The following is a 50702-nucleotide window of genomic DNA, read 5'->3' as shown; positions in this document are numbered from 1 at the left end:
ACAGAATAAACAGAAGACTATAGCCTATGCAAATATGCAAATGGAAGCCATGTATGTTTCAACTTCGAATACTTATAACATGATGTGCAAACCTTGTCAAAATGTAAAAAAAAAATGATATATTACATTTTAAAATATTGTGTGAATAAGTCTAGAAAATTAATCACATCAAGCATTTTTTTCCCTAGTGGCAAGAGTATAAATTCTCTGTCCATGAATTCCGAACCAAAAGCCTATACCTGTAATTGCAAATGAAGTTGAAGAATTTTTTTTCCTTCTCAACAATTGTTGGTGGCAATCCTAATTCAAACATAATGCAAATGCTGGCTTCAATCTCAAAATATTTCAATTTTTGTTATCTAAGCCAATGGCATGGAATCCATGTGCCAAGAACAACAAATTTATGTGAAAACATTATGTTGAGAGAAGAATAATGGAATTAGTCTAGTTTACTTCTCATGAAATATCAAGCAGTCTAAAGGTGGATGATGACAATCTTGAGAAAGAAAAATCCAAAGGAATGATAACTCCATGATCTTGCCAACAGAACTTCCTACATAATATTTATTTACACGAAGGCAATTAAACAGCATAAAACATATGGATTGTGCCACAAGAGACTGTAAGAATCAATTCCAAAGTCCATCAAACACATTCCAAACATATGCAATTCTCATCCAACGTTTGTTTCTTTCCGCTATACTGATGATTTCCTCTGCGAAACTTCTTACTTTCTGATAAACAAAGACCCTCTCAAATTGATTTCAGACTAAAAAGGAAAACCTTCGATATCTCTGAATCATAAGATTGAAATAAGGACTCATTTGCATCCCCTTGATTCTCAAACTCACACTAATGACATTAATAGCACAAGATCGATCACTAGCTGTCAGTTCGCTACCTCCAAGGAAAGATAAAGATGATGCTCCTATTATTCTCGCTATCGTGATATCTGAAACCCCTTTAGCTTTGAGCCGTAGACTGGATTGTAGTACTTTATAGGAGAAGCATCCATGTACAAAGAATTGGGTTCTTTTACCACCAATAGACTCTTTTAGCTTTTGTACCTTGCTAGAATTGTGACCTGAACTCATCCAACATTTGTATCAGTTATCAAGTGGCACACAAGTTATAACATTTACTGATGTTCCGTGGAACAACTCTCTTGTCAGGAACATGGAGTTTGGATCATCTATATATACTTGAGATGGGTGGAGGTAGCAGTTTCAGCTGAACTTGGAAGCACCTTCATGTCCACCATGCGAAGGCCGATGATTGCAAAATCGACTAGACTAATTCGGTACCTTTATTTCTTTTTTCATTCTTTCCTTCATAATTTGCATTAGAAGAAGATATCTCTGCATGTTATCATCATTTTGGTTGAGTGTACCATGTAGACATTCATAAACCTCAACAATGTGATGTATATGGATGTTCATCAATCATCTGCTAGTGGAATTGGCTTCTTTCAGTCATATATGTTTCTTCTCTTCTAACGCTGCAGATATATTTGCAGATTTCTATGTTGGCAAAGTTCCAACTCTGAGATTCGTAACACTTTAAAAGCTTACTCATATCATTATATATTTTTTCCATGATTCTGATTTTAACTGGTATAGCAAGATGAGCACCAAACCTGAAAACAGTCAATTTGAAGTGGACTTTTCCAATGACTGAAGTGGGCTACATGGCTTGAATGATTCTCCCTAGTTCACTGCTCCATGCACAATCTGAAGGTAATTGACCCCAAAAAATAATTTGTCTGTGCCTTCAAAATTGGCTGTCAAAAATGACTTGAAGTTTGCTTTGAGGAGGGGAAGTGACAAAGGAAAGTAAAGAAAAATGAAAGAGCTTTAGATTTGAGGAGATCAAAGAGAGGACTAAAGATTCATTTGAATCACATAAGCTTGAGAACTAAAGAAGTTCCTCCTTTTCTTCTTTCAGTAAAGTGACAAAAAGTTGCAGGTTTTCTCATACACTTCCAAGCTAAACATCATCTTAGATGTGATGTACATGAAAGTGAAAAAGAAGCTTTCTATTGTGGCTTTCATATGGCATCAACTATGCAAAAGCATGTAAGATACCTTGTGTGAAAGGTGCAGGGAGTTGTTGTTCATGGATACCTTCTCTTTTCCCCCTCTGCTGCGGCTTTTCCATCATTTGATATCTTAATATAGGATCCAATATAATATGGTCTCTAAAAAAATGAGATTCATGAAATTTTTATCCAACCATAGAAGACACTCCACCACAGACACTGTGGAACATATTCTGTTATTAGTCTATTATAGTAGCAAATGTTGTGATATGTGATGAAGGTGATTTCTGACCATATAATGGATTCTGTCTCCCAAACCAGTTATACTGCCTTCATTCTTCTAGTTGAGTGGGTTGCTGTCAATACTTTCTACCAACTTAAGTGACCTCTCTCTCTAATTGAATCATCATTCTACAAACATCAAAATTGACCTGAATTCTAGAATTTATATATTATTCTATACTTGATGAATTATGATGATAGATATCCCATTAGATAAAGGTTGGAAATTATCATAGCCAACCCTGGTTATTTATCTATAGTTCTTCTTTTTCCACCATAAGCTTTCACTGTGAGAACATCTGTTAGATTTCATCTGAATACTTTCTACAAACTAAAGTAACCTCTCTAATCGAATCATCATTCTACAAACATCAAAATTGATCTGAATTCTAGAATTTATATATTATTCTATACTTGATGAATTGTGATGATAGATATCCCATTAGATAAAGGTTGGAAATTATCATAGCCAACCCTGGTTATCATCTATCTATAGTTGCTTCTTTTTCCACCATAAGCTTTCACTGAGAGCATCTGCTAGAGTTCATCTGAAAGCTTGTGTTGGACACAGGGAGGTAAAGAATGGGCAAGCAAGACAGGGGAAGCAACAGCATGGAGCAGTAAATGATGCATCATGGTGGATTCCTCATCCAAGGACAGGGATATACTACCCCAAGGGGCATGAATGGGTGATGGAAGATGTGCCTGAGGGTGCTTCCTCCTTCCCAAGAACCTACTGGCTTAGGAGCTCTGAAGGGGTGGAGAAAGACTCTGATCTCTCCACCTGCCCCGACTACAATCACCCATTCCTTGACGTATGAGGAGCTTAGTATCATAGAACTAGCAGCAGTAACAACAGCAACAGTGTTCTACTTGCGGAGAAATAAAGACTTCAGTAGTGTGTTGTCTCACAATTGTTATCGAGGAATGAATTATCTACTAAATCCTTTTTGTCTTAATCATGCATTTGCATGTTGATCGATGAATAGTGGTGAAGTTTGGATTCTATCATGAACGTTAGTATCAACGAAAAATCTTTATCAACTAAAATGTTTGATATTTTGAAATAAAATTATCGGATGAGATTCCGAATAACTAAAATTTTAATTTCATAAATGTATATATATATATATATATATATATATATATATAAAATTTGATCAACGTTAGTTAGTCGTGAGTTAAAATATTTTTTTAAATATTATTTTTAAAGATATCATATCGTAAATTAAATATTTTTAAAAATATTTATTTTTTTAATTATTATCATAAATAACAAATTCCCATAAATCGCCGAAAATAATTGGGTTAAAATGAGAGCCACGAGAGTCTCTCTCGCTTCACGTCTCTCCCCACTCTCTCTTCCGCTTCTATAGGTGGGGAGGGAGGAGACTAGCGTTGTAACTGCCCGTTCGTTGATCGAGTCCGATGCTGAGCGCATCGGGGCTGCTCTACAGCTGGAGATCTCGCGCCGGCCGGAGCCAGTCCGACCCGGACCCGGGCACCGATCCGCTGTCCTCCTCTTCCTCAGCCAGCACCGGGGACGCCCATCCTCGCCACCCCCGCCGTTACCGCAACCGCCGCCGCCGCTTCATCGGAAGGGATCCCTCCGGCGGCCTGATCTTCGGGCCGCAGGTCGAACCCAGGCGTCCCTCCCACATCCACCACCAGACGGTAACGGTCTCAGTCCCGATCTGATCCCGTTCTTGTTGTTGGAGATGATCCGGTAGAAGTCTAGGTTTCTTGTTGTTTTGACGATGTGATAACTTTGATGGAAGTATGAACCTTGAAGTTTGATGCGATTCATTGGATTGGGGTTGGATTTCAGGTGATTGTTTGTCGGAATTGGCTTATGCTACTGCCAACTCAGAGTCATGTTTTGTGGCTCGATCAATGTCATCATCATCATCAACATCTTACAATTCTCCTCCAAGGCCATTTATGATGTGTCAAATCTCGTCTTTTTTGAGGAGTTTTACCTCTCCCGTGTTGTAGCCCTACTCATAAATGATCCAATTTGTTGCTAGAGAAAAGGGGCTTACATTGGGATGCTCAAGCGGACAGCTTCCCTGGCCTAAATGATCGTGTTTGCGGCAGCATATGTTGTTCATTTGGCCAAGAAATCATCAGCTGTCCTGTAGGGTTCAGTTTCTTGGTAGAGAAATAGCAATGAGTCGTGTCAACCATCATGCCAAATCTTTTAGCAACGGCCAACAATTTCTGTTGATTAGACCACAAAAATTTATAGCTTTACAGAGAACCAAAAATCCCTAGTGAAGAAACTGATGTATCAGTATCTGGGGTACATGTGATCGATATTCTCAACCTTGAACCTGAATTATCTGGCTCTTATTCTTGTTTGTTCGGCTGTGCTGGTGCAAGAAGATACCTTTCATATACTTTTCGAGGAATCAAGTCTTCCAATTTACTTACATTTGGTTTTTTATGAGAAAAATTTTTAGGTGTTCGTGCAATATGTAAATGTCTGCCTTCTAGGTTCATATATATTCTGTTCCCTGCAAATTGTACTTAATCTTGTTTCTTGTCTAGGAACATGAACCAGTTTGGGTAGGTAATGTAAATGATGGTGAATCTGCTTCGACTGGCAGTAGCAACGCTGGATCTGCCAGCAGCACATTGGACAGGTTGAGATTAACTCGAAATGACCAACTCCCTGGCGTAGTTTTACAGGCAAGGGCAAGGCTTCAAGAGAGGCTTAGAGGCGTTTCTCTTTTGGAAAGCAGGTTAGTCTCTATAATGTTTAGCACACTGAAAATAATATAATAAGATGCTCTACTAATGCCTTTGCCTGATCACCAGTTTTGTGATGTAGTTCAGATATCCAGACGTGCAGGAAACTTAAAATACTTTTTGTGTTTGCTTCCCTCTTGCTGATAAATTCTCTTGGTCCTTGATAGTACGAATGAGATTGCTGTAGGTGATGAACTGAGGCTGATAGACATTGGGGAGTTGGATACAGAGAACCGAAGAGAATGGTTAACAGCTGAAACAGATGAAGACGTGCAATATTTCAATAAGCCTCCTGGACTCAGTTCAGAAGCTTTCTGTAGTCTGCAGCTAGAAGTTTTTCAAGATAGAGAAGATGGCAACGATGTTGCAAGAGCATTTCTTGAGTGTTCCATATGCCTGGAAAAGTTCTTGGAGGGGGATGAAATGATTCGGCTGTCTTGCGGGCACAGGTTTCATCCTGCTTGCTTAGAGCCATGGGTGAAGACATGTGGGGATTGCCCTTACTGCAGAACTAGAATTTGAGTTACTAGTTGTCTTAGGAAGAGATTCAGAGATCATGCCCTACTCAGTTTCTCTCCTTCAGTCGAGGCAATGGATGCTTTGCCTACAGTTATACAGGCAAAAGAATCATCCTGTGATATCCGTTAATGTTGTCGTGGATCTACAGACACCTAAGAACTTGCTAACAGTTCACTGTGTACTCTTTCTTCTGGCATTGTAGAACATAAACTTGACCCAATCGTGGAACGTTTACGATTTGGATTCTGCAGGTCTGTTGTGAAGGTTTATTTTGTCACAGCTCTTTTTTAGAGGACGATCAAGCCATGAAAATAATTTCTGTGTTTGAAGGGGTAAGACTATCCATGGATCCTTGGATGCAGTTTTGACGGAAGCCTCTTTTGTTAGACTATATTTTCTAATTTATGTTCATCTATCATTTTTTATCGGTTTATATGTGCACATTAAATTCAATCTTTGCCTTCTTGTCTCATATTTATTTATTTTCATTTTTTTATGTCATTAAGCCTGTCATTTAAAACTAGAATTTATTGAAATGTGATCCAAAGACTTGAAGAGACAAATTGAATGAATTTGAAGATTGATCTTTTGAAAATTATAACAAGAGGAATCATGCAAGAAAAAATAGCATATTTTTCAGAAAGAGAAATTATTTAGTCGATCATAAAAATGAAGACTTACCATTTTACTATTATTGTTGTATATTTTTCAGTAAGCAGGAGTAGATGAAAGAGAAAATATGAAAATAAGGAGTGTGCATGCTTTGCCTTTATAAAGTGTAAGATGGGGGAATGTATCAACAACCTAATCCACATTTGGACTTTAACCACACCATGGTTGACATATAAAGGTAACAGATATGCACTAAAGTTAAGGTTTTAAGAGAGTAATAAGCAAATACAAAGGATTGAAGTTTAACATGCAAATCAGAATCATGCAGCTAAGCTTCCAAAGTCAGATCAGAGAAATGGCAATGCATATTTGTCTTCTCCTGTAGTGGGCTCTGCAACTCTTCCCACTGCTGGTAACTGAGGACTGAGCTTTTCTATAAAGACAACTAACTATCCACATGTGGAGTCATAAGCAGCACAGTTGCTCTTCTTTACCATCATGACTTGTGTAGGAAGACATCACTCCACCATCATGACTTGTATAGGAAGACATCAAAATGTAATTGATAGCAAATCTTGATTGATATATACACACAAAAATGTAGATACATCCCACAATCATCAAACTCATTCTCAACCCCAGCAATTGGTGGTGAATTCAAATAAGGCTACTTAGCTTAATCAAGTGATGCCTATAATCCAACAAACCACAAAAGCCAGAATTTTAAGGTCCTGATGTCAAATATTTCAATAATTATGCAGTTCAAATCAATGGGATGCTGCTGTATCAGTCATCTTTATCTCTCAATGCCAAGATATACAGGAATTTGGGGATCAGTGTTCTCATTTGAAGAAGGCAGCTATAGCAAACCAACAAAAAAAAGAAGCCATTAAGACCATGTCATCTCTGAGTTCAAAGGTCATTAGTGTTTTAATTAAGGATTGTGCAATGGTCAAACTAAGAAAGGTAAGAAAAAGGAAACAAAATCATTGTGGAGTTAGAATTAAAAATGTATATTAGCCGAGTAAAATAAGATTGACTAGGAATGATCCTCCATAAATATTAACTCACCTAACAGGCTAACTCAACCAAACTTAGCGTTCCATATACCTTCTCCAATTACATTACAAACTTGTTCCTGCCTAACCAGGGACACGCTGCATCTTTCTTCCTTAAAGGCAGGTGAGGAAGACTCAACCTCTTCAACTCTTCTCTTGGGGTTTTCTCTCATGTGATCATTGCAGATGCTTTTGCACAGTTGGTTTAGTCCTCAGAGTTTGTGCCATCTCCCATTGGATGTGTTCCCCCTCCTTGTGCTCCTTTTTTCTCTTCAAACGAGGTAATAAGAGCTACTAGCTTTGGCTCATGCTTGCTGCATCTTTTGGCGCATGACTTGAGGAGGCAAGGCGTGGCATTTGAGCCCTCAGCGTGCCTAGTTTTGGCACATTATGACTCACAGCAATGGACGAGAAAGAGAAAAGAGAAATGTAGACTTTATGGATTCTTCCTGTGTTTTCTCTGTGCTCTTTTTACAAAGGTTTCGGAAAGCATGGAAAGCTGAGAGAGCTGCAAAAAAACTGCTTTCTAGAGACCTAACTGTGCATGAATTGAGAGTTATACATGTAATTGCTGTATCAGTCAATGTTGAAAGCTATCTTTCATGGACAACTACACTTGTATTTTCTTCCCCTCCTTCCTCTTGTGTTCTCATTGTTGCATGCCTCAGCAATATTTTGTGTTGAATGTTCATCTAATAAATTTTTATTATATTAGTGTTATCATATTTTTAATCAAATAAAAAAGAGTCTTGAATCTAATGGATGAAACAAAGGAACAATTTGTCAGTGAAATTTTTGAGTGAACAGTATTTTATTTGGCTAAGTTATCATCTGCTAGATCATAGAAATGAGCATCTACTTTTTAATCTTTTCTCTCAGTTAATTAAGATCATGTGGCAACTTCTTTTTTCTCTCTTTTTCTTATGAATACAATACAGCGTCTTATAGTATCATTTATTACCCAATCCATTTATTAAGGAAAAGAAGGGATGATGTACATCATGAACTGTGAAACTTGAAAACATCAAAACAAGGAATCCTACAATTGCAATAAGTGCTTCCTGCATTTCTCATATGGGAAATCCTCAAAAACCTGATTTAGGAACCTTTTCTTTTGTGAAATACAAATATACTAATCAGCAAAAGGCTATATTGCCATCTCCATCACCACCAGACCCTCTTAAAATGTGTCATGCTCTTATCATGAACTCCAACCCCCCACCACACCATCTTCCCACAAGGAACATGTCAGAGTTACAAGAGAACAATAAAGGCTATTCAAAGTTGAGCATACTCACTCATTACATTGCAACTCCCCAAGACAATAACATAAAAGAAAGACAGAAAGACAGAAAGAAGAAGAAGAAAAAGAAGAAGAAGAAGAGATGAACATAAATTGAAAAGAAACAGAATACCAAATGATGGACAATTCAGTGAACACCACCACCACTGTCTCGGCTCCCTGTTGCCTTTGCAATGGACAGCTCCTCCAACCATTCAAATATCCTACTCCTGCACATGCTGTCCGCCCTTCTCAAACTCGCCCCATCCTGCTTCTTCTTCTCAGCCATCGATCTCGGTTCCACCGCATCCAGCGTGCACTTGCAACTGAAACCACGTCCGACGAGCCGCGTCGCCTTCTTCTCTACTTTATCTTCACCGTCACATACGTCAAGTCTCTTCGAGGAAGAACTGCTTCTGGCACTGGCACTGCCATCTTCATTAGACCTCACAGACTTCTTTTCATGCACGGCATCGGCGTCGCTCTTCCGTCCACCAGTGCCGTTACTGGATCTCCGTGACCTTAAGTCGTACAATTCGATATGAGGCGGCCTGATGAGGCCCAGCCAGAAGATCCCCCACCCTGGCGGGGCCGAGGTCGTGCTCCTCCGGCTGGCGCTCGCCTTCCTCGCGTGGTGGAGCTGCGGCTTCGGGCTGGGATGCGTGTAGAAGTTGTTGGAGAGCGATGAGCGGGGAAGATCAAAAGCGTTACTGGAGTGAGTACTGTTGGACGAATGGCTCCTGCTAACGCAGTTGCTGCTCCTGCTGCTGCTGTTGCTGCTGTTGCTCCGGCTCGTATCGAAGCCGAGGCTCGCGATGGCCGTCGAGCACCGGTCCATCGAGTCCGACCGTGAGCCGCACCGGCTCGGCCCGCGACTGCCGGTGGAGCCGCCGTTGTCGACGGAGGGCCGAAGCGGCAGGATGTGGCCTTTGAAGAACACTTCGTCAGCAGAGCACATGGCCGCCACCGCGGCCCCATCACCTTCAAGAAGGCCTCCTCCTGCCGAGACCCGGAACTCGAAGTCGTCCGCCGCTCCGTCCATCTTGCCCTCCACGTCGTTAGACTTATCGGTGGCAGTGGGGAAATCAGAGAGCAACGAGGCCTCTCCATCCTCCTCAAAGGTCTCCCATTTCCCCTCTTGAGCCATGCCTTGGCCTGCCTCCATGCCTACCTTTGAAGAGAGGACGTTGGTCATTTATAGACGCAACTTTCAATTGAGAGAGAGAGAGAGAGAGAGAGAGAGAGAGAGAGAGAGAGATGATCCAGAAAAGAGGAGCAGGAAAGCGAGGCAGGCTGACCATAATCTATTTTTCCTCAGACATTCCTATTATGTTGGCCTGCCCTTGCATGCATCTCTTTTCAGGCAGCCCTCTGAAGCTTTTTGTTCCAGTGTCAGGTGTGGCATGCATGCTGAGACCTTCAAATGGACTGTTTGTCCTGTTCATGTAGTTAAGTTACATTTGAACAGTGGAAGCTGTTACAGTTCAAGTGTTGAGAGAAATTTGTATGAGCAGATGAGAGGTTTCAAGGGATGTATTGTGAAGGTGACAAGTTTACAGTGGTTTTACGTCAACTTGGGAAGCCCTTTCTCTTTCTACTGTTATTTCCTTTTCCCTTTTCATTCTGTCTTCCACTGTCCCCTCGTTAGGTCACGGCGAAGTTTGAGTGTTACGTATCTTTTGGGCCTTGTGGATTAAAGTGCCATCATGCTTGAGACAAAAAAGTTGGAGTGGAAGGATGGCAATTTACTGCAGACCCTGCTTTGTTTCTTTGCTTTATTTATATTTGTTGGTTCTTAAATTTGACCACAATACAAATTAACTTATGTGTAATTTCTACCTCCAGCTACAATTTTGAGGCTCAAAGTACCTTACCGGACGTTTTCATCTATCGTCCTTCCTCTCCAAGACGAGAGCCTCGGTGTAATGCGTTTATTTGCTCGATGCTCCTCAAGATTGGTATCACCATCAAACAGCTCCAAGTTATCGACTCTACTTGGATCCTTCGGATGAAGGAAGATTGGGCATATGGGTCGGTTTTGTCCCTATCTTTGCCGAGCTAAAACTCCTATCTTTGAAGTGTTGGTCCGTCACTTTGAGTTATGCATGTCGCATGGCATTGGACTAATCCACTAACTGTTCCTTAGATTCGAGTTAAATCGATTGAGGGCGACATGAGCTATCTATAAAGATTGTTGTTCGATATGTTGGGAACTCCTTCTAGAATCACATTTATTATCTCCAAGGTTCGTCGATGTGTGATGTTCAAGAAATGATTTGATCAGGTTCGAGCCTGAGGTGAAAGCAATGTGACCCGAATGACATGTCGAGAAATCGAACTAGAATAAGGCGATTGATATGGAGATGAAGTGCCAAGGTAGAACTCCCAAACTCTAGATGCAACGCCAAAGTGCTCTACAAGTAATATTGATGTATGATTTTCTCGATTCTCTTAGATGCTTTAGTCAGCATAGGTATGAAATGGATTGTTTAGGAGCTTAAAATAAGTCAAGAGAGAGAAAATGACCTACTATTTATACTAAAGGTCTCCTAATCATTTGTAGTTAAAGTAGAATCTATGGTGACAAGGGAAGAATAGAAAATAAAAATCTCATAATTTTTCACGGAGAAGAAGATTTCATCATCGTGCAAAGATTGGTGTAAAAACCTCGAAACCGAAAAACTACGCGCATAAGAAAGATTGTGTTACTTAGGGAGATCGTATATCCCTGAATTCCTATATATTTGTGTGAGAGAATGAAGGAGGTCAACTATCATACTCTTTAGCGGCGATCTACACGATAGGGGCTACGAAGACGCACCACCATGCAATCAAGAATTGGCTACCCCTTCTTGCTATCCACATGCAAAGGTTATTGGTTGAGAAAGAGAGGGGGAGAGGAGAATAGGAGGTGGCAGCCAAAAAGCCTAGCCCATGGCCCCTTTGGTTCTTTTATATTTATAGATGCACCTTGTCAACTTAACCCTAATGGATCCTACTATATTAGGTATTGGATCTCTATCCAACTACCCAAGCCTCTTAGATTAGTGGGGGTCTCTACCCAATAATCTATCATTAGCTCTTATTAGATCTCATATATAGAATCCAATAATTCAGGGGCTCATTGGATATAGCTCCAACGGATATCTCATATTTGAATCTCTACTCATCGCAATACATATCATATGTGTGTGACCCTCTAGGCCCAATATCGAGCTAGCCATGATTCATATCTGTCAGAACTCCTTCTGGCTTAGTAAATTATTATCTTCGTAATAATTCACTCGACTCATCGACTACAGACATACTAGGCCACTACATCGTAGTCCCTGGATGATATAGGGGAATCTAATCCTTTGGACTTGTCTCTTCTTAGTTACAATATATCTATAGTTTCTTATCCATCTAATATCTCAAAAACTATATACTAGACATAGTGCTGTCAGACCCATACAATTTCTCTTCAAATCTCGCTCTAATCAAATTCTTTTGAAGAATTCTTTCTCTCAATCCAAATGACCCTGGTCATGGATTTGTATACATCCGATTGTTTAACGCATCGTCCTCTCTTGTGGCCTCTTGCCCAATCGGCTAATTGACTCTGCAACTCCGGTATCCTTAGCACAATATCCGCTCTTCTTGACCTGATGCCCGAATCCATGACCCGAAGCCTTTTATCGATACGTTGACCGATCCTCCGGCTCGACGTCCAATCTTCTGACATGTTCCACCAGCCCAACATGATTCTTTCTGCTTTAATTGTCTCATCCTGATCGAGACATCTTGAGTTACTAAAAACACAAATCAAATCATAAACACTTATCAATTGGTTTCATCATCAAAATCTGAGGTTCAACAATCTCCCCCTTTTTGATGATGACAACCAATTGATGACGGAGTTAAACTTAACTCTCGAAGTATAAACAAACTCCTCCTATCAATATGTCATATTGATAGAACCTTGAATTCAAGCTGAATTCATGTCCTTACAAATATTCATCATGAATATTTGCAATACATCATCATGCATAACATGATCATACTTTTCTCCCTTTATCATCAAGAAAAAGGAGAAGTATAACTTTCAAATATAATTTCAAATTGTTGCGATATAATCTCTAGTTTTATCTTCATGCAAGCTAGCAATAATTTTGAGTTTTACAAGTTTGTAAATTTTACTAGATTTGTAAGTTTAGCGTGTTTGTTTTTCTTGACGTTGTTCAAAACTCGCAAGTTTTTGAAAACTACAAGATAGCACCATTTTTGCCTTTTCTTAAAATGTGTAACTTGGCAGAATTCATCATTCTTTCTTCTCTTTTGAGAAGTGCAAGCTTATCAATTTTGCTTTCTAGCAAGTTTTGCTCCCCCTTTGTCATTGTCAAATAAAAGGGAATAATACAATGTTGTAATTCTTTTCCCTTTACAACAATTTTCAAATCATGACAAAGATAAATAACAATGATAAAAAATTAAGTCATTAATATCAAAATAATTTTTCATCATGAATATTTCATCATTGTCATTATCATAAGTTGAAGTATTATATGCATAATACCAAATCATCATATATATAAAATATAAAATTATCATTATATGCATGATTCAAAATCATCATTCTAGAGTATCATTTTAGAAAATGATAAATATTGATTTTGACATTAAAAAAAAAATCATAGTGTTGCATGCATTTTTATCTAAGGGAAAAATCATAGTGTTACATGCATCATCCCATCCCAAATCATTAAAGGCATACAAGCTATAAATATAAAAAAATTATGTCATGAAAGATAAGACCACTTGAATACTAAAAGACATGATTCATATAGTAAATCAATTCTTTAAATAAAATACCAAGAATAAAAATCATAGGTGTACAAAGAAGAGATCTTGAAAAAAAAAACTCAAGTAATAAATCCAAGAACTCATAAGAAAAATCAAGATTCATTTAGAAAATCTCCTCTTAAGAAGATAACAAGTAGAATCATAGGAGAACGATTAATAAAAAATCTTGATTCATAATAAATCTCTTAAGTTATAATCAATTCATGAATACCAATAGAACATTCATGATTCATTTGGATAATTTTTCTTTTTTATAAATGATAAAAAGAAGCATATGAGATATAAGATTTTGATTCATAAATCTCAAGAATATGTGAAAGATTTAGATAATAAGTCATTCAAATTTAACTCATCAAAATTATTTTCATAGTCCAAGAGATTCATAAAAATAGATTCATTAGTCTCTTCTTTTTGAAAAGTCGATAAAGTAGGAAAAAATAAAATTTTCAAATAGAACCTTTCCTCTTTTTAGTTATTTCAATTCATATGATTTATTTTATTTATGCCAAATAAAATTATGCATCAACGTTTAAATAACCGAAAAAACCACTTTCATTACCGAAAAAATCGATAATCCATAAATCTCAAGAATCATCATGCATAATTTCGAAATTTATTAAGTATGATCATTATGCATGACATCAGGTTTCAAAATATTTAATATTTTTATTATATAATTACATCATTATGCATTATTGAAATTGATTTCATCAAACATAAAGCATTTTCCACCAAGATCATTTTGTTTATTGTAGTCATACATTTTTCTTTTTAGGTGAATCTAACTTTTCATGCTTAGTTTTCCATATAAAAGCCATGCATTATCATTAAGCATGATATCAAACTTCTTAATATTTTCATTAAGACATCATGGTTTCAATCAAAATCGAAAATCATCAAGATACATATTATTTATTCTTGAAAAACATACATAGGGATCATTAGATTTAAGTTTGATATTTTTGTTCATTTATCATAAAACATACAATTTTCATGATCATTTTTAAAATTACTAAAATGATAAGCATGATCATAATTTTTTAGTATTTTTATTATATTATTAAACATATAATTTTTAAGAAAAATAATTAAACTAAATTAAAAATAACTCATTAAAAGTATTATGTAATTTCGAAATAAATTAAGGGAATTTTGTTTATCTCGTCGTCAAATGTCGTTAAGGCTTAGTTTATCACCTCGCCATTGTTTTTCTCCTAGCTTGATTCGTCCCAATTTGTGTTCTTTTTAAGTTTGTTTTTATTTTTTGATTGTTGTTTCATGAACTTTTTAAATTTCATGAGGAGTTCAAGTTCACCATCACTTGAACTTATGCTCAAGTGATCTTCAATTGTTCTAAGTCTGAAATCATTCATGTTCTTTAGAATGTGGTTTTCAAGTTCTTCACGTGCATTGCACGACATTTCATAGGTTATTAGAAACTTGATAAGTTCTTCAATAAAAAAAAGTATTCAAATTTTTTGATTCTTGAATGACCGTTATTTTCGAATCCCAATTTCTAGAAAGTAATCGTAAAATCTTGTTAACAAGTTCAAAATTAGAAAAGTATTTGCCAAGAGCTTTTAAACCATTGACGATATCCATAAAATAGGTGTACATGTCAATAATGGTTTCGCTCGGCTTCATTCGAAATAGTTCAAAATCGTGCATTAAAAGATTGACCTTCGAAACTTTTAATCTACTAGTGTCTTCGTGAGTGGTTTCAAGAATGTGTTAAATGTCGAAAGTCATTTCACAAGTAGAAATCCGATTAAACTCGTTTTTGTCTAAGGCATAAAATAGTGTGTTCATAGCTCTAGCATTTAAAGAAAAAATCTTCTTCTCCAAATCATTCCATTCGCTCATTGGTTTAGAAGATTTCTTAAAGCCATTTTCAATAATACTCCGTAGATTTAAATCCAAAGAAAGCAAGAAAACTCTCATTCGAGTTTTCTAATATGTGTAGTCTATCCCATTGAATAAGGGAGGACGAATGAGAGAGTGACCCTCTTGAAAGTCGAAAAGAGTCATTTCTCTTGGGTGTTAAATCAAATAAAAAATACGAGGCTCTGATACCAATTGTTAGGAAAAGAGTCGGCACTAGGGAGGGGAGGGGGGTAAATTAGTGCAGCGATAAAATACGTCGGTTCTGAAAACTTTTCATATGATAAAAGCCGAACTCGGAAATGCTTAACTTGAAAGCATGTTCGTAAATGTATTGAAGGCAGTAAGCAAGTAAAATGGTTTGCAGTAAAGTAAATTGCTCAAGACGAAATGCAAACCAAATTTTAGAGTAGCTCGATCGTCATGACCTACATCCACTTCGTCGATTCCTCTTCCGTCGAGGCCATTGACATCCACTATCGGTCTTTCTTTAATAGGCGAAGACCAATCACCTTTTACACCCTTTTTCTCCTTTTCACAGGTTTAGGATATAACCTTTACAAGCACACACACACTCCTAAACAGAATTCTAGACTTAGACTAGAGGAGGGGATTTCTCAAGTGATTGCAACAGCGTTTCTTCACTTTTAAACTCTCTATGCTTATGTTGTGTTAACTAGGGATGAGATGGGTATTTATAGGCTTCAAGTTGAAACTTGGAGCCTAAAAATATCTCATCCCAGGTTTCCTGGGTCCGAGCGGTACCACCGCCTAGCAACCTACCATTGGGCAATACCACCACCCGGATTGGCGATACCACCGTTTGGCACCCTGCCAGGGGTAATACCACTGACCAGACTGGCGGTATCATTGTCTGATACAGTCTCAAAGACTATGCCATAATGATGTCACTTCTTGGGTCATTGTTTGGGCCTTTCATTGGGCCTAACACAATCGTTACATGGGCCCAACTGGCCCCTAATTAGGTTGGCCCAAATCTAAATCCAATTATATGCTAATTATGAAACTTAAGGCATACACTAAGCTAAACAAGTCTCTAGGTCTTGGTTTCTTTCGGCGAACTTCTGAAGATCTTCCGGCAATATTCCAACGGACTTCCGACAAGCTCCTGGACTTCATGACGATCTTCTTGGTGAGTTCTGACGAGCTTCTTCCGGCAAGCTCTTGGACTTCTTGGCTGGTTCCTGCAAAACTTCCGATGAATGTCTAGACTTCCAACGAACTCTCGAACTCCCAACGAAATTGCGTCCTTGACTTCGGGACTTCATTTTGCTTCATGTCTTGCTATCATAGTTAATCCTGCACATGTAAAACACACTTTGATCTAGACAATTATTACTAAGCATGAATCATATTGTCCGATTGATTTAGACAATTATATCATTGGTCCATTGATGCTTCGTCTGATTCTAAGGCGCATCGTCCTCTCTTGTGGCCTATTGCCCAATCGGTCAGTTGACTCCGCAACTCCGATATCCTTGGCGCAATACCCACTCTTCTTGGCCTGATGGCTGAATCCATGGCCCGAAACCTTCTGTCGATACATCAACTAATCCTCCGGCTCAACGTCCAATCTTCTGATATGTTTCACCGACCCAACATAATTCTTCCTACTTTAATTGTCTCATCTGATTGAAGCATCCTACATCACTAAAAACGCAGATCAAATCATAAATACTTATCAATTGGTTTCATCATCAAAATATGAGATTCAACACTACTTAATATTGTTAATTTTTTTTAATTTTTGGCACTAGTCCATATTTCAATAGCGAATAGACCTTTCTCTATCGTCAAATAGAATCAATGAGTTTTATTTTTAATATTACTATATATTTTTAATAAAATCTAAAACTATTTTTGACTTATAATTTGATGGATAAATACTTGTGAAAAGACGTTCCTTTAAAAAAAAGTCCATGACATAAGATAAGATTAATCTCTCCCACACAGACTCTCCCACACATATAAGATCAGAGTAAATTAACATTTTATAATCTCTCATTTAAAGTTTGATTTTCTAATCAAAATCAATTATGCTTTAGAACCAATTTTTTCATGGTACCAATTAATTATCGTATAGAATCAAATTTATGCATGGTGCACTTGAGGTATAAGTTAGTGATGGTAGTAATTTCGGACTTCTCACTATATCCAATTATAAAAAATTTTAATATTATTTAAAATAATCTGATTCTACGAAATAATTTTGAATTTATCGATTCAAAATCACTAACTTAAAATGCTTAAACACAATACGATGATACACCTATTTAATTCTTATAAATCAATACAAATATATTTTTCAGAACCCTTGAAGGCCATCCATCCATCCCATCCTCTACTATTTGATCATTGTAATGTGTATTCTACCAGTAGTTATGTTGGCCAGCTTCCTTGCTAGTACATCTTTTATATGGAGCACATTTTCTATAAATATTCAGAATTATTGATGATAGTGGCACATTTTAGTTTATTTTATGAGAAAAAAATTAATTCCTTATATATAATATGTATGTTTGTCTGGTCAAATTTTAGTTGATTTTTAAATAGCATTAATTCATTTAATAAATCTAGTCCAACCAAGCCCCAAATTGTGGTGGGATCAACAAGGTTGCTGCACCAAACCTTCTACCTAAAGGTTCTAATGTTAAATATCATTTTTCTATTTTTTTATGTTATATATTAACCCTTATCTTTTTGGATTTACTGGACTATAAAAAGAAGGAATGCTTCTTACTAAGATTAAGTGGTTGGAAATATTTTTAACAGATTTATCCCTTTTTTATATAGAATTTTTTTTTCATTAAAATCATATAATTCTTGTATAATTTCAAAAACAATAGTTAAGTAAATACTTTCTTTAGATGGAAAGAATATTATGCATTATGCTCTGATATTTTGGTATTATTATACTGCTATTATGAATTAGGTGGCATTGATATGCAAATCGCAAAGAGTTAGGGATTGATATGCAAAAGAGTGTCTTTATTTATTTCGCCATCCCATGATTCATTCTAATCACTCTGCCCTCGCAAGGAAGTAAGAAGAAAGGGTTCAGGAAAAGCGACAAACGCTTCGTCGGCATGAGCTGGTGGTGGGCAGGCGCCATCGGTGCGGCGAGGAAGAAGCTGGATGACGATTTTTCCGCTGCTGCCCCCAGGCACCAGAGCGTCGCACTCGTCATCGGCGCCACCGGCATCGTCGGCTCCTCCCTCATCGGCATCCTCCCGCTCCCGGACACCCCCGGTGGTCCTTGGAAGGTCTACGGCGTCTCCCGCCGATCCCCTAATCCCAACGTCGTCTCCTCCTCCGCCTCCTCTGACAGCGCCGACATCAACCCCATCCGGCACATCCAATGCGACGTCCTCGACGCCGCCGACGCTGCCGCCAAGCTTTCCCCCCTCTCCGACGTCACCCACATCTTCTATGTCGCCTGGGCCAGCCGCTTCACCGAGGCCGAGAACCGCACCGCCAACGCCGCCATGCTCCGTAACGTCCTAGCCGCCGTCCTCCCTTCCGCCCCCAACCTCCGCCACGTCTGCCTCCAGACCGGCCGCAAGCATTACATCGGCCCCTTCGAGTCAATCGGAAAAATTTCTGCCCACGACCCGCCCTTCCACGAGGACCTTCCCCGACTCAACGTCCCCAACTTCTACTACGACCAAGAAGACATTCTGTTCGACGAATTGTCCAAGAGGGACGGCGCCATAACCTGGTCGATCCACCGCCCCGGAACCATATTTGGCTTCTCCCCGACCAGCCTCATGAATATAATCGGTACCCTCTGCGTATACGCGGCCATCTGCCGGAAGGAAGGAGCCCCTTTGAAGTGGTTCGGCAGCCGGACCGCGTGGGACGGCTTCAGCGACGCGTCCGACGCCGACCTCATCGCGGAGCATCAGATTTGGGCAGCCGTCGATCCCTACGCCAAGAACGAAGCATTCAATTGCAGCAATGGGGACGTGTTCAAGTGGAAGCATTTGTGGGCGCTGCTGGCGGATCAGTTTGGATTGGAATCTGTCGGGTATGAGGGGGAGGAGGGCCGGTTCAAGCTGGAGGACGCCATGCGGGAGAAGGAGTTGGTATGGAATGAGATTGTGGCGGAGAACGAGCTGGTGCCGACGAAGCTGGAGGAGGTGGGGACTTGGTGGTTCGCGGATGCAATTCTTGGAGTCGAGATGCCGCAGCTCGACAGCATGAACAAAAGCAAGGAGCACGGTTTCTTGGGGTTCCGCAACACGCTAACTTCTTTCAATTCTTGGATTGATAAGATGAAGGCTTTCAGAATCGTTCCTTGATGCCTCTATTTCATGCATTCCTTGTGGTTTAGTTTGGCTTGCACATGCTGTGGCCAGGCATCAGTCTCTCATCATGTTCTCAGGTATTGTTGTTTCGGTTCTTGCCAGTTCTTGTTATCGTCAAAATATTGCTGATTTGATTATGGAATTGTACTTCAAACAATAAGAAACTATGGAAATAAGCAGGCCTTATTGGTGTTGATCTCTGGTTTTGGAGGTTATGTTGTATCTATTAAAAATATTGTTTCCTGTTGGAAGTCATAGCTTGTAATTTATATCAGACACTTTTCCTTCAAGAAAAGATTTTACTGCATTGTTTATCAGAACAAATTACCTATTCTAATGCTCATCAATTCCTCTCAAGTAGTACTGTACCACTACATATATGTATGTATGTATGTATGTATGTATATATACATATGTATATATGTATATACAGTTCATTCCCTGATATAAAGAAATCCAGTGTAAGTCATCTCCCTTTTTAGAATCTAGCTCTGCAAAGTTTTAAGTACAACCAATGCAACTTGAATAACTTTCTTCCTGAACACTAGCATGGCTTGTAGGGACTACATATTGCCTCGGATCATTGTCTCATCTTTTGTTAGATTACTTCTAAAAGCATCATAGGTTTGTCCCTGAATGTTCCGACTTTTGATGACCAGTAATTGAGAATGCTTGGATCTTAAGGGGCTCTAAATTTTGCTGACAGGTAGTTGAATACTTGTAAGTTATTTTTGAATAGGTTATTTATAATTGGTAATGCTTGGGGTCCTTCACTCTAAAGCCACATTGACTGGTACGAATACTAGCATGTGCATACAAGATGCATTAACCCCCAAAAGTAAAAAGTGTGGTAAATCTAGCTTTAAAGTAAACAGAACATTTTGGAAGAAAAAGAAATCTAGGAGTTGGGCAATTGCTAGTGAAAGGAAAAAGTCTTCTGATTGTATGTTCTGCTATCATGCCAATCATGGACTGCAGAGTAAACAAGGGAAGAAAAGTTTTTTACTTGAGTAATTCTCTATTAATTTTTTTAAAAAAGTAATTGGAATAGTATTTTTGCTATTCAGCTTATGTACTGACTCCACCATTTTCCATGCAGTTTATTGTTATGGTGGTGTGAGTTTTAGTAGACCTTAATTTTTCTATTATAGGGGAACATGTCACTTAAGAATTAGCTTTCTCTTGTAAGCATATCTCCCAAATCATCATTTATTGTGTTATATATTCCTGCAGTCCGTGTTTTTTCCCTTCTTTTCTTTTTTACAAATTCTGTTTGTCGACCATGTTGGCTTATTGAATTCTAATGTATTTTGTTATTGTTAGTTGTCTGTAAGTTTTATATATGGAACATTCTGTTCAGTTGTTTTTCATGCTTAGCTAAGATCCTTCCTATTTTATCAGTTGTTTGTGGTCACTAATGACTACCAACAAAATTTAGGTTTCCTATTGCATTTATGATTTCATCATTAGGATCTAACAGTCTAGAGCTTCTTTTAATTATGTATCTATTGAGATTCAGGCCCTCTGCTCTTAAACCTCTTTGTCCTCAGAGCTCTGGTAGGGTGGAAGAATTTTTGCTAGGATGAATGGGAATTTTTCCACACATACATACATTTGGTTTGGTATTTTAGCGTTTAAGTATTATGTGATGATCAGGTCCTTATCTATTGAACGGACTTTGTTTCAAGTGCTCCTTTTCATTTAATATAGGTATATTATTCTGGCACCTGGGCTTTCATCTTTACAGTTTTTCTGAATGATTTAACAAAGTTTTAAAGCTGTTATAGCTCTTTCATGATACTTTATAATAAAACATGGGCATTATTGTTTTTGTTTCCTTTTTTTCTCCATCATTTCTGGTTTCTATAAAAAAGTTTTATCTTACATCAAGATCAGACGTTTAGCATAAGATTTAATTGTAGATCATGTAATCTTTTAGATACTATATTCAGTATTCTATTCGTACTGTACTTTTGTGTCCCCAAGTTCACCTATCACCTGTTGTATCTTCCTAGTTAATGACACAAATTTTGAATTTACATCTTCAAAATAACATATGAGCATCTAGAAGTCAATTTCTCCGAAACAATTTGTGCCGACAACCTGTGCAATTTCGTCAGGGCCATTCTCTTCCTCCAAGTGAGCTGAAGAGCATCAAGCATGTCGCTAGAGTTTTCTTCGTGTGCGCAATCGTTGGTACAAGTTCAAGCTCCTCTAGGTTTGTATGTCCTTTAGGCCTCGAGTAATTCAATGTGATATTTCTCTTGAGACGTTTGTTCTCTGAAGGTTTTACATTTATTCTTTCTCCACAAGAAGTTCTTATCTAGTGAACTCTTTCATAAAAGTCAGAAGTGTGATTCTGGGCTGCAGTAACTCTTTCTGCATGCATTCCTGCACATTCTTTTTCCTTGATTTCTTTTGAGTTTTTGGAAAGAAGAAAAGTTTTGCATCATAATAAACATTCTATCACTTGTGATAATGTGGCTATGTTGTATTAGGGATTTCTCATGCTGATTATTTTATTTTGATATTTGTATGTCTTATTCCTCTGCATATCTCATTTATAATTAAACGATTTTCATATCGATCTTTGAATGGTTATAATTTACAAATTGGTCAGATTGTATTTTTCATGTCAAACCTTTAATATTATTATTTCGATAAATTTATCTCTAAGAACCATGTTTTTAAAAGGTTCTTAAGATCATTCCTCATGAACATTTATAAATTCCTGCCTCAACACTAATTTTATATGGGTTTTGTGATTGGTTAAATATTTGGTCTTTTCTTTTCCCAAACTCTTTTAACTTTATTCTATTACATGTATTAGAGTGTATGATTTTGTAATATGTGGTGGTTCAATTTTTTTTTAATTTCCAAGTTTGAGGTCTAGAGTAAGTAGATGGACATTAGGACGCTAAAAAGAGGAATCATAAATGATATTTTAAACTAAAAGCTGTGCAATGTTTTCTTCCTATGGTCTAAAATCTTCATATTTTCTCTACGTGATGCCATGGCTAACTAATATATATATATATATATATATATATATATATATATATATATATATATATATATATATATATATATCATAAAAAGTTTTTAACTTTGAGAGTTTCTGATAAAACCCTAAAGTTTATTGTAGGTTCTGATATTAAATGATAAGATTTTAGAGTCTTATCATAAAAGGAAAGCATAAAAAATAAAAGAAAAAATAAAAGGATCATAACAGTTTCCTTTATAGTACATTAATTATTCTGTCCTGCTTATATCTCTCATCATCGGACTAGCCCAATAGCAGAGACGGAATGACCTCTCTTAGACCTCGTTGGATTAGCAACAAAGAAACAACTTTCGCGACCCTTTTATGAGTAGCAATAGAGGTTGTAGGTGACAATAAAAGGCAATTAATGATAAGGAAGGGGCATGAGAAGATTGTGTAACCCTTCTACGACTAGTAATGAAGGTTGTGGGCTAGGGTAGTCTATCACCCCTCACAGCAAACAATGTGGGGGGGTTGTGAGCTATGACTACGGAGGTTGTACCTTTATCGCTAGGTGGGTCCAGGGGAGAGACTTGCTAAAATATAAGACACTTTACGAGTAATTATCAAAATGAGAAGTTTTTTTTTTTCAGGATTTTGTACACATAGTTTCCATAGAGTTAACCCTATTGGATTAGCACATAATGTACATATTAAGTCAACCATGAATTGAAAATTAATATCATCAATAAACTCAAGAGTTTAGATGAGGGGAAATGGTTGTAAATACTTGTGTTTCACTCGTCCTCGGAAAACATTTTTCGATTTGGAGTATTTTGATCTACCAAGTTTGTTCGAACCATTTTTGACTACTCTTTAATTAGGCAGCAAACGGATTCAGACAACAAATGTACGTCTGAAACGAATTCGGTGTCGTAATGTCTACACCAACTATGTCTAATTAGACTACTCTGTGTCTACACCAACTTTTGAGTTAATATGATTCCAAACAAGTATCAAGAAATTAGAAATAATGTTGTGTTAATCAATATCTCTCTCTCTCTCTCTCTTCTCTCACCGGTACGAAGTAAAAGCTTTACTTTATTTTTATATTTTATTTAATTTTTATTCAATAAATAAACTCGGAAAAATAGCATGTGGGAAACTAATCCAATGTTTTTGAATCGGTAGAATTTCTTTTATTAGTGAATCAAAATTAATTTGGCCAAACTGTGTTTCGGAAATGCTTTTATTATTTTGAAAACTGATACTTTCTTTAATCATTTTGGAAATGAGGTGCAAAACTCAATATTTAGGATTTTCCTTAGAAAATCGCCATTATTATGACGATAATGACAATAATATGCCATTATTATGATAATGACAATAATAAGAAAACCCATACTTTTCTTGCTCTTCTTCCGCGGCTGCCACCGTGCACTTGCTGCGTCCGGCCCACCAAAGAAGATACACAACGCATGTGCACAATGCGGAAGTCAGCTCCTGATGTTGATCTTTGTGCTTATCCATCCCTCCCAGCTCTGACAGCGAAACCTCCTTCCAATCATTCTTCTTGTGTCTTCCCCTCCCCGTTTCGAGCTCGTCGTTTGCTCGCTCGCTCACTCCCTCTGTCGTCGAAGGTAGAACCAAGGAGGCGAACGGATCATCATGGCCTCGGATCTCTCTCAGCTAGAATCAAGGTTCCCTCTTTCTCAATCCTCGCTTCATCTTTTGGTCTACCTCAGTAAACTCTTGTCACAAATGCGGTCTTTCTTGACCAGTTTGGTTCGGATTTCGGCTACATGATTTGGTTGTGGCCCTGATGGCTGTCTTGTTCCTGTTTCACCTTGCCTCTGGCTTTCTCTTTTGTACAAGCAAACTTGATTAGTACCATTTGCGAGAGTCTGGAACGAGTGGAAAATTAGGACGACGAAATTACTCGAAAAAGAGTTGTGAGATTGCGATCTGGCTGTGGCTTGCTTATCAATAAGTGTCCGGATGTTGGACATTGGCCCTCTTTAGACCCATAAAGAACTTGGATGATTGATATAGCATTTTTCGTTTACGTCCTCAAGTGTAGGGTTGTTTACAAGTCTTTGCATAGATCATAGCATTTAGATAAACAAACACCTACTTGGTTGTATATCTGGTCACCCAGTTGGAGTGTGCCTGACTTGTAAGCATGAGACCAACTGTGGTATCAGTTGTTATTGCTGTGTTGTTCAAAAGGTTTTGTTTTGGGATACCCTCATTTGCATTATATAACATAGTACATGATTACATGCCGTATCTTCTGTGACTGGATATTAACGTGGCACACCATAGTGCAGCTTGATGCTGTTTATGATGGATGCAGCTGCCTTGAATCAGCATGTCATCTTGTTATCGTGTCATTAGGCTGGTATAGAGGCTGTCTTTAATACAGCTTGTTTATGAGTCAGTATAATCATATCATCTTGTTTATGTGAAAATATTGTTGGAATATACCTACAAGACTATATGTTCAACATATAACATTCTGTCATTATGTTGTTCCTGATTTCAAACTCCAATTGTGCTGATTTCTGCATGGAGGATAAGTGTCTCAAATATAGCTTTACTTTATTTTTCTTTTAAGTGCTTTTTGCCAAGCATTTGTCTTGTACTTCTGCTCTACCATAATATGTTTTTCTTTTTAACCAATACATCCTTGATGCAAGGGCCTGTGGTATGTTCTCTGAAGAAATATTAAGCATTTTGATTGTAATCAATATTCTTAATGTCCATCAGTATTAGTTGTGAACTTTCTCATTTTAGTATCTCTTGTGACATGTAAATGAATCGACAATCAAGTTGTTTTACACTTTTTTACTCCGGTTATATGCAAGAAGTAAAGATTTATGAAGCATTTACTTTTGGTTCTTGTGTTTTTCATATTTTTCAAGTGTTTAACTTCATATTTGACTATTTTTGTTCTTAAGGTACTGTAATGCATGCCAGAAGCAGGAGGTTCTACCTAATTCTTCAATCTTATCGTGTCTATCAAAAGTAATTTTTTCCAATATATTGGATGTATTTTATTTGCATCTTGCGTTTGAATGCTTCAAACATTATTTTACTGTCTTGTTTTTATCTTAATGGGTGTGCAATTTGTAGGCACTATAGATGTAACTTCAAATCATTTTGGTTAGTTGGTAGAGGCTTTCTGTGTGGGTTCAGGGGGATAATATCCAGGGTTAGCAGTGATTCTCTGGTTTTCCTGGTCTAATACATAATACAGTTTTGAATATCCCGTGTTCCAAGCATATGGTGAGATGGAGCTGGGATGTACTTCACACTGCTCTATGGTATACTACAGATCAATCATTTTCCTAGCTACTTGCCTTAGCAAGTTGGCCAAGAAGTATCTACTTCTTTCTTAGCAGTTTCTGCTAGCGTGGTGTGATTTACCAAAGATCCAGTTGGTTCAGCTACTTGCAACAGAAATTGCCATTAAAAAATGTGTAATTGGTGAACACCATAGGGCAATATTTAAATTTTTTTCTTATTTTGGTTACATAAATTTATGAAATGTGATGGATCATTTCTTAATCTTTTAGAGTTTTAGGTTAACACATGATAGTATTCATTTCCTTGTCTTGGAGAAGGGCATAAAAGTTAACTTATTTGAGCTTAATTGAGTGAATTACACTTTTACTCTGCTGTCTTCTAAAAGTTGTGATTCATTTAATTGAAACGTCATGAAAGTGTATGTGAAGCTATTGGCCACCTTGAGAAAACAAAAAAAAAGATGAACTTAGAATGTGTTTTTCATACTTAAGTTTTAATTACAGAGTGGATGAACAATGGATAAGTGACAGCCTTTTTCTGGAATCCACCATCCATGGACTTTCGGAGCAAAGCAAAGTCAAATGCTTCTATAACAGTTATGAAACTAGTGTCCTTTCTTTTGTAATGTTAAGCAATATATGATTTTCCATTTGAAACACCAACCATGCAATGATGAGACATACTTCTGTAGTGATGCATACCAAAATTTAGATACAGCTCTTTAGACAACTGGGAGTTTGTGCTTCATGGTTTACTTGATAATTTTCTGTTATTTGGTCATATACATCTTTCCCCTTGCTCTTCAATTTATGATTTCAGTGAAGAGTTCTGATCAACACATCCAACCCTAATGGGGACAAGCCATGTTTCCTTGTGCCACTGTCTTCTCCAAGTCATTGGTTGTATGCATAATCAGACTAGTATACTTATGTAATTTGCATGTCCTGATTCAAGAGTACCAACGTTTCAGATGTTCTATCACCTCTTTCAGGCTTTTGGCAATAACAGTTATGTCCAAGCTGCTTTCTTTCTATCTTTGGATATGGTTACCTATTCTAAGTATCCTTTCCCGGATTTGAGGTTAGTGTGTCTTCATCTTGATATTTCATATGGTGAACTTCTACTAATCTTATTTACAAGCTTGCTCAAGCCATTAGCTGCAGGGTTGTTACTTGTTAACTGGGGGAACCTGAACTGTATAATGGAACTTCTTTTTGGTGTCTGATACAACAATGTATGAAACTAGGTATCATCCTTTCTGTCAGATAATTAGGTCATAGAAGTATCTCAATACTATTATCTGTAAACCATTGACATTCTTATACTTAGTCCACAGATACACTTTGCATACTTTGAGGCTTGAAGGTTCAAAACCTTATTAAGATGCAGAATATGAGTAAGTCCAAATTTGGTTGATCTGATAGAGAAAGGTTTAACTCTGTATTTGTCTAATCAGTCAAAAGGGATAAAACTTGAAATTGGTTTAAGTTGTTATCTGGTTACATATTTTTATTCATCTTTTTTCCTTTAGGTCTTGTGCTATGTAAGGTCTAACATTTACTACTTTGCTCCAGGTGAAACATCAGAAAGTGCACTTTGAACAATGCTCTTTGGAAATCTTGATTGACAATTTGACATTTTCCGACATTCCTCCACTTATAGATACTTTATCAGGAATCAGTTCATCTGATGTTGATGCAGTTGATGTAAGTCAGAAATCATCTGATGTTTCAATAGATGGGGAATCTCTACTACTGTTACTTCGTGCAGTCAACCATAAGCTTCGGGCTGTTAATTTCATTAATTCATCATTTTGGAAAGATGTTTTGCGGTATGTTGCTCAAAGTTCACCAGATTCTTTTTGACATTAAAGGTCTCTAATAACATTTGATCATGTAACAATCATCTACAACATTTTCTTAAATGCAATTGTAACTGTAATGACTATTAGTAAAGGGTAAAGGATATTGTTTTTAAGTAATCGAGATCCACCATTTTCCACTATGACAGTGTTATGCAACTTGAATATATACCATTATTTTGTGAATCTAATTCTGCCAGATATAATAATAAGTTTTTTGATTTTCAATGATACTGTCATGTGACTTTACTTAACATTGTTTTTTCTTTCTTTTGTTGAAATATTGATTTGAGCAATAATGATAACTATTTTCAGTTATTTTCACTATAATGTCTAATAATGAACGGGCATGCCTCTAAATATTTGTTCATTAAAATTGTTGCTCAAAATGAGCTAGAGGGCTGCTAGCAACCTGTTATAACCATTAGAACTGGTTAGTCCAGTTTTGAGTTATATCCATTATAGTGGGCCGTTCTACAACCGTGATACCAGAACAAAGGTTTTTCATTTGCTAAGAAGAATGAAGCTTACTGTTGTCAATTATGCTATTGCGGATCTCATAATTTTTAAAAATCATTTGGAGATATCTTGCAGAGGTAAGATTCTGTGTTCACAAAAACAAGGAAGAGTCCATTAATCAACTATGGAAATACCACCACATTGTTCTATAGGAGGGTTATATGTTGTTGTTTTAAATGTTGTCTTCACATTATGGCATTTCTTGAACTTGATCTAAACTAGGTGAAATATTGCATGTTAAACATTTTCTATTCGCTGACATAATTACTCTACTCTCCATTGCTTCTAGTGATATTTTCCAGAGAGGTACAACGTGCCAGGTTTTGAACTTGCGCTTCTCTCCTATTCGGAAGCTCAACATGACAGGGAAATTCATGGAATTACACACACTTAATTTGGATTTTAGTGTTCATTTGAACAGCTTCCACATCAATTGTTTTAGTTGTATGCCAAAGCTGATGCGGCTCTCAATGTGTGAAACAAGAGTAGCCAATCTATGGATGACAAGTGCTGCACTATCAAAACTTCGCTCTTTGGTTGAACTTCGCTTTCAAACTTGTTTGTGCTGCTTTGATACTGGGCCATGTCCAACATCTGGTGGAGTGATCAGACTGGGAAATGAGAAGATTTTCTCTGATAAGCAACAATTTTCTTCCTACTTAGGATCAAGATGTGTGGATAATGATGACATTTTAGAACAGACTATGGAACACTCTACAGATGACACTCTTGGTAGACTTTGCTCTGATAATCTCTCATTTTTAAATCATGATTCACTGAAAAGCACTACTCAGGTGTTATCAGATGAAAGTGATTCAGAATTTTCAAGTGATACAAAAGAGGTTGACAATTTGAGAAAAATATCTGATCCTGTTATTGAGTTTAATAACCAGGCCAATTCAAATGTCATAGTAAGCCCATCAAAACATTCTACACCATCTAGCATTATTTCTTCAGTACCAACTCTTATTCCAACTTTTGAGGAGGTAATGTCTTCAAGTAGAAGACTAAATGATAGTAACTCTTTTATTGGGCATGCAAATGCTGATGAATTTTGTTGTCAGCATAACTATATTGATAATTTCACTATCACTGAAGAATTTTCTAAAGATGAAGGATCTTTGACTAATAGTCTGAAGGTAAAAAATGTTACAATAACCTCACTGAAGAATCATATTTCTAGTCATCCTTCACCAATTTGTTTTGAGACATACTACAAAGAATATATGATAACATCACTGCCAAATTTATTAGTTTTAGATAATTTGCCTATTGGAGATGTGGAACGGGAGCAAGCCAAATTAGTCTTTAATAGATATTTTGAGCGTGCACCATATAACAGACGAGGAAAAGATTCTGTTGTCAGTATCGTTCAGAGGCGTGAAATCAGCAGTGGTGTTTTCTTTCAGAGATCTTCTAACGTGAAGCAACGGTATCTTAGAGAAAGTAACCACTCATTCCTCAGGTCACTTTCTGCTGCTAAAGTAAACTCATCTCCACAGCCTCATTCACATTCAATTTCCAATTTTAGAAGTGGTCCAAGTGAAGAGACAAAGAGCTTTCGTCCAAGACAATTTGAGTACCATCCTACAGACCCAAGACTTATGGTATTTGGAACACTAGATGGGGAGCTTGTGGTTATTAACCATGAAAGCGAGAAACTTGTTGGTTATCTTCCATCAGTTGGTACGACACTAAATAGCATTTTAGGCCTTTGCTGGCTTAAGAAGCATCCATCTAAGGTGAGCTGACTACTGGTGAACATAAATCTGCTGCTTTTAAGGTTGATAAATATACCATGTTTTCCCTATCTTTTCTTGACTTCAGTAACAATATTTACCTGCTTTACCCACACTGGCTGTATCTATATCCTGTTCATGTCCTAATTTTTCCACATCACTGACTTGTCATTTTGGGTTTATGCTGTTAACTATAGCTCATCGCTGGTTCGGATAATGGTTCTTTGCAAATGTATGATGTTTGTCGAATGCTGTCAAAGGTCACTGATCGATATTGCAATATGGATGCTTCTATGCACACATTTGATGATTTTGAGCAGTTAACATCTGTCCATATAAATTCAAATGATGAATATATTCTTGCAAGTGGATTCTCAAATCATGTGGCGCTCTATGACATGTGCAGTGGAAGGCGTTTGCAAATTTTCAAGGACCTTCATAAGGAACATATAAATGTTGTCAAGTTTGCCTACCATTCACCCACTTTATTTGCCACTGCATCCTTTGATAAAGATGTCAAGATGTGGGACTTAAGGCAAGGTACTTCACAGCCTTGTTATACAGCTTCAAGCTCTAGAGGGAACGTGATGGTTTGCTTTTCTCCTGATGATTACTATTTACTTACATCAGCCATAGACAATGAGGTAAACTTGTATGACACATTCGGTTACATTATGCTTTGCAACCATATGTTGATGATCTTAGCAAGTTTTTCCAGGTTAAGCAACTATTGGCTGTAGATGGAAGACTCCTGACTTCATTTGACATTACTTCTACTGGAAATGCTCAAAATTATACTCGATCTTACTATATGAATGGAAGGGATTACATGATAACTGGAAGCTGCGAAGAGCATGTTGTACGCATATGCTGTGCTCAAACTGGAAGGAGGCTTAAAGATGTTCATCTCGAGGTGATTTAGAACTGCAAATTGATCTTTCATCTCTCTAGCTTATCATGGGCCATCTGTTTACTACTGGATCTGAATTTTTCTCATGTGTTTGCATAATAAGAAAAAAGCATAGTACAACCTCCAAATAGATTCATGGTTATATTTTAATGACTTGAATTGTTGGTGATCTTTTGTTGTCATCCTGAGGGCTTAACACTAGTATGTGACCTGATAAAGGGGCATCCATCTTAAAAATAATGGATTATAATTGAAAATGCTTGATGCTTTACATGCTGGTGGAGTTGATTTCTAGAATTAAAGTTTCTTCGGAAGTTTGTTTGCACCTTGAAAACTGTTGCGTGTGGTCTGTTAGAGCCTATTGTTTCTCCTTCAAGGTTTACATATTTGGTTGCTAGTACTGCTACATGGATTTATTTGTTTCCTTTGTTATATCTAATGTCAACTCCATTATGGAGTTTATTAGCCATCGTAAATTTTCATGTTCAGTCTCGTTGGTCCTTAATTCCAACTCTTCATTATCATTTTTGGGTCCATTTCTCAACATAAAATCACATTTCCTCTATTATGCTTATATGTGCACTTAAGAGTGTGGTTTGTCCTTGGTCAATCTAATATCATATTAACATCTTTAAGAGGAAAGTCCGAATAGAGGACTCAAATTATTAAATGTGATCTATATACTCTTTAGGTTATATGATGTTCATTTGCCCATCCATTATCTTGACCAAAAACATGAAGTCTAAACTTTTGCATCACTTGATGGATGATACATGGACTTGTAATCTTATAATTTATCAATAAGGGTAAATTTTAGAAGGTGCAGAACCAAATTAACATTTATATAGTTGATTTTCAAGTTGGCCATGGGCTTATGGACTTACCAAGAATCTCTTGTTTTTTAGTTGGTTGACCTGAGACTAAATTTATATGCGAAAGACAATTAAAGATCCAAATCATTACTTGATGCATTGGTAAACATGTTTGTGTTAGTCTATTATTTTAGTATAAATTACACCATTAGTCCTTAAAACTAGTGCTGGATGTCAACTGGGTTTCTAAAATCAATTTGTGCCCATTGACTTCTCATTATGATTTATCATTTCAATCAAATCCTACTATTAGGATCTATCAACAAATTTTGACTGAAAGCTGATATTAACCCATGACAGAACTTAACATACCAATCTAATAAAAAAATCAATTATAAATTGTCTATCGTGTACCATATCGGGCATGTTGGATGATTTTTCTGCTAATATTTGTGTTACGTTAAAAAGTCAAGTCCAACTGTGCAGTCAGATCAACTTTTCGTCAAGGCTTGTGAATGGAAGCTAATGGTAGGACTTGATCAAAATATAAATTATAGTTAAGGGAGTCAATTTGCACCAAATAAAGTTTTAAGGCTCAATTAAAGTTTGCTCTATGGTTCAAGCACTCTATATATAGTCTATCCTGATTTTTAATATAAGGCACTTTGGAGGATCTGAAATCATATTTGTGAATTATTGGTTTTCAAATCAGTGATACTCTTTAGATAAAAGGAAAACTCTCTTTTTTTGGGCAACCTAAGACTAGGCATGCTATATATATTTATTATCTTGTGGATTCTGTATAAAATGTAAGACTCTCTTTAGATCAGGAAATCATATCTTGTGGATTTTGGGCAACCTAAAACTCTCTTTAGATCAGGTGCTATCAAAGAGAAACAATAAAATGTATTAGAGGGGTAAGTACTCCATTGGTAATTTATCAAATGTAACTGCATGCATCTCCTTTGGGCATATATTTTTTTTGAGAAAATTTTGATCTTTCAAAAAGATCATGTCAATTGCTTATATACAAAAAGATATATATGTCAAGACATAGTTATGATTTAATTGCAGCGCATCCTGGTAAATCAAATGTATACTTACCATGTCACTCTAAACAAAAGAACTTAAACATTTAATTCAAAATTAATTGTGTAGATGCTAACACTGAGTATGTCTTCCTGGGTGGGTTTATATGATGATATTGCTGATGGAGAACATATTTCATATTGCTTGGTACAGTTCTTACCAACGATCGCCATTTCACTCGGATTGGTATGGAATGGGCTGTACATACCAATTCGAGCATAGACTGGTACGTGGACTGCCCCCTGTTTTGAGCGGTCCTCTTCGCTCGAATGCGAGCGCATCTCGCCTTGCTATCACCCATCCATGCCACCATCTATCGTTCGCCGTGCACCGTCAACGCGCACGTTCCTACTTCTTTTCTCCTCCTTGCTCTTCTTCCTCCTCTTTTTCCTCCACCGCCTCCTTCCTCTTCCTCTTCCTCCATCACCTCTTCTTCCTTTCTATTCCTTCTTAATCCTCTTACCCCTACTTTTTCCTCCACCATTTCCTCATCTCCTTTTCTTCCTATTCGAAATACCAGTATGTATTGGTGTAAGATTTGTTGGTATTAGTACTGACCAGTTTGTACCGGTCCGATAGATCACCAAAATGGGTCAGGTATTGAAAACGACGATCCTTGGTTCTTTCTTTCTTAATGTCTAGAGCTACATCACATTGGATAGAGAAAGCATAGCTTAGAGGATTAATTAGATCAACCCTCATTTGATGAATTTCATCAATTAACCAATTTGGATTGCTGGAACCAGTTAAAAATAATAAAAAACGTTAACTAAAACTAGACATTGTGTATGGGATCAATCCTGACCGATAAGATGAGTTGAAGCTGACTGAAACTTCAAGGTCTACCCATCTTGGTCACAACTCAAACAACCCCCTACTCCCACTGGCCATGTGACTGTTGCTGATGGTCCAATATTGTGACCAACGAGCCAAATCCGGTAACCTTTCCAATATGTTAATTGACAAAGCCAAGTTGGACCCGTGAAAAATTGAATGCATGAGAAAATATGTGGATCTTGCCATTCCCTCTATTTTTCCCGGTTTATTGTGAATAGAACTCCATTTTATGTTCCCCTATTACAAGTTCCCACCAGAGTCTTTCCTTCATACCTTCTTGCAATGCATCATCATAAATTAGTGATTTGAAATTGCAATCTCCAAATGCGGGATCCTAATAAAATATTTGCAAACACAAAGTTCCAAACAAGGCTCCCCTCATTTACAGAAGTTGCATATTCCTATGCATGTTTTACCTAACACAACTGCATTCACAAATGTAAGGATCCAAATAGCCCCTAAATGTTTACTCTCTCATGTTTTTTAGCAGCTTGATTAAATTTAGATGACTATGAATCAATTTTTTGTGATGATCTTACCATTTTTCTTTCGATACCCTACTGCTAATACTAACTGGAAAAAAAATCTTCTTTTTTGTGCAATTTTCTGCTTTCAGTATCAATGCAGGTCTAGCATATATAAAACTTAAACATCCTCTGTAATGTTCCGTTTTATTTATGGCCACTTTGTGTAATTTTGTTAATCTCCACCTCAATCTTATGCAACTGTTGCCTTAAGTTAACTAAATAGTATCTTGAGTCATATGCAATCAGATTAATCATCTATTCTTAATTTTTTTTTTAAGCAATATCATTGGCTTGTTTCTGATATATTTTTTGTCTGTTTAATTGACAATTGAATCCTGACTCATTATCTGGAATTCTGGATTAATATTATTGTACTCAAATTATCTGCAAACCTAGTGTATTTTTTTGGATAATGGATGGCATATAGCATGTCATATGCTCGACACTCTTTGGTGATATCAAGCCTTACTGAGAAGGCTTAACAATCATCAATTTTGCTCATGAAACTGTACTAAATATAATAATTGCTCGCTATTTGCAGGGACGGGGTTCAAAAAATTCCATATTCATACAATCTTTGAGGAGTGATCCATTTAGGGTGAGTATTTATTTAGGTCTTAAGCAAATGGTTTGTCTGATGTGACTCCTGAAAAATGGTAAATTCTCACTTGGCACTTGCCATCACATTTAAAGCTCTGTTGTTGCTTTGAAACATAATTTTTCACTCTTTCCTTAAAATTTTAATTATCTGCACCTAAGAGTTCACTGGAATTATGTTGAGAAAATAAAACTGCTGATGTGTTCTTTCAAGTGAACGACATCAGGAAATCCTTATGGCGTATTAATTTACACTAATTAGTTTCATTATCATGGACAACCTAAATCCCTTTTTACACAGTGTAACAGCCTTTGTTTCAAGTTCTACCAATCCTACTTGGGAACTTATTAAATTTTTTGTTATTTCTCTTATGTGACTTTTTAGTTCCAGCGCTTATGTTGGTCTAAGTTGTGTGAATGGTTGCTTGAGTTATTAAATCTTAACAGTTAATGTCGAGGTTGTATGGCACAAAATTTCCAAATTAGTACAATGGTCACTTCCTGATGAGGAAAATAAAATCTATTTCTTCTTTCTGCAACCATATAAATCTTTGAGGTCATGTATATGTTGAAAATTAAGTTTAAGTTATTGTTCACTTTGCTGTCTTTTGCTCTTAGTTTATCATCACTTCTTGGTAGTGTCAAACTGTCAATGCTGCAATTGGGAAGCAAAAAGTAGAGCTTGGGGTATAGAGTGATCTATAATTCTATATATAAATTGTTTTTCCGAGAGGTTGGAGTCTGAGCAGGACCAAGATGCCCCTTCGATGAGAACAAACTATACTAGGATTATATTAGAATTTATATGATGACCACGCAAATAAATTAACATAGTTAATCAATTTTCATATGAAGATCGTTCTTTTTTTTCAGATTTTGAAGACAGTTCATTCCTGCATGCTTGAGATTGTAGGCAGTCCGATAACAGCTTCAGTTTATGATTGCTTCATAGTTCATATTACAAACCATAAATTGTCAATCTAACTGCAGTGAAAGAGCTTGTTCTCTCTAATCTTCATTGTGATAGAATATCTTCTTTCTAGGTGCAAAACATACCCTTACAAATTATATAATTTGTGTCAATGAAGCCAAATATGAAACCACAGAACAGCTTCAGTTCAACCGGTTTGAATTTGCATGAAAAATTGATGTATTTACTTAACAAAATCCATGGATGTTCTACTATATCTTATTTTTATCTATCTATTATAATGGAGTATCTTCCTGTCCAATGCAGGCTTTTCACATGAGTATTTTAGCAGCTCATTGGCACCCATTTACAAAATCAGAGATCATAAAGGTACTTCAATTTTTTCTTTAGTTGCTACCTCGTCTGGCCAAAATCTGCAGACTCCAGCTATTTTGGAATTCTCTGCAGGTGAACTTGTTGCAAACTGAAGAATGCATCGAAGAAAGCACATCCGGTTAAAGTGCTCTAATGCTCTAGTTCCGTCACTGGTGAAGGGTTGATCATTTGATGATAACTTATTTGGAAGATGAATATTGCCTTGTCAAGCAAACTGAATTCACTTCTGGCATATTATGGCAAATATCTCAGGCTCTTTGAGCCCTTTCCTCCATGGGCTCTAATCCATAGTTGTATAATGTGTCTGGTCAATAATGTGTGGAAAGATTGAATACTTTGTGTACATATATGTGTTTCAGATAGTGCTATGGTCTAAATCGTGCTTCTTGAAATAGTTTTGAGACAAAAATGATCGTTGATCAACCAGAATATGAACTCGTTTGTTTTGAAAACAATTTTGAGATGCCATTGAACCAATTACTGGGGCATTGTTCTCTATAGGTTCTTCAAACATGGAGGTTATGTGAGTACAAGAAACTGTTAATAGCTCAGCTGATGAATCCTCATTCCTTTGTCACTAAAGATGCAGCAGTGGTGCGTTGGGTTCCAATTTGTGTATAATCTACAACAAGGAAGAACTCAAACTACCAGTGTTAGAGCTGTGGAGGATTCTTCTCCTGCAAATTGAGAAATGCCTTGATTTGAATTTTTGTTTGAAGTTAGATTGTTAGACATGTCACAGGTGATCTTATGTTTCATATTTGGCCAACCAAAATATGTTCCATAGTTGCATCAGCCTCTATCTAGATTTTGTTTCCACCCTTTCATGAAGATGTTGATTCTGAAGGTATAGTAAGATGGCAGCTTCTCACGGACATTCTATCGAACACCTGCTAAAATGCCTTTGGACCGCTAACCAGTGGAAAGTTGCGGTTCCCTGTTTGGTGTCTCGGACGACACAGTTGAATCGAGTGTCGGAAATATTAGCTTTGTATTTAAGCGGCATTCGCCCCTTTCCTCTCCGACCAAACCCTCGCCGGGCAGATGGCTGAAGACAGCGAAGCGACAAAGCACGGGTCCGGAGAAGCGCCCGCAAAGGGAAGCAACGAGGCAGAGGCCTCCGCGACGCCCCCTCCGCCTCCGGCCTCCGGGCTCCCATCCGTCTCCCTCAACATCTGGCCGCCGTCGCAGCGGACGCGGGAGGCGGTGATCCAGCACCTGATCGAGACCCTCACCTCTCCATCCGTCCTCTCCAAGCGCTACGGCGTCCTCTCCCTCGACGAGGCCTCCGCCACTGGCCGCCTCATCGAGGAGGAGGCCTTCGCTGCCGCGGCCACGGCTGCGGCTGCGGACGGCGCCCACGCCACCTCCGTCGACGAAGAGGTGGAGATCCTCCAGATCAACTCGAAGGGGATCACCGCGGCCGCGGACGGCGCCCACGCCACCTCCGTCGACGAAGAGGTGGAGATCCTCCAGATATACTCGAAGGGGATCAGCAAGCGCGTGATTGAGACCGTCAAGAAGAGAGGTTCATCCGTGGACGGCGCCGCCAAGGTGACACCGACGCCCGCCGATTCTGACGCACCTGCCACTGCTGCCGGTGAGGAAGCCTCATCTCTCGAATCAGAGACTCCACAAGCTTAAATTTGGGCTCTGGATACTATATCATGGTACTCTTTCCTTTTCTGTTTCTTGAGTGTTTGTTACATTGTTCTCAGATGAAATGCTTGTCTTGGTCTGGAATTTTTAGTTGGTGGTGTTGTCGAGGATGATTGCATTTTGTGGATCTGTAGACTTGCAATGCTGCATTGAATTGCTATATGGTGATGTTTAGGGTTTTATGACATAGTACTGCTACTCTATATCAACTAAATAAAGCTAAAGGAGAATGTTCAATCTCTTCCTCTCTCTGGTTGGAGTAGATAAAATTGGGGTACTGAAACTTTCAATCTTGTCTCTGTATTTATATATATATTTTGTTGTTGCTGCCTTTCTATTTTTGGATCTACCCCAATATTTGTTTTTTTTATAATTTCAGTATTTATAGCATTGCCTGCTTTTATTTCTGTTCTTATCCTATTATTGCTGTTATGTTTTTAAATAGCGAAAAGACTACATCATTTGATTACTAGGGAATCAGATATTACATTGGGGTTATTACCAAAGTTGATTGGGAATTCACTATCCCCACTTAGAGCTAATCAAATTAGCTCTTGCAAAGTTAGCCATGACATGAGCTGTTGTTTAAATGTCGTCGGATAATAACAAAAGTTGTAGGAAATAGATCGACATAGCAGTTTAATGTCGTGTATTAGACTAGAAATAGTCAGTCCATGGGCATGATTTATCCTCCTTGATCCATCTGATGGCTTGTTGAGAGTCAGATTTGATGATCAGGTGTTTGGCTCCTAATTCAAGAGCCCTCTCGAGGCACTCTCTAATTGCCCGACATTCCGAATGAGCCGTAGAGGAAACCATGATGTGTATGCATCCTGCAGCCAGTATAGAACCATTAGGAAGTTTTAATAAATAGCCTGAACCAGCTGGCTGGGTTTTAGAGATGAATGAACCATCACACTCAAGGGTGTGGAACATTTGTAAGAAGGTTCATAACCATTACTTGCATATCTTCATACTATGTTCAGATTATAATTTCTCCTTTTGTATTCTTAGATTTGTCTAACCAGCAAGTGGGACCTAATCAATCTAGACGTAGCTGCTTATGTAAAGTAGAGGAAACCATGATGTGTTTGCATCATGGTTTCCTAACCAGCAAGTCGGGCACTCTTTAATTGCCCGACATTCCGAATGAGCCGTAGAGGAAACCATGATGATGTGTTTGCATCCTGCAGCTAGTATAGAACCATCAGGAAGTTTTAATAAATAGCCTGAACCAGCTGGCTGGGTTTTAGAGCTGAATGAACCAGCACATGCAAGGCTGTGGAACATTTGTAAGAAGGTTCATAACCATTACTTGCACATCTTCATACTATGTTCAGATTATAATTTCTCCTTCTGTATGCTTAGATTTGTCTAACCAGCAAGTGGGACCTAATCAGTCTAGACGTAGCTGCTTATGTAAAGTAAAAAACTCGTATAGTGAAACAAGAAGGGAGTAATAAAGAGTTGACTGCAAAGATAAGAGACTAAGTACAGATTACTATAAGATCGGAAGTTACCTCTAAATTTATTGAAGTCGTATACATCCTAGATTTTCACTTAAATTGAACCCTAAGGCTTCGCTCTGTTCTCATAAAAGGACTTCTAACTCAGTGTGACAGCTTAAAGACTCTGTTATGTAATATTTGACTCAAAAGTGGGAACTCTTGTTAGCTGAAACTCAACAATGTTGAAATAAAAAAGGGTAAGGAATACCCACCTAAGGTATAGCCCATTTCACTTATTCCATCAACTTTTAATTGACACCACTTAGCAGCCCAAGCACCCTATCTTTTTGTTATCCCACCTACATTTTAAGATCATTTTTGGCAAACAAATAAGTCCCTGTAAATTTTACCTGCTAGGTATCTCAGCTGTACATCCGTAGTCATTGCAGTGTCCACAAGTATAATGTGCCTGAGATGGTTGCTTGGACCATCCCAAATAATGTGGCACTTGTAGGGGAAGCAGCTATTCACTTATCCCTTGCTAGGATCGCATTTCTTGACAAAATCAACCCGATCAATGTTTTTGCAGCACCAACTAATGTCTCACTGGCGTTCACTTGAAGAATTTTTGGAAATGGTGTATTAATTCTTCTAAGAAGCAAAAACCAAAATTTACATAATCTTCCCCACTCATGGACCAGTAGTGCTTCTAGGTTCAATCCAAAGCTGTGACACTCACTCTACCATGAAATGGGTCATTCTAACCATAGTGATTATTAGGTTGTATTAAGTGCTGTGCGAGAAAATAAGATCCATCTCGTTTTTTTTGTAACGAAAATATTCGCTTTGGAAATATTAGTTCAAGATGGGAAGCTAGAGGTAGAGGGTATTATTGTGTTCTGGGTAAGGTAGCAGCAACACTAAGTTAGGTAAGAGATTCTGAAATATTTCTAAATGGTGAGAAGGGTCCATTCTATTGGCCACAGTTGAGAAGAATGCTTTTTGGTAGTCAACCTAGTTTATTTTTTTACCCATGAATAGTTTTGTGGCTGCTCCATTAATCTCATCAGTCTTTCCACTCTATGCTTATTTATCGGCACGCTTTGTTGAAGAAAAGATATCTGATTTTGTGCAGTTGTGAATGATATTACATAGAAGGCAACAATCTCAAACATCAATGGTCGAACATTGTACATCCTGTTGTCTGGTTTTGCTCTTCCGGTGCCAGTCTTCTGTTTTGGTTCAATAATCTCATCTTGCTTTACATATTTGAAACTGTTTATGCCCTCATAAAAAATCTGAAATCTGTAGAAGATTTATCAGTTGCTGGTGGTTTTGTTTAGATTTATCAGATGAGTTGAATCTTCATCATACTTTTCTTGCCAGGAACTACACATGGCAGTGAAGGCCTAACACACTCAATAGTCCACTCATGATTTTTTTGGTTACCATAATTGCTTCCAATGCTTACTAAGATTCTTTGCTTCAGGTTTCTCTGGACTACTTAGGTTAATCAATGCTAGTCACAGTGATCAATTACTTCAAATATCTTTAAAACTTCTATTATCATAACAAAGTTTTCAAAGGGCATCAATATTTATGATAAGCTGTGATCTTTGGTGGTGTTTATGCAAAATATCCATTCCAAACATTAAATATTTCCAAAGCCATAACTAACATATTGAAAACAATGTAGACTCAATTAATTCCCGCACTGATGATGATGATGCTGAAAACAAAGCCTACTTTATATCTCTCTATGTATCCTTAAAGAAATTTAATCTCCATTTGAAGCATTAGGAACACAGAAATGAAAGAATACCTTTGGACTTTTCTGAAGAAAAGGGGCTTCAGTGACCATCAAAATGATTCAACATGAAATTTTCTTCACCATATGCAAAAAATCAGCAAGTGATAGGCTAACGGCTAAACAGCTACTAAAAAATTCTGTACAAGATTGTTAAAGGAATTTTACATTCATGGCATTAGCTCAGTGCCCAGCAACAACCCATTCAATGAATCTGCATGAACGAACTATTTATTATTCTTCACTAAAATCAGCAGGCAATATGCTTGAGCTAAGAACAGACACTACCTTTCGGTTTACAATCATCTCATGGCAATAATAGCTGGTAGAAGCTGTCTGTCGAATCTAATTTGTTTCTGCAATTAGCCAATGCGTTGCTTGCCATAGGTGGTAACTTTTCTGCCCTGGGGCTTCTTCTCCAACATAAACAAACACCTTTGCCATTTACTTTCTTTGTCTTCTCCCTGCAACTGCAAATTAAGCTGTCAGAGCCAAGGAAAATAACAAGTTGTTTCACATGCCATCTAACACTCCAATTGATCAACAAACTTGTGTATGTATGACGCGAAACAAAACAAGATGTTGAACATTCCATTCTATTAAGATAATTAGCCTTCTCAGTCAAGAGTTCTTCACAGATTTACAGAAATTTCATGAGAATCTTAAGTTGGAGATGTTTCTTCTGTGGATCAATTGTCCAGTCCATATGGGAGCATAAGTGGTGGAATGGTCGAAGAGGGAAGTAAAAACAGTTTAAATATACATTTTTCTACATCCAGATCGACTATAAGTAGTCCAAGAAAACTCAACTGGAATAAGTAAAAATTCCGGAGGTGTTCCAAGTCTCATACTGGAAACAAATAGTGAACTAAGTTGAAATATTATTCTGCTTCACACTTGTGTATTCAGTATCGACAAGGATATCACACCTACGAATGGGTTAGATCAATATCAAAGTTTGCAAGATACCCATCTGGTATGGTTCAATATAAATGGTATTTACCAGTCAAATGGTCTTTTCTCAGGCTTTTCGTTTTAAGCTCAGCATGTACTAAACCAACACATGATACATCGGCACAGTTTAGACTGATACCAGTTTAGGCCAAGTCAAGTACTTAAAAGAGTTAAGAACCTTGATCATGATATTAATTGAATGATGAAATGAGACGAATAAACTAAAATGGCAGACCTCTTTGAAACCATGATCTCCGAACTGCTTGACGAATGTAGCGTTCATGCTTCTGCAGAAGCTCGTCAACCTTGTGAGACTGAGAAAGCAGAGGCCCTGAGAACTCAACTCTGTCTCCTTCATCCTGACGACCCTGAGCATTTTCAAATTAGAAGAAACAGCAACATAAACAATAATCATCGCTGACAGATGCAAGCTAAAACAAAGCAAGGAAAGTGTCACATCCAACTCCTACCAAAAAATTGCGTTTTGCTGAGATCGGATCTCCCCTGAAAAGCACTTTGGAGAAGTCCTGAGAATGGTGTATGTCGGATGAGTCGAATGAATCTGGGCGTCCTAAAGTTGCCCACTTCTTGAGAATCTTGCATTTTGCTTGTTCATATGTGTCATGGCCTTTGGAGCCAGCACTGGTTTCATCTGCATCTCCATTCTTGTGCGTACCGAGTTCCAGAACAGCTTTATCTGGCACAGTATTGGATGGATCTACAGCACCAGAAACATGGCTTTTCGAGCTAGAACTACTGTGAGATCTATCATATGCACAAGCTTCTCTCTGCCTTTTAGCCCATGCAAAGCCACTAGAAGCAGAAACATCCAAGGGACCCGAGAAAGCAGCATCCTCTTGACTTAAGAGTCTGGCTTCACCATTTACTCTAATGTGTTCTTGTTTTACCTTGGATCTAGTAACTCCATGACGATTGATCTGTGACTGTGTACATGAAAAGCAAACACATGAAAATAAAATCCACCAACTATCCTAAAACTTAGTTATGGAGTAAGATGAGAAAAGGACCTCTTGGCTCTCTGCTATTTTGCCTGGTGCATTACTTGGTTCTCTTGAAGCTCTATATGCCCCTGGTTGTCTTGATATGGCTTCTGGCCCATGCCGTCGTCTTTCAATCCTTCTCCTGAAAGGACAACACAAACTGATCAAAATGGCTGCAGGAAAATGAGCTCTCTACATTCTTTGAAACATAGATTCCTCTTTTGAGGCTAAGGATGTAGATTTGTAAACAGAAAGTCCAGCGTTGAGAACCATATCAGCTTCTGTAAAAGTGATACCAGCTGAATTAAATATCAGATGTGATTGGCTAGATCAATGATTTTGAATGTTACATCTATGAAGAATTGCAGATAACGGCCTGAAACTAAACCTACACAGAATGGGAAATGTCTGTTCTTTTCTATGCGGACAGAAGTTTTGCTGCCTAGGTGACAACTATTTGGGATAATGTTATAATATCCCAACTATGTGGTAATGACAATGGCAATAACAGCAATAACAGCAAGGCCATGATGTCTGAACTATTTGGGGGCTACATATCTACGTGAAGCTGTGGTCCGACAAAACACTAAAACGCAAGTCATAGGAACCTAAATATTTGCCAATCAAAACAGTAAAATTGAGCTTTATAACCTCTTGGAAATTAAGACTTCTTTCATTAACAAGTAAGCATGTGAGAAAGTCATTGAGGCCAAAACAGATTAACAAATATAAATCGCTCCAGAACCATCATTTGTTTGAACAAAAACAGATAAATTAAAGCAAATTGACAACAAAAACAATCTTGATTATAGATAATAAGAAAAGATCAACAATCATTCAACATCAAGGAGTACAGTCCAAAAAATAATAACCATAAGATTAAATAAGGTTAAAATTTTCAGTCAGATCCTAGTTTATACACCTTGTTAGACTGATACAGTACCGAGATATAGGATGGTATACCATCTTGTACCACCTAGTATCATTGAGAAAATATTTAAAAGATAATATCAATTGGTACCAAGCTATATAGACTAGTACTGGTTACTGGTTGGACTGATAAATAATAGTTGGTATGCACCGTTCTGGCCGACATATGAAACCTTGATATATGTAAATCAAGGAAAAGGATATATAAGAGCATATAACATAGTAACTATGGAAGAATAGATACATAAGAAAAAAAATCAAAGAAAGGGATACAGAGCATGATATAAGAAACCTAGTTGTCGGTGGAGAATAATGAAGAAAAGACATAAACAATAACAATGAAAAGAAGAGAAAAAAATTAAAGATTAGCAAATCGCATGACAAAGAAAATTAAGGACTGGGAAAAAGAAGGAAACAATTAAAGAAAATTTAGTAGTAGTAGTAGTAGTAGCAGTAGTAGTACAAGAAGAAAACCACACCTTGTCTTTGTTATTGATGGCTATCATTTGCCATATGTAAAGAAGAGAACACAAGAAACAAGATTAGCAATCAAAACACAAAGAGAGCTGCCATCTTTTTTGTTGATAGCTACCATTTTCCTTATGAACTAATGGTAATTGGGAGAACAGTGGTGGTTGCCCAACTGAACATAGAAGGAGATTGCTTTTCTACCTAGTTCTCTCTCCCAATGACCAATGAAGATAGGGAACAAGGCAAGAACCCAATGGGATTTTGGATGAAGTGAAGCATGAGTTGCCTTCTCTAAACAACTTATCTAATCACCAAGATTCTGTGAATAATGAGAGATATGTGGTACCATAGAAAAGGTATAAACACATACAATTAGATGAAATTGTCACTAGCTGGCAGCCAACAAGACAGCAGCCTCGTTAAGTCCTTGGTGGAAATTTGACAATATTAATTATGTTAATTATGATTCAGGATATGATGTCTGATGTAAGTAGCTAATTAAGATTACCTGTGTGACTCCTCACGACTCTTTGCATCGATCTCTTTATTAGGTGGATATTTTGGCAAACTTGAAGGCTCACAGGCATAAGGCTTTGTTCTGAAATACTGAAAGCATATGGAGGAAACAGAATAAGAACGATCATTAAAATTAGAAGAACAGATAAGATAGAGATCTAGAAGAAAAAAAGGGAAATAATGCAAATTACAACACAAGAAGCAGTAATCAGTATCATCGATATTTTTAGATGGAAATGACCTAATCTGATGAGTATTCAGTTAACATATTAATTGAAGAAGATAAGTTAATAACTTCTTTAATAAATTCTTTTTTCTCTTTTTGACAAAAAGGTGCTGCAAAAGGCTAATATCATTCTAGCAAAATACTGCCCACAGAGATACAATGAGCTATCTTGATTCTTTGGTCACCCAGAAAAGAAATCCTTGTGACATCTTAAGGCTCAGTTGGTCATATAATCTACAAGATCACTAGCCTAGTAGTAAACATGATCAATAATCATCTTATACAAAAGAAACAGATGTTTATGTATCATCTGCACAACTCTATACATCCTCAAGGTACACTAACTTCTTTAGGAAATTTGGTAGCAATATGATGCAAAACAATGCAATCTATTTTTCCTGTATTTCTACTATCTTAGCTTGAGACTCTGCACTGTAATATAAATCCTCCTTTTGTGTTGTTTATGAATCATTAACTTGGAGAGGAGATGAATTTCTTGGACAATTGGATCCGGTGGTACAATAAGGAGGAAGGAATTTTATATTCTCGTTTAATTTAATGGTAGGACTACATGGACACAACCAATATTCACATGAAGCTGAGCTCTCTAACTGTATTTGATTCGATTGTTGAAACTTCTTGGACCTTGGTCATGTTTGCATATGATTCCTAGTATCATAGGATATTTCTTGATTTATCTGTTGAAAAATCTAATTACCATTAATATCCTCAATAATTTGCATATGATATTAACTTTCTGTACTGAAGTAGCCATGTAGGACTCACTAACTCACAAAGTAAATTCAACCATGGCAATGTTGTGGTTTGGCAGATTAGAACAAGGTTGTTTAGTTATACGTATATGAAAAAAATAGCAACAAGAATGGCTAAAAAATATCACAGAGTGTGTGGGAATGTTTAAGCTATCTGAATGGTACTGACTTCAATGTTAGCCAGCTTAGAGTAATGAATTTTCTTCAAAAAATATTTCCCTTCAATTTGTATATGGCTTTAAGTTTTAGTTATTTAGTATGATTAAAATTTGAGGAAGAAATCTATTAATGGGAAAATAAATCTGACATGAAAAAGAATTCGATAAAAATGTTATCATTGTGGAAGAGTAGCAAATTAAGAAAAAACACAAAGTTTGACTAATATAGCAAGACACTAAAATGGCATGCTGACACTATGTACGAATCAGGACAACTCATGTGAAAGCATTTAACATAATATATGCACCTCAGATGCAAGAGCAGATGAAGCAGTGCCACGCTTGTAAGGCTCAACAGACAGAAAAGTTTCTAACAAATTGATAGCTGTTGCTGGCAGATTCTTGAACATATCCTGAAGACAACTCTCATAAGGATGATGAGGTTTGAATATTGTAGCATGGGGCAACTTGGACTTCTTCCAGTACTCATCTGGAGGGGAACCACAAAGCTTGAATATTTTATGTAATTGTTCAACCTGATAAAAAGAGGGAAAAAAAGGGTCCCATGTCATCAACGAGAACTACTGAATCATGACATATTCATGGTTCTACTCAAAAAAGATAACTGCCATGATATTTTAATGGCAAGTGAGTCACATGATTACCTCAGTTCTTCCTTGCAGAATTGGTTTCCCAAGAAACATTTCTGCAAATACGCAACCAACACTCCACAAATCCACACTCACTTCATAGTTAGTTGAACCCAACAGTAGCTCAGGAGGACGATACCATAGTGTCACAACACGGCTAGTCAGTGGTTGTTTATGTTTGGTACTGCAGAAATTTGCCAGACCAAAATCAGCCATTTTGAGAACTCCATCATTATTTACTAGAAGATTTGCACCCTTGATGTCACGATGTATTACACCACGTAAATGGCAATGTTCAAGTCCAGATAGCAGTTGCTGCATGTAGCACTTAACCTACAATTCATCAACAGACAATCAATTGCAATATGCATCTCAGTCCAATTGACTATAACGAGAGAGATAAACAAAAAGCTTTTATGGCTAAATTATCACATGGACAAACCTGTGCTTCACTGAACTCAATGTCAGGACAAGCTGACAGCCCAGCAAGATCATGTTCCATGTACTCAAATACAAGATATAGACTACATGAGAGCCGAGAAGTTATCAGTCCTTCGAGTTTCACAACATTTGGATGGTCTAGTCTCCGTAGTATCAATATTTCTCTTGCCATAAACCTAACACTCTCTGGCTCAAAATTGTCAAACCGCACCTTTTTTAAAGCAACAGCCTTTCCCGTGTCAAGATCTTGTGCTCTAAACACACTGCTGTAGGTACCTTGTCCAATCTTGACATGCAGTAGACAGCAAACAAAATTTAGCCAGAAAATGAAGCAAAAGTAAGCACCAACTTCAGTGAAAAATATAGCCATGAGATTATTCAAAGATAGGCCCAAAAACACAGGTCATTTGTTACATATAAAAGGACACAAGATAGACAAGTTAAAAATGAAGTTTATTTTCAGTGAAACATTTTTTATCCCCAATCAACCTATTTTCATCTGATGCTTATTCTTGTTTCCCAATCAATGAAGGAAAATTCAGTGTAATATATAGGAACCAACTGCATGCAAGAAAGAACTGATAAGTGCACTAATATTCTATTTTGTATGACAGATTTGCAATCAGGTATTCATATATATTTATGCAATTATATTAGTCATTGCAGGATCTTAAGTATTGAGTGAAGTGTCTATCTCGGGTATATAATACTGATTTGATGGTTCCTTGATCATCATATTACAATTCACTCTGAAGCTTCCTTCAGTTGTGGTGGTGTATTCCATTTTATCCTATTGGACCTGACTGGTCTCTTTACCTTTTCAGCCTTTAAAAAACCTTCCCCTGCTTGTAAAGGAAGAAACTTTTGATACTTGTTGGCATCTCAGTTGTAATATAAGCTTTTTCATAGGACTCAAAATGATAGTATGCCATCAAAATCACAAGTACATTTCCCACAGGAGCTATAAGGTAATCACAATATCGGATATACCCCGCTCAAGTCCCTAAAAACTTCGTTAAAACACCACCATAAATATTCCAAATCCTCCTATGAGCTTCTGATGTGAGAATAATTTGAAAAGATTCTTATCCTCATACGCATGATTCCACACAGATAGGCTAGTAAAAGTGTTCCGGTATTGTTTACAATGATCCCTAATCTATTTAGCCTAATAACATACACAAATGGATCCTGTAACATGGCCCAAAATTTAGCTAGTAGTAGGACAGGGATGAGCCTAGATACAAGTTCATCTTCTGATGATTTTCCATAATGGGGCCTTTAGGGTATCACAACAGCCCCTTCCAAGAGCCTACTACAACAGTTTAAGAACATATGCTAAAGCATACAAAAAGGCACTGGTCTCAAGAGGCAAATGATCTCTTATATATGAAAAGAGCCATGTTGCTCTGCTCTGGTAAGTTCGGCCATTAAAGATAAATCTTGGTTAGATTACTAATGGAAAGATTGAAGAACATGAGATGAGCATCTGAGTGACAAAAATGATTAATGGGCGCAGATGAAAGACTAGGATAAGTATGGCTAAATCTGAATTAGATAAGTATTGCAAGGATCCAAATTATGCCTAATTATAAGAGAGCACAAAGTATATTCATTCAAGACCAAATCAGCAACGAAAGGTGCTTGGACTTGTGTTGAATATAAGCAATATAGACAAAGAAATAGGAGAAAGATATTAGCTGCGTCGGAGAATGTCATCTGAGAACAGCATAAGGACCAGTGCTGACCACATGCATTCCAGAAGAGGATCATTGATATGATTGAAATCATCCGCATTTGTTCAGATGTTGAACTTCATAAGATAGAGCATAAACCAAAAAAAGGCTTTTTCATAGATCGCATGTGAAACTTCAAAACCAGAAGCAGACTAGGAGAATATGCAACAAAGAACGCCACATTTGATCGGGAAAGGGATCGGTACATCACTTCTTTGTTCAATATGCCACGATCTTATCAAGAAACAAATCACATGAATGGATGAGGTAGAATAAGCCATGACAAGGTATATGATTTTCACTCTAGAATGAGAGCACGAGTTCAAAGAACCAATCGAAGGTCATGACGATCTTGATATTACCTTCTCCAGCTTCTCAAAGGAGTCGGCTTTCAAAGGCACCCAACCCTGAATAGCCTCCCCGGCGACGGCGCTGAGCCAAGCGGGCCATCCGGCGGCGACCTGCTCCCCCTCAATGTACTTATGAAAATTCCCCAGCCGAAGGCTCTGTAAACTGCCACTAATTGCGCTGGCCTTCCCAGGATCCCCCTGTGTGCATCCAGCCGCCTCGCCCTCCTGCTCCTCCTCTCGGCATCCCTGCCCGGCGCGGCACCGCGACGACGAAGCCGAGACCGCCTCCGATCCCTCGCGGTGGTCCCTCAGAACGCCTGAGGAGTCCAATGCCGGGGTCACCGAGACCGTCTTCTTCGACGCCACGCAGCCCATCACCGCCCCGGCTTCGCCGGCATCGGCCTGACCACCGGCGGTCACGTAAGGCCCGGATCAAGAAATCGGCAAACGACGACGAGCCGAGGAGGAACCCGGTGGAGATGAGACCGGAGAGGGCACGGAAGGTCCGTCAGAACACAAAAGGTGAGATCCTGGAGCTGCTTTCCTGTGTCTATTCGTGACCTCGATCACTAGGGTTCCTTTTTCTTGCGAGATTAGCGGGATCTTATAAAGAGAGGAAAAAGGAGGGAGAGGATAAAGGAAAACGGCCCGTACGAAATCTATTACAAAAGAACATGTAGCCGTTGCGACAACTTTGCATACTGTGGCATTTCTCTGTTTTCCTTTAATTTCCTATTTCTCACTCTTTCTTTTTTTTTCTTACTATATTAATTTTTTTTATATTAGAGGATAGACCTTTATATAAGGATAAGACCACTTAATGGGAATTTTAGTGATGGTTTCACCATTTTAGTTGTGGTAAATATGCATTCTCAACTTAAATTCAATCAATTGTTATTTTGTTTTTGGTCAATGATGGTTTGGTGTATCTTGTGTTAGTCCTAATAATAATAATAATAATAACTACTATTATTATTATTTATGAGAATAAGTTTGAAGGGAAGTGAACATATTATATATTATATATTGGGGGGTATATGGGCATCATTTGACAAGACGGTGGGAAAGGAACATGTGTGGCCGTCCATGGATGACTTTTAGTCAGAGTCAGTAGAAAGAGGGAGTGTGTGTCTCCACTTAAAATATTTGTTTGTGTGTGAGAAAAAGTGTGAAGGGGAAGTGGAAGGTGTGAAAAAGAAGACTGACACACCGAAAGCGTAGAGAGACAAACTCTTCCTCCTCTTTTCCCTCTTTCACTCGTAGCTGCTGACTCATGCAGCCATGATTCTATTGGGTTGAGTTGGGATGAGACCCGCAGGTTGGAGATGCAAGTGTTTGTGAGGAAAGAAAAATAGTGAGAGTGGGGTTCAGCTGAGGTACCGGCAACCATCAAATGATGGTGCTGTCTTTTCCGGTGTGATTGCTTTTGTTAGAGGCATCTCTTCCAGCTTTAGTTCTCGTAAAAGTTGCAGGTTGGGCTCATGTACTTTTTCTTTCTAG

General features: G+C 37.5%; 6 protein-coding genes across 25 annotated transcripts; 4 read left to right on the top strand and 2 right to left on the bottom strand.

Moving 5' to 3' along the window:
* Window positions 1-3654: 3654 nt before the first annotated feature.
* LOC135639392 (probable E3 ubiquitin-protein ligase RHY1A) lies at window positions 3655-5836 on the top strand. The gene is made up of 3 exons (XM_065153130.1): window positions 3655-3994; window positions 4871-5064; window positions 5239-5836. The coding sequence occupies exons 1-3, from the start codon at window positions 3749-3751 to the stop codon at window positions 5591-5593; spliced, it is 795 nt and encodes a 264-aa protein (XP_065009202.1). The 5' UTR covers window positions 3655-3748; the 3' UTR covers window positions 5594-5836.
* A 2585-nt stretch (window positions 5837-8421) lies between these two features.
* Window positions 8422-9737, bottom strand: LOC135641427 (uncharacterized). The gene has a single exon (XM_065156784.1). It carries the CDS (start codon window positions 9735-9737, stop codon window positions 8691-8693), a length of 1047 nt encoding a protein of 348 aa, XP_065012856.1. The 3' UTR covers window positions 8422-8690.
* An 8564-nt stretch (window positions 9738-18301) lies between these two features.
* On the top strand, window positions 18302-19793 carry LOC135641277 (3-oxo-Delta(4,5)-steroid 5-beta-reductase-like). Its single transcript, XM_065156569.1, has one exon. The coding sequence runs from the start codon at window positions 18373-18375 to the stop codon at window positions 19585-19587; it is 1215 nt and encodes a 404-aa protein (XP_065012641.1). The 5' UTR covers window positions 18302-18372; the 3' UTR covers window positions 19588-19793.
* Window positions 19794-24048: 4255 nt separating this feature from the next.
* On the top strand, window positions 24049-36580 carry LOC103989008 (protein DWD HYPERSENSITIVE TO UV-B 1). Of its 18 annotated transcripts, none has more exons than XM_065156556.1 (12): window positions 24205-24276; window positions 25537-25603; window positions 26877-26965; window positions 27049-27119; window positions 27222-27281; window positions 27460-27591; window positions 28555-30007; window positions 30202-30648; window positions 30723-30917; window positions 34721-34777; window positions 36014-36076; window positions 36155-36580. In XM_065156556.1, the coding sequence occupies exons 6-12, from the start codon at window positions 27575-27577 to the stop codon at window positions 36203-36205; spliced, it is 2283 nt and encodes a 760-aa protein (XP_065012628.1). In that variant the 5' UTR covers window positions 24205-24276; window positions 25537-25603; window positions 26877-26965; window positions 27049-27119; window positions 27222-27281; window positions 27460-27574; the 3' UTR covers window positions 36206-36580. The 18 variants fall into 18 exon arrangements, with proteins under 18 accessions (XP_018683205.2, XP_009406006.2, XP_065012633.1 ...); XM_065156555.1 differs by having other exon boundaries at window positions 27215-27281; XM_065156552.1 differs by having other exon boundaries at window positions 27049-27131.
* Window positions 36581-36998: 418 nt separating this feature from the next.
* LOC135641276 (MFP1 attachment factor 1-like) lies at window positions 36999-37981 on the top strand. The gene has a single exon (XM_065156568.1). The coding sequence runs from the start codon at window positions 37127-37129 to the stop codon at window positions 37724-37726; it is 600 nt and encodes a 199-aa protein (XP_065012640.1). The 5' UTR covers window positions 36999-37126; the 3' UTR covers window positions 37727-37981.
* Window positions 37982-41055: 3074 nt separating this feature from the next.
* LOC135641275 (protein IMPAIRED IN BABA-INDUCED STERILITY 1-like) lies at window positions 41056-49801 on the bottom strand. 3 transcript variants are annotated; one of them, XR_010497700.1, is made up of 10 exons: window positions 49215-49800; window positions 47118-47402; window positions 46691-47008; window positions 46334-46561; window positions 44861-44958; window positions 42979-43093; window positions 42421-42894; window positions 42186-42318; window positions 41285-41466; window positions 41056-41210 (listed from the first exon to the last, which is right to left on the bottom strand). XR_010497700.1 is itself a non-coding variant. In XM_065156567.1 (9 exons), the coding sequence occupies exons 1-9, from the start codon at window positions 49575-49577 to the stop codon at window positions 41441-41443; spliced, it is 2031 nt and encodes a 676-aa protein (XP_065012639.1). In that variant the 5' UTR covers window positions 49578-49801; the 3' UTR covers window positions 41056-41440. The 3 variants fall into 3 exon arrangements, 2 of the variants coding, with proteins under 2 accessions (XP_065012639.1, XP_065012637.1); XM_065156567.1 differs by having other exon boundaries at window positions 41056-41466; window positions 42186-42309; window positions 49215-49801; XM_065156565.1 differs by having other exon boundaries at window positions 41056-41466.
* Between the last annotated feature and the right edge of the window lie 901 nt (window positions 49802-50702).

Source organism: Musa acuminata, chromosome BXJ3-6, assembly GCF_036884655.1.
Source record: "Musa acuminata AAA Group cultivar baxijiao chromosome BXJ3-6, Cavendish_Baxijiao_AAA, whole genome shotgun sequence".
NCBI classification, from domain to species: Eukaryota; Viridiplantae; Streptophyta; class Magnoliopsida; order Zingiberales; family Musaceae; genus Musa; species Musa acuminata.
The sequence above is the reverse complement of the archived record's forward strand: the minus strand, read 5'-3'. Positions and strand labels throughout refer to the sequence as shown.

Coding starts and splice junctions, on each gene's coding strand:
- LOC135639392 (XM_065153130.1), top strand. CDS start 3,749: ATGCTGAGCGCATCGGGGCTGCTCTACAGCTGGAGATCTCGCGCCGGC. Junction 3,995..4,870: donor CCCACATCCACCACCAGACG/GTAACGGTCTCA, acceptor TTTCTTGTCTAG/GAACATGAACCAGTTTGGGT. Junction 5,065..5,238: donor GTTTCTCTTTTGGAAAGCAG/GTTAGTCTCTAT, acceptor GGTCCTTGATAG/TACGAATGAGATTGCTGTAG.
- LOC135641427 (XM_065156784.1), bottom strand. CDS start 9,737: ATGACCAACGTCCTCTCTTCAAAGGTAGGCATGGAGGCAGGCCAAGGC.
- LOC135641277 (XM_065156569.1), top strand. CDS start 18,373: ATGAGCTGGTGGTGGGCAGGCGCCATCGGTGCGGCGAGGAAGAAGCTG.
- LOC103989008 (XM_018827660.2), top strand. CDS start 24,055: ATGTGCACAATGCGGAAGTCAGCTCCTGATGTTGATCTTTGTGCTTAT. Junction 24,277..27,459: donor CTCTCTCAGCTAGAATCAAG/GTTCCCTCTTTC, acceptor ACTTTGCTCCAG/GTGAAACATCAGAAAGTGCA. Junction 36,077..36,154: donor CAAAATCAGAGATCATAAAG/GTACTTCAATTT, acceptor AATTCTCTGCAG/GTGAACTTGTTGCAAACTGA.
- LOC135641276 (XM_065156568.1), top strand. CDS start 37,127: ATGGCTGAAGACAGCGAAGCGACAAAGCACGGGTCCGGAGAAGCGCCC.
- LOC135641275 (XM_065156565.1), bottom strand. CDS start 49,577: ATGGGCTGCGTGGCGTCGAAGAAGACGGTCTCGGTGACCCCGGCATTG. Junction 44,959..46,333: donor CATCTGCTCTTGCATCTGAG/GTGCATATATTA, acceptor ATATGCTTTCAG/TATTTCAGAACAAAGCCTTA. Junction 42,319..42,420: donor CAGCAAAACGCAATTTTTTG/GTAGGAGTTGGA, acceptor GAAAATGCTCAG/GGTCGTCAGGATGAAGGAGA.